Raw genomic sequence first — 72089 nt, forward strand, 5'->3', positions numbered from 1 at the left:
TCCAGAGCTGGAGGCTTTGTCCTCCACTTTTAACCTTATGGTTTCCTGAATATTTTTGGGAACTACAGATTCCTTTTCTTATTCAAAGAAATTGTTTCTCTTATATTATTGTGCCTTTTTCTCTTATGACTCATTTTTGATCAAAGTGACAGAAGAGTTCTGAGAAACAGAGTAGGGAAGCAGGGAATTGTGCTGCCAATGAAGAAAGCAGCAGGCAAGTAAACAGATCTTTCCCTCTTACATCATGGTACACAGATTTAGCCCTCAAGAAGCAAGAGCAGCTTTGGGAAAAGCAATGACAATTTTGCCATCCTGATAAAAGAGAGCTTGAAGATACGCTCACAGAGCTGAATTGCCTGGGACAGAAACAACTGGGACTGCAGAAAACACTCGAACAACAAGAAAGTTCAGCCAGTTTCTTGCAGATTTTTTGCTCTTGTGCATTTTTTTATTGTCAGAAAAGACAAAAATAAGACAAAAGTGTACTGTAACACTGTGTAAGAACATGTCCATGGTATCACTTGATGTTTCAGTGTGACCACAAATTTTGCCCAACATATGAACAATATAGTCATTAAGGAGCTTTCTAACCATTTTGAATTGCTTCTGGTATCTGTAAAACTCCTGACAATAAAATGGTTTCAGGAAAGAAGCTCAGTAATAATATACAACATTTCCCACATGGACATCTACCTACTCTGCTGGGTTCTCATTTACAGCAATATAAGGAAGAACATTTTCCTCTGCTGTCCTGCAGGTACTGTTTTCATCAAAATTGTGGTATCACTGTTTTCTTGAATAATGTTGGCAATATTTCTTCTAATCCCTGCAGTTTACTGCCAGCACTATAAGCCATGTATTTCATACTTCCAGAAATGGCTGTTGTGATGTGGAAGTTCCTAGCACAAACCATACAAAGGAGTTTTTGACTGTATCTCCACCTACATGCAACTTTGTACTTTCCAAGTGAGAAAAATCAAACTTGAGGCACTCATAAGAACTGGTACAGATTTAAAAGAGGAATTAATCTCCATCCTGCCAGGTTCTTTCCTGCCTTTTGTCCTTCTTAATAATTCAGAACAACAATGAGAAGGCAAACAAGAGCACTTCAGTTCTCTTACTCAAAATCCTCACTTTGGACCTTTCTGAAAGGTGCTTCAAGAAATCCTTCAAGTGCTGCTCAAGCTAAAGGCCCTCAACAGCTCTGCCAATAAAACTGGATTTGCCAACAGACTAAAGAAGTGATAAGGGAAGGGCAGTCTCAGCTTTGAGCTTTTATAATTTATTAGATTGGGGGGGTTTATTTTTTACTTTCTTCAAGCCTCTAAATTTATGTGATATATTCCTAATAATTATTTTATGATGAAATCTCATCTTTTAGAATTAGGATATGGTCCCTTTTTACTGTGAACAATCAATATCTTGTATTGCCCTACTAGAAAAATCCTATTTGTTTGTTATTATTTTTTGGTTCAAGATGAGAAAAAGCAGACTTTGCTTGTAATACCTACTTATTTCATTATGATTCAAGAATTTAGCAACCAACAAATTATTTTCATTCCCTGATTCTTACTATGTTATCTCTGAGGATGAAAAGCCAACCAAATCCTCCATATATTATGAAACATTAATTTTGATTTTTAGGTCTGTAATAAAAGTGTACCAAAGTTGACGAGGTACCTTAAAAATTGAGACCAGCATTACTGTTTTGCTTTTGTTTGTTGTTTGTTTTGTTGCTTTTTTTTTTTGACAGTCAGTATTTTATTTGCCTTCCACAGACATCATGACTTGCTGACATAACAAGGCTACTTAGTTCCCCTGTGTCACATTTCTGATTGATATACAGGGTAATGTAATAGGCCAGGGCCTGCTGTAAATTCAGGTGCTATGGCCATGTGAGACAAGAGGTGTGAAATATTTAAGAAGAAAGTATTTTCTTCCAAGAAAATACATATAAATATTTAGGGACAAGTGATGCTACGATTATTTGCTTAGCTTCAGCATCAGCACTATGGCACTGGATCACCAGGAACCCTTTCAAAGGAGATTTCTTCCCCTGCATCATTAAAATTCAGCCAGCTCATCCAGCTTGTGATCTCTTGTGATATATGATATGCACTTAAATCATGAGCTTAGAGCAGCTGAAATTAGAGAGCGCAACCCCATAGATTAAGAGAGGAGGAACCAGCATCTACTTTTCATCAGGAACTTAAAATCCAAAGGAAATCATCATCATTACAAGGCAGGAATGGTTTCACTGCCTGTTCAGTCCTGCTCATTTGCAGCAATCTCCCTCTTACTTACATTATGTATATAGTTACATCATTTAGCATGATTTGAGACATGCAGTGACAACTTCTGGCTAATCACTCTTCCTCAAAAAGATCTTTACTTTCCCTAGAATTAAATAATACTTCTGCCCTTTTGGTTGTAATGCCAAGTACTTTAGCAATGCTTTAAAAGTCTTTCAATATCACTTGTGCTGTGACAGAGTTTCTGTTGCATTTGACCCAGAAGACATGTGATCTTTGCTTGATTACTCTGTGCAGGCTGTCATTTTCCAGCAATATTTTTCAGGATTCCATGACCTTTCCCCATGAAGTAAAAATAGACCAACAAATGACTACCTCTAGATCAAATAACTTTGAAGGCATCTAGGAAACATTTCTGCCCAGTCTGTCTTATCTACAGCTATTGCCATGTAAGTCTCAAATCCTTTCTCTTGTTCAAGAACTCAGTGGTGACAAAAATCTATTCTAAAATTGCATTTCAAAGTTCAGCTGCTGTAGATCTCCTACAGTAAAACAAAGTTTGCAGCAGAAAGTACAGTTCTAAAAATTCTAAACTTGCTAGAAACTTAATAAAAGGCTGCATGGTGTAACTTAAAGAAACTACAGTATCATGTATCTTTTTTTTTTTTTCCCCTGTTAGAATTCTCACAGTCTCACTGTCTATTCTGGTTTGTCTAACAGACTGTTTCTAGTTTAGGGCTACTCTATTCAGTCCTTTTCCTCCCAGAAACAAAACAATATGCATAAATTGGGTTATATCAAGGAGAAAGGACTTGGCTTCTGGCATAGCTATTATGAATTTCTTTGTACTGGGTGGTGATTTGTTCCAATATCATAGGACAGAAAGAAAAAACTAACCAAATAGTAGCATCATAACTTCACTGCAGGAACATTCATGGTTATTATTAGAATACAACTCAACGTCATTGTTTTTTGTTACAGGCAACATGGGACCACCATGTCATCAGTGATGGGACTTTTTTTAGTGCAGTTGCACATCAAAGCTACTTAAATGCCATATTGGAGAATGCTCTTAGTTTCAGTGAGCATTTAACATGATCACTGTCTCTGGACTGAGGCAGAAATTTCCATTTGTTATAAGGTTGTGATAAATTTAATCAGGTTAATTTTCCCTGTCATTAAAAAAATAATTAATTCTAATGGAAAGAAGAAAGTTTGTTCTCATTTACACAAGGAGACTGTGATGCCAGTAATGCTTTGCACCAAAGGAACCTTCTCACTATTCAATTCATTAGGAATTTAACTGTTACATAATGTAACTATGAGACAGGACACAAAAATTCTGCTTATTTAATTATCTTAGGTGGATTACTGGCACCGCAGAAATTAGAAACAAATCAAGGTTACCTAAAGGAAACTGGTCAAGAAGCCAATGCCAAAGCCAACTTTCACCATGTACTTGTACTTCAGAGAGATGCTATTCAGAGTGGCAAGATCGACTTGAATTGTCTCACAGTTGACTTCCAGAATGAAAAATAGTCCAGCAAACAGCAAATTAAGCAAGATCACATAATTCCATATAATTCCCTATCCAAGGAATAATGAGTCTGAAGGTATCCTGCCCCAGCACAGACCAGAAAGGTTATGACTTCTTTGCATTTTCTCTCAAAAAGTTCAAACCCAGCTCTCTGTGAAAAACTCAGGGTTTTTTGGTATAAAAGAAAGAAAATTACTGAAGAGTATCCATAATAGAAAGCCTAAGAAGTTAGCAGACACAGTAAAACTTTATAGAGGAAGGTGTGAGGTCTGTGTCAGACACTGCTATGTTGTGCCACTGAGAGCACAGTGGAAGAGGAAGCATTCAATTTGTTATTGAGATGAGGCAAAAGAAAAGAAAGGTTGTGAAGACCTTTCTTCAGTGACAGAAAGGCTGGAAAACTACCAGATAAATATGTGGTAAATGTTTCAAATGGCATGATTTTTATTACTATTAAATGACTGATGTGAACTTATACGTTTGTGGGGGGACTTTTATTTGTGGTTATTTTAAGGCTACATGGAAAAAATAACTGAATACACAGCTTGTGTTTGTTCTGGGCAAGAATTTTTTTATTTTTTTTTAATTTGACTTAAGAGGCTAAATTTCACTGATTTAGGAGCTGAGTTGGTATAATCTCTTTCATCTCTAAGAACTGGCATTTAAACATTTCTAGGTGGATATTATTGGAGAGCACTAGAGATACATGGCTGAACATGGGACCTTGTGAGAAGGATTGTCCTACAGTGTCCATGGATGCATATGATCCAGGATAAATCACTCTGACTGTTATTGCATCATATAAACTACTAGACATCTTTTACTTAATAAGTATAAACACTGTAACTGATTAAATATATATTTTGTATAGATAAAAATGTTCCTCTGCACATTTCTTTCTGAAATGAAGTGGTTAATGAGAAAAGGGAACTGAAGATATACAAGGTCTCATTCTGAACAGAATTCTTCAGAGTGAATTTTATCTCCTTTTTATTTTCAGGTGTGAATGGAAGGTTTTGTTTCTTATTTGAAGTTCTTTTATGAGCGGTAGGTCTATACACAGTTACTAGAAGGAATTTCTAAGCTTAAAATAGACGGTATAAAGTAAAATGCTAAAAAAAATTATTTCAAAACTGTAACAAAAAATCAAGGTAATCATGTTTCAGTTGGGTAACATGACAGGTAGTTAAGTTTATTTTGTGAAACACAGAAACCTTACTTAAGATCTATCATGTGTTCCTAGTCATAGCAGAGATTTTGGCCCATTCACAGAGGTACATTAGGAGAGGTGCCAATATGTGCTACAGCATCCAAAACTCACTCACAGTGGGCTGCAGAAGGCATGATTGCATGTAGGACATGACACAATACCCAAAACCTCTGCTCAGGTGCTGCGGTCTTACCCCAGGTCTCGCACAGGACTAAAAGTGCTCATGGAGAATGTGAACCAGTCTGCTCCAGCAGAGTCTAGAGCAACTTATAAGTATTGTGCAAGGAAAGGGTTCTTCAACTTTGGACCCATTTCTGAGAATTTTGCAATAAAAATGAGATTGGCTCGTAGCATTGTGAGAGTATCAAAATAAATTGCCGAGTAACATGACACAAGCATTCAAGTTATTTTCTTCAGAAACAAAGGAATTAAAATGGGGCTTTACATTTCTAAATTTCAATTTGAACTATGTGAGGGTTTAGGCAATAGCTGATGTCACTTGTGGTAAATATAATGCTTCCAGTTTTTCATAATCTTCCTTCAAATGAAAGCAAATTTCATGAGCAGATTGCACATATAACAAGTTCTAGAACAAAAGTGCATGAGAGTAGGAAGCTCAAATGTAGTTAGTTAATAAATCTTTATTTGGTTGATTTCATTTAATAGTAAAATGCATAAACTATTTCACCCCTGAAGGGTGATAGATATTTTTCTTTCAGCTAGATAAAGTATCCAGATAATGTATGTGTCATCATTAAGTTCTTTCTCTTGCAATCAAGGTAACAGCTGTCCTTCATGGATAAGATGCATTTTCTAGTATTTGGTCAATAGAAAAAGCACTGAAAAATTCTCATAGTTCTGTGTGAAATGACAAAATATTGGCACTCAACTTCAATTGCAGCTTACAGGAGAAAAAAATCTATCACAAGTGCAATGCTCAAAACTGAAGAATTTTCCAAACAATTGCGACAGCCTCTATTATTATGAAATGTAAATGTTTGCTTCTGTAGACTTAGCCTGATCTTTTTGTACTATCACAGAAAAACACTCAGAATAAAATGGCTGCTGAAGATATTAATAGTTATGTCATAGAATCAAATATTGATAAAGATAAAAAAAGTTACCAAACTTGCTACTAGCATGTCGCTATCAACATTTATCCTTAATAAGCAATGATGACATGGAGAACCTGCTGTTTCATGTTAGGAACAAGTTTGCCACAGAAAGATAAATTTTTATGTATTTTGCAACATGATTATTATACACAATTAGATTTTAAATGTTAAAGCAGACGTTATATCTATGTTTAACATTTAATTATTTCTAGGTATCTAATAACATCAATAGAGGATGGAAAGAAGGATACAGATTAAGGTGTTCAGGTATAAAGCTTCTGGAAAAACTTTATACTTAAGCAAGTTAAATACTTTAAAAAAAATATTTTAGGGCTGGAAGACTTAGTACATTCCAATTTCTGCCTGATAGCATCTACACGAATCTGAGCATCAATAAAAATTGTTTTTGTCTGGAGATTTATTTTCTGTGCCTTTGGGGAAAGCTGGGACATTAAAACAGGGATGTTTAATCTGATTTACCATTCAGAATTGTTGTGCAGATCTTCTCTGTTTATGAATAAAACAGAGATTTCAGATTTGCAGCCAAATAGTTCTTTATCAGTTTGTAATTATTACTGTCATTATCAATATGAAATGCAGTGTTAGGAAAAAGGTGCTTTGGGGATTTAGTATAACTTGAAAAAAACAAAGCTCACTCTGAAGTTAAGCTGAGAAGATGCTGTCTGCTTAGGCTTTATGCTGTTTTTCTGTAGGTGCATTGGATGAAGACAGCTGGTTACAGTAGGTTGATAGCCCCCTTGGGGTGGATGTCAGGAGATCTGAAGAGCAAAGGTGACACCACTTGAGGATTTAGGAGAGAAGGGTGGGAAAAACTATTTCTATTAAGCAGGATAGATAAACAGTTTGAAGGATAGAGGATGCATCGAGTGATCTGGGATCAAATTCTAAAACCAAGTGATGGTATAGCAAGGTGTTGTGGACCATAATTCATAGTACAGCAAAGACAGAAGACAGAAAATATCCAAGAGAGGACAATAGGATTTGTGAGTGGGCCCTGAGGCTATAAATCATACAGTAAGCAGATATACCAAGTTGTCTGAAGGTTAGCGTAGTGTGGCATGACAGATTTGACATTATTGAACATTAGATGCACTGCAGGATGTATAAGCTGCAATAGGAAAGACTTATTGCCATCGTAGACCTGATAAAGGACTGGAGGATAAATGTGGAAAAATATTCCAGGTTTTTCAAACCATATTGCTCATGAAGTATGTCTTAGAAGACTTTTTGGTGGTTATAAAGAAAGGAGATGGTTTAATTGTTAACTTTTCCTTGAGACAGGATGTGTACAGTTAGTTAAGCACATGAGAACAGACTGGAAAAAGTGAGGATCATTATGTTCCAAACTGGAAGAAGCACATGGGATGCAGAAAAAGGCAGCACAGCACCACCTGTCTCGGAGCACTGTGAGCACTGTTGGGGATATCACAAGAGTACAACATCAAATAGCAAGCAGCCCTGCTGGAAAACTGCATCCCACAGAAAAAACATTAATGCATCTCTCTAAAACACTGAGGAATAGGACTACAGACTAAACTTTCTGATAGATTTTTCTGCTAATCTTGCTTTGGTTATTCTGGCTTTTCCTGAGAGAGAGCCTAAAGGATGCAGGGAATAATAATGATAATAATATTCTACGTAGGTTTAAAAGTAAAGTTCTGATGCTTGATAATGTTCTAGTAAATTTTACTCAGTCATTATGTTGGAAAGGAAAACTTCTCAGCATCAGCTATTACCATCAAGTTATAATGAGAGGTAGTATGATTTTCTTATAATGTTAAAAGCAATGATTGCAATATCTCAAATATAAGAGTAATGTTGATGACTTTATTATGCTTGTGCTTATACTTAAAAGAAAAAAATTAGAAGTTTTTACTGAGTCCTTTAATTTTGTGGGCTGCTGAAGTATGGATCTGATGTTCTCTCTGTCTGGTTAGATCCCTGAGGCAGTATAAAGCATTTATTACCTGTGCAGCTCTATTGATGCACAAGGATTAAATATATCATCCCACAGGTTTGGGGGATTTCTGCAGGAGTATAACATCCCTCTCCTACTGTGTCCTATTCCCACATGTGATATGATGGGGAAAATTACTGTGCAAATGAAATTTGAGGGCATGACATTGTCTAGATGTTCTTCAAAGTCTCAGATGTTGGCTCAAATCAGGGGAGAGCCTCAAATAAGTAATAAAATGTTGGTACTGGGAGTTAGCTCAGAGAGGATTCACATTTAGATGATATTTTGTGTATTTGTCATCCTCACTCATTTATAATTTACCTTCCTTGAAATCAGAGAGAATTTTGCCTGTATCTGACAGACAAGAATGCATCCACTAGATTAAATATTTATAAAGTTAAATAGCCACTTTTAAGTGGTAAGCTGATGAGTGCTCACATTTATATGGTGATGCTAGATAATTTTTTATTGATCATTATTTGCCTACTTTGAACAGATCACAATCAATAATGAAAATAACAACTTGTAGTCGACTCTTCTGACTGGTCATATAACTATTGTTTGTTTTGTATTGTCACGACAGGTTTTTTCTACAGATCAAAATATAACTGTCAACTGACAAAGGGCATTACCCTGAAGCATTATTCTTTTATAGAAATTTCCAAATTTCAAGCTAGAAAAAAAAATATTTTGTTGAAATAACTTTCTGATTATTGGGATGGAAGGGGTCTTTGAAATAAACTTTTATTTTCAATAAGATGTTTTTTCCATCGGTAGCAAAAATATGAGACCTCAAAGAGACACAGGCAGTATATGTCTTATTTCAGTGTGGTTTTACTTGACTAGGAAACTTGCTAGTGTTCATAAATCTTTTAACTCATTTGAAACCAATTTTTCAAAGTAGATCTGATAAGCTGGAAGAAGCTTAAACTGCAAGTGCTTTTTCACAGTCATTTCCTTCTAAAGCAATTATTTCCTGATTCACTTCAAGCAAATTAATGCTAGAAGAAAGAAAAATTGGATTAAATATAAAGATTAAGTTCTAATAATTTTTATTTTTCAAGTTATTGTTGGATTATAATGTCCTTTACTATCATCTCTAAATTATTTAAAGCTAGGCAATCTTAATTCTTCTCCTTACTAAATTATTTAGGACATAAACATTTCCTGTTGGATGCTTTTGTGGTCAAATAATGTATCTCAAGCTAAGAGAACAAAATTCATTTAAATGCAACTATACGATGGCAGTAGCTAGGACCAGTGAAGTGTCGTCCACTAAGTATTCACTCATGAAAATTGTGAAACTCATGTCAGTAAAATTCATTCCTTATTTTCATTAATAAAACTCCAAAATTCTCAAGAATTTCTTGTTTCTTTTTTTGCAGAAAACTAGTCAAAAGTAGCAAGTTTTCTTACAAAGCTCAATTATCTTGACTGATTTCAAGATATATCAGATCCTTTTCATTCATTATTATGAGTTCACAGGTATAGGAGAAGTAAATCACCAAATGAGTAAACATGTTGGAGGGCTTCAAGACACACCACATTCTTATTTTTAAAGAGAAATTTATACTATACACGGTATAGCGTTAATTACATAATATATTATGTAATTAATAATTAATAATATATAATAAATTCTATATTTCACAGCACTTCACTTGTAAAGGGAAGATAGGCTAGACCCAGCTGACCAGGAATTTAAATCAGTAGAATGGTTCTCATTGATTTGACAGGACCATGTCTGAGGTCAGAAAACTTCAGAATTAAGTATGGAGGTCAGTAAGATCTGTGTCTGATGTAGTTTTGAGCTTTAAATAAAAGGCCAAGCTTGTTTTTGCAGCACTGCCTGCAGAAAATCTCACCATTCCAAATTTGTATAAAATTTATTACAGTAGGCTGTTGACATGTAAAACAGTCTGTATGTGTAAGGTGTCCTTAGAAAGAATATGGGAACAAAGAATTTGAATGGAAATCAACTCCCTGATGCACTAATTCTTGTTGAAAATGCCCAGACTTTTTCCCCCAGAAAATCAATGTCCATTAGTGTGATAAAAGACCAAACTACTCCACAACAGAAAAAAAAAAAATACATTTATTAAATAGTGCAATACTAAATAAATTTTATAATCCCTAGTCCTTTAGTGCAAGTTAGAAGCACATTACTCTGAAATAACCCATTACAAAGAAAAAAAAAGTGAGGAGGATGATCACCTTGCTTTATGGGGTCCTCACTATTTACATTAAGAAATTTTCTTACCCTCTGTTCCTTTGACAGCAAAATTCTCTAAGGAGTTAAAGAACAGTCTTATGCTCAGATATGCACCTCACTGGAAAGAGTGCTGCAAGCTACTGGACTGAGAACTCCAAGCCATTCTCACTCTTAAGCTCAAAAAGACTTCTGCAAAGCAAAGAGCCAAAGGATTACCTTGCTCTCTGATACTAGCTCTCATTTATGTCAATGTGCTGAGCTGCTTCAGCCTCATCATGAGGGCCAGAAACAAGAGAAGCAGAGCTTGATGCATTTAGAAATAGAAAAATTCCTGTACAAAGATGCAGCTGGATGAGCCCTATTTGTTATAGCAGGGGAGATGGCTGCTAACTCCTTGGAAGTAAAGATGTTCTTCTGGTGTAAATCAGAACAGAGTTGTATACCTCATTTTTTTTCAGGCTGACTTAAAAGCTATATTGCTAGCTGCCAGATACATTTCTTATACTAGAAACCATCATATCTCAACTGGCTCCTGGGCTTGCCTTTGTAATGCTGTCATTCTGCCATACTTAGTGTTTCTAGGATGGCTGGGGAGAGCTGAGAAGCCAGACCCAAAACCCTAGCAGAAATTGTAAACAATGCAGTAAAAATATCTCCTAAAAAAAATTTAAAAATTCTTTTTATCACGCAGAATGTTACAAGCAAAATATAGCTGGAGAGAAAAAGCTAGTGATTCACTTGATGAGAGAGGAGAAAAAAGGTCTTTTTCTAGTACCCCAACAAATATGCAGTGCCTGAAGAATGCTATGTTTGTCAGCATTAGGTGCTCTGTATCTCCCATAAAGAGCCTTGGAGGAGGAAAAAAAAATTCTGCAAAACTTGACCTTTTGCTTTCATCGTTTTTCCTTCTATAAAGAAAAATAAGGAGGTTTTGCCTTATCTTTTTTCAGTGGCATTAAGTGCTACTGAAGGGCTAGAGCCTTGGCTAGGACAGTCTCTCGAGATTTCTTTCACAGCCCCTGGAGATAAATGGGGAAAGAAACATGATTAAGTGCATTTGTTTCACTCTGAAGAGAAGTCATTTTCTGATTGCCTGAATGGCAAGAAAACCAGCTTCTCCAGGTCAGTGGAGAAATTTTGTTTTCAATAAAATTGAAATTGTTTAACATTGTCAAGCCACAGTAATTTGGTCATTTGGTACTTCAGTGGGTGAATGGTGTTATGAGCCATCTCATCAAGCAATATATCCTGTCAGGGGTGAAGACTCTGGAACTACGGTGTCACAAATGCACTGGCATTTTCTTCACTAGTAATTTCCCTCAATGATGAATTTAAGCATGCCATCCTGAGTTCAGTATTCACTACTGTGAATGTTCTCCCTCTCTAGATCCATAGCAAGTTAAAAACTAAAAAAGTTTGTTTTCATGCATCAGAAATGATGACTTTCTTATCATCAGTATTCTGCTTGATGCTGCCTTTCATTCTGTATCATACCAGTCTGGACTGCAATACAAGCCAGAAATAAAAGGCACATGACTATTAAATAAAAGGGTAATTTATTTTCTTTCTTTTCTTCTTACCCATGCAGTGAAAAAGCACATCTGCAATTCAGAGTTTTATAGCTGGGGTGCTGCTAAGCATTATGGATGGCTTTTGTATAAAATTTAATCTCTCTCATGTTATGCCGAAGATCCAGATGCTTCCTCTGAGCCTTAAGGTAGAATCCATAGGAGCAGTGGGATTGTACAAACACTTTTAAGCCTGCACATTCAATATGTAATAGAATATGCATAAGTCCCTTAGATTCAAACGTTGAAAGAGATAAGTAAGCTCAACTCATCCAACTCTCCAGCACCAGCTACCACCTCTAGACATAGCAAGCGGAAGGGGGGTGGGGGAAACATGGTCATCTTGATAAGGGTGAGGAAAATAAGGCATCAGAAAAACAAAGGATTTCAGAGAGGGGTTTTTTGCAAGCCATGTTTTGTGCAGCTGCGGCTATCCTGGTTTATAACACAGCTGTGCTATGCCCAAAACACTGAAAGATTAACTGAGTTTTTCATCACAGAGAAATTAAGGAAGTTTATGTGGGAAGGAGGGAAGGGAAATGGAGTACCCAACCAAAGTAAACAACATCTAGTAAAGCAAACCGCACTTACCTAAACCCCAGTCAGAATAATTTCACAAAGAATGAGACAAGAAGCATAAATGACATGGGTCAACAATTTCTAATGCAGTTTGGGCATTAGCCCAGGGGAGACTTTTCTAGCCAACACCATTTTCAGCAAGGTGCTTTCTACTTACTTTGTGCCACTTGTGCGAGTACAGACTGACAGCACGAACATGAGGCAGATGGCAATGTCAAAATGAGCAGTTGGTGATGGCTCGCTAAAGTTAACCTGTTAAAAATTATTCTGTGGAAGTGGATGAATGGCAATGCACTTCCAAACTGGAATGTATTCAGTGTGGAGAGCCCACAGTCCACTGAGACTAATTGCTGCTAATTCTCTTGTGCTTGTGTTGGGGAAACCCAACCCAAAATTGGCAAAGGTATATACAGTACTGGAGCTGTCTGGGCATAGACCTGGGCTTCCCTGAGGAACAGATGCCCTGAAACAATCATGCCAGGCTAGTCATCAAACTTCATTACTAAGCTGAAAAACCTGAAATCTCATCCTCAATTAATTTATATGCAATTTATAAAGCTGGCAGGTGTTCTCACTGAATCATTCTAAGATCTACTGTGATACATGGAATCACAAAGCTCTGATATACTACCATGGTTATTAACATCTACTATGTTAAATGTTTGAACTGTAACTTTGTCTAACATTCATTTTGTAACAAAGAGAAAGCAGTACTAAAAGAAAAAGTTGATTTATGGGACTTTCAAGAAATGTTTCCATTCTTCTGTTGCCACAAAGAATTCAGGACATAATTCAGCCCTAGTGACTATTCAGGGATGCTATGTGGAACAGTCTTGGGCTAGTCCACGTCATAAAATCATTATTCCTACTGATTTTGAAAGCAGCGCTACTCAATAATCTGAAGTTTAAACTTAATTTTGCTGCAATTTTGAGTGCATTACTGAAAAACACATATGATTGCTGATGATCACATATAGAAAAAAGGAAGAATTCACATAATGTGGTAAGTTTTACAGACTACAAATCTGTCTATAAGGAAACTAGGAAGATGTATTTTAGAGTTCATTATATGGTCGACAACCAAAGATTAAAAAGCTCAAATGCTGAAACCAGAAGTATACAACAAATGGACTTTTATTGACTGTTTTGGATAAATGGATTAACTAAAAAAAAAAAAAAAAAATCATATTACAAACTGGTGCAGTACCATAAAATTAATTTGAACACATGGAGATGCCATTTTTAGCCTGCACAGCTCCTGCAGCGCTGGAGCCCATTCTCATTGCAAGCAGTACACTTGAGGGCTTTGAACGAGTCCGTAAAGCAGTTCCGGAACACGGACATCTTGCTCCCATGGCACGCTGAGCACGGCAGGAAACCAAAGCCTCCACAAGAGAGGCACTCTTGAGGATGCTGGACTCTCTGCTCAAAGAATGAAAGAAAGACAAAAATGTTACCTCATCAACCACCGTAAGGTCTAGGACAATGACGACTCTAGGACAGCCAAAAATATCCTGGTTCTCATTTTGGGCAAGACCCACCACCCCATCCCATGGCAGACCACCATGGAAGAGCAGTAAGTCTGTCTTTTCCTTTGGTCACATCCATATGCAGTGCCAGAGAGGCTCACTGCAGGTCCATTGGTCACTTTTTACCTCAGGAGCCTGCCTCATTTATATTTGCCAAAATAGCAAGCTAAAGGATAGCTTGCATTCATTACTTGGATGTTGTTTAGGTAGATTAAATCTAGGAGGTACTGTGATGATTGAATCCAAACTCCAGGCAGTTTATGCTGATGTTATGTTTTCTATGGTGTATATTAATATATTATGACTTTCAGCATTTGCATGTTCATACTGAGCATATTATACCTATTACAGTTAAAGCTGATGATATCCAAAAACAATTCATAGCTTCTGACAAGTAGCACTCAAGGAAGCGGTGCATTCAAATTTATGGGTGTAGAATGCTGAAGCTTTAAGCATAAAGAAGAAGGATCATCAATGTTCAGCAATTATACCCAGAGAAAATTGTTTCAAGGAAGGCTTGAGGCCTCTCAATTGTCCCAATTCCCAAGTAAAACAATAAATTTACTCTATTCTTTTATTGGATTAAAGACAGTGGAGCATAGAAGAAGAGTTTCCAAAGACATTCTTAACTTTCACTTGCTGAAAATGTGTCTAGTTTATTTAATGATTGCGTTAAAGTTCAAATGAGAGAAAGGAAAGGTATGCCATTTTGGGTACTTACCACCGCATGTTTTAGCATTGCCCTGCTGAGTAAGAACTTTGCAAGTTTATCCACAAAAAAAGAACAAAAGTCCATACAATTCCTGCTATTGTTAGTCTGAGGAATTACGTACCACTAAAAATTAGTAACAAATTATTACCAGAGTATAATAAAATACCCACAGAAAATGTAGAACCTGGAGCACCATCAAGAAAAATGAAAATATTTCTGCAAACCCATTAATAATAGCATTTATCTATTGAAAACTCAGATGAATATGTAAACAAGACATTCTTTTCTTTTTGTACTGTAGCTTATAAACTTACTGTTCTTCTTCACAAGTCAAACAGCTCCTATTACTATCAGCTTATCCAGGGACAACAATTGGAAATACTTAATATAAAATTAACATTTATTTTTATTTCAGGTGTGCTCCCATATTTGGTAATTTTTGATGATTGTTTACTTCATTGAACACTATTGCAAATAATCTTAAAATTTTAAGAGAATAATAGTTTTAATCTTTACATTCATTATTGCTTGTTAGGTTTGTAAATATACAGATACCTTTAGATGTAATTAAAATAACTAACTAAAGGCAAGAAAACAAAGCAAAATTGCTTTAGCTCAGTTTCTTAAACAATGGCCATTGCCTCCTTGAACAGAGGACAGTTTGTGGAACCACTTTCTGCATCTCCAGTAATGAAGAAACCTGGCTGCCTCTTGCAGTTGTAGCAAATTCATTTTTGAGAAAAAATAAAATAAACAAGAGAAATAAAAAAACAAACTAACCAAACACACAAAGAAAACCACCAAAAGGCAGTGAAGTGGTGATTGTATTCAGTGAGTCATTATCAATTTCCTGTAGTCTGACACTGTTTGTCTTATATATGTACTTTTTATCCCAAGATTAGGACACACTTAACATTATAGGGCCCCCACCCAAAAACAGGGTATAAAAATATTAAATCAAAAAAAGCATTTGGGATCATCAGTTTATAGCAGAAAAAAGGGAAATGGTAAAGAAAATCTACTTGATTACAAGTAGTAAATGTATATTCATCTATTTATTTTCAGAAATAGAATTACCTCAATTTTGGTTAAGAGATCCTGCAGTTCCCCAGATTCATTCATTAGTAAAATTTTCTCAGCACCCTATTAGGAAAAAGATGCAAAATGTCAGCCATTTTATCATTAAAAAAACCAGAGATGATTAGAAGATTTGGTCTTGAAATTTTAAACAGGCTGAGGACAAATTTGACTCACATTAACTATATTGCAATTAGGTCACCCTTAGTAAAGCTAGAAGGAGAGGAGAATCTAATCACAGGTCTGATAGTAATGCCTGAAGTTCGTTAACAGGTGACATATCACATTGCCTTTTCTGTAAAATGTGACACAGCTTAGAAATTCTGATTGTGTTCCCTTTATTTTACAGGGTATGTTTCCAGACAGAATATTTCTAGTTATCATGTCAAAAAATTGCAATTATATAAATATACAGTGCATCAGAGAATGCAGTAAAATGAGAGGAGGAGATTGTATTTCAAATATTCTGGCAGCTGAGCATTGAATTAAGGCATAATGTGCTTAATGTATAACACAAGGAGAAAAAGAGTAATAAAAATACTCTAAACAATAAGTAATAATAACTTAGTCTGACTACTCTTAGGGTTTCTGTGTCCTGAACCAAGGCTCCCCTTAAGTGTTTGGGATATTTTTCCTCCTGGAAGTGCATGTCAAGAGACCTGCAGACAAAATTAAAGTGGCAGGGAGAACATAGAACTTTTTGTTCCCCTCTCTTCTAATTGCACAGCCACATTTGAATACTCCACTTATGTCACCAAATTTGTTGAACACTAAATATGGTGAAACACTTGCAGACACTTTCAATCAGAAACCAACAAAAGGTGAGGAAACTGAGGTACAGATACACAGGGCTTACTTGCTGCCAGGGAAAATTGGCCTCATCTTCACCACATGGTGAGTTCATGCCATTGTGCTGCCCCAGTTTGCTGGTCCCTGCATATCCAGATTGCTAAATTTTGATTTTGAGTTTGCTTCCAGCATTAACTAGAAGCTTGGTGGGACACTGGCACAGGGCTGAGGTGCAGTGGGACGTTGGCACACATCTCAGATGTGCCACTGTTTGAGCTGCCCGTGGTCAGCCCCAGCTCCTGACCAGCACCTCTCCTGGTTTCTGGGAGGTACAGGAAAAGCTGCTGATGAGCGCAGGGAACACGTGTGCCTCTAATATACCTCAAAGTGTCCAACCACTCACAGAACCTTGCTGGGGATGACTGAGACTACAAGTGTGTAGCCCAAAATCTACCAAACCTTTCAAAGGTCCATTTATGACACCCTCCTAAGGTTATTTTCTCTGTAGAAAGTCTTTTTGTCTTTTTGCCAAGTACATCAATGGCTGCTTTCTGACCAGAAAGTGATGCTTTTCTTTTTCTTTCTAGGTTCTGCTCAGTCCACAGTCAGAAAGGTATGTGAAACCTTGAATAGTCTTTCCCTACAGAGACTAACAAAAGGAGCATGAGGGACAGTGGGCATAATCTTTAGAGAATCAGCAGGGAAAATTTAGTTTTCAGTTCTGTTACCCAGTTAAATTTCAAGGCAAAAGCCTGTAATTCCTTTATCTACTAACTCTGCTGAATCTCTACTGTGCTGGAGTAGTACAGAGGTTGCAGTCAAGTATTTGCCCTTCTTTTGGCAAGAAAATGCAACAGACTTGGCTAAATCATTCAACAACTTGTCCAGACCATTTTAGTTAATAAAATTATCTTCCCAATTATCCCTTGAGAACATGCAGTAATTGACATTATATTTCAAATATTAAATTCTCATCTATAATTCCCAATAACTGTAGAACTAAGACAAGGTCCATTAAGTTTTCTACTGCCCCACCTCTGTCGTGTCAATAAACCTGTCTGTTACTACCTATCTCAGATATAAACCATTACCATTTCCAGGATGTCATTTCATCAAGACATAAACACAGATACATGGTTCTGCATTTGGCTTTACTAGAATATCTGTGGCTTTTGGGAAGCAGCCACTCTTCCACATCATTCCTTATATACTGAGAAAAATTATCAAGTCCCTGCAACATCCCTCTTGTGGACATATTTGCAGCGCAGATAAATTCCATGTTCTATTTCCTATTTTGCTAAGCACATCGGCGAGGTCCCACCACACCTCTCACAGCCAGGGGCCCCTTGGCAGCAAGTACACAGAGAGTACCAAAAGCTGCCTGGAAATCAGCCCACAAACAGAGAAAATTAGTGCTGCAGTGTAGCACCAGCACCAGAAAGTCTGGATTTGGTGGGCAAAGAATGGGAAAGGTTAATGTATCAAAGGTTTGATGTGTAAAAATTGAACCCTGCATTTCCTGACACATTAAACTGCAAAATGGAGGAAACAGGCGGGAAAAGGCCAGGTGACTGAATGCAATAATTACATAATAGTTTTACTGTCACAGAGCCACTCATACTCTCCCACCAAGTGAATACCAGAAGAATGCATTTAATGAAACACAGAGGCTATAGAGACCTACTAAATATATATGGCCACTGGAAATCAGATAAAAGGAAACTGTCAATTCCTTTTACACATGTATTTTTTAAAAGTCACTTACAAAAACAGTCTCATCACTCTGGAGAAGATCATAACCAATGTGTAAAATAATTTTACTATTAATCTCATGTTGTTTTGGATTCATTATAGCTGGGAAAACTAAACAGGTGGTATTTTCTTCAGAAAAAAATAGTCTTAAATTCATATATCTGAAAAAATCAAGGAGGTTTGTATGGCAAGTGAACTCTGAAATTCAATCGTATATTTCAGCTAGAAAAAGAAAATACATGTGTTTTTAGAATATTATGCTGTGAGTTAACCTATTTACAAAGAATGAATCAATTTTTCTGTTTTATTTGCATCTCTTTTCCAGGAGAGTGGATCTTTGCATAACATAAACCTTTAATGATTCGGAATGCCTTTATAACAGTAAATGAATGCTCCATCATTTTTTCATGTGTGGCTTTCTGTTTTCTGGAAGTAATTCTTTATTCTGCATTGGTATCCCACCAGATGGCATAATTCCATTTCAGATGGAGACAACCTCAGGTGAAAAGAAGGGATTAGATCACCCAGTAAAGAACATGCAGCAGAAAGAAACAGCAATTTCCTGACAGACTGATATTTAGAAAGTGTGTGTCAAGAAATACAATGATTCAATCCTGAAAAATATGAGATTAAAAGCCCTGCTGTACTGCAGCATGCAGTACTTTCCTTGACAGGGGCTAAATATGATTTTTTTTATTGCTACTGCTCAAGTCATGGATTTGTTTCATTGTCCCTGTGCAGACAATGATAAATTTCACAGCACTGTGAATATTTATCCCCACAGCCTGCAGTGCTCAAGCAACTTTGTCCATGCTTCTGAATAACTTGGGCACAATCTACTCAGATGTACGTACGCTGGGTTTTAGTGCTTTTGTTACTTTTATCTCATTAAGAATAATCTTCCATCTTTCAAAACTGTTCATATTTTATTTCAGGGCTGGAGTTTTTTCTCCTTATTACTCACTGAAAGCTGCATAGCTCAATATAGATTCTCCCTTGTACTGCTACATGACATCTCCTTCAGGGAGGGATTTTTCAGGAAATAAATATTCAAAAAAAAAAAGAAAAAAGAGGAAAGTATTGCATGATTCATTTACTGACACACCAAGCTTTGGGATTTCTGTGTTTCATTTGAATTTCTGAAGTTAATTATTATAAAACATATTATAGAAATAGCCATTGTTACCAACAAGACCAAATGATTTCATTTTTTTTTTACCTATAGGAGGTAGATTTGTCTCTTCCATAGAAAGCTATCTTCCTAATTCACTTGCCTTCTTTTCTATACCTCTCCAAAGAGTCTCATACAGTACTTAAAGAGTTTTAATGAGATTTTGCTGTTTTTCACACTGTCAGTCCTCTTTTAGAAGGCAAGTTTCTCACAATCTTTAAAAATAAACAAAAAAAAAAAACAAGCAACTTAATGGGTCATCCATCATACCAAAATGACTATCCAGGCATTTCCTACAGTTAAGCAAATAATTTATTTAATCAATTTCAATATCTTATCTGAATTCTTTTGACAGATTGGTCATACATGGACTGAGATTTTCTTGGAGCCAATCATAACTCACTAGTTGCACTTATAACATAATAAAAAGATGAGCAAATCTTTGTTTGAATCCTGTTGAGTTTTAAACTTCTTCTGAATGCAACACTTTTTCTCCTGGCTGCTGGAGAACTCTCCAAATCAGAGTTTTGATAAAAGCATATTCTACGATGAAGTAGTATTCTGCTAATATTCTGCACACAGGTGGTTTTACAGCTGCTCTAGTGGTCTGACAAGGCCTATGACAGCAAATGCATTTGTCATAATGCTCAGGTAAGCCTAACTCATGCAGAACACATGGAAAGATTGGAAGGGATGGGGAAAAAGAGGAGAAAGTGTTCATATAGGCCCAATATTTATTCTCCCGGTTTGCTGGTTGCACTGCATTTTGTTACTTAAATGTTTTGTGGAAATTAAAGCTTTAAGTGATGGAAACACAGTAACCTCACTGTGTTTAAATAGAGTTTGCCTTCACAAATCACAGTCTGGCAGTCTGTACTAATTGCTAGCCTTTCACCACTCAAGACAAATACCTTCTCCAAGTTTTCAAACTGTTTTGTGTCACTTTCCAGTATCTTTTTCTTTTTTTTTTTTTTTTTTCTCTCTATGAGAAATACATTTCAAAAGTACAGGTTCAATGAAAAAGTCATTTTGAATGTCAGTAGGCTTTTAGACCTAGAATACTAGTGTAGAAATGGGGATTTTAGTTTTCCATTTGGAGTTTATGTTTTACAGTAGGGCAGAGTTGGGCTCCTCCTCTCCCTCTTCTACAGGTAGGTTTTTTAAAAAGTAAGTATTAACCAATTTTGTATCTAAAGTATGTTCAGTTGATTACAGATCCTGATACAGACTGCATCATATAAAATTAAATGTATATTTGAAGTCTGACACCCCAAGTGTTGGTCTCTAATTCAACACAGATATTACTAAATGACAGGTTTATGCTATGTGTGCTCATCTTTCTGGGTCAATCATACATACAGGTTCTTACAAGCAAAAAAACCAATTTCTCTATATTTTCATGGTTGCAACCACAAAATAAGATATTTTTTAAGAAACAGATAGTATCTTAGATGTATTACTGCCTCTAATTCCCCTCCTGGTAGTCTTGCCTTGGTTATCTTTTGCATCTTCAGATCAAACTTATCAGTGAGGATCTCTGCAGTGCTTACTACAGAAGGATTTCTGTCTTAGCTTGTTGCCATCACTGCAGCATTGTAAGCAATTTTCTAAAAATCCTGCTTCTCATTCCTCAAAATTTTCATCTGTTCTTCCCAACTGTAAGGTAAAACAGAAGTTCATGCTTTACTTACCCCGAGATAATGGCCATCAATAAACACAACAGGGAGTGAGGGAACTTCACAGACACTTCTGCATCTTTCATCTAGTTCTTTTCCATAATCACTGTTCAGAGCAATGTTTTTTTCTTCAAACTTAACTCTGTGATTTTGAAATATCTTTCTAACCAGTTCGCATCTTTCAAAAGTGGTTCTCACCACACGAAGACTGGTGGTATAAATTATTATGCGGCCAAACTCTGGGACTGATGAGACCTGGAAAAAAAATAGTTCCCATTACATTAAGTAAAGAGTTAATATCTTCCAAGTATTGAGTAATTTAATTTAAAATATTATTAAAAACAAACAAACAAAGAAAAAAACCCAGCACCTTAAAAACACAATCCAACATTCAACTTTTTTCAAATGTGAAGATGGAACAGGAAGAAGGGAGCTCTTGAAAACAGCAACTTGAGGCAGTTTAAGTTGTTTAAGTAAGGTGCTACTTGACTTTTTTGGAATGTCTTAGAGATGGTGAGTCAACATATATTTTCAAGAAACAGATATATTTTAGATCCTGGTGGACTTCCAAATGTGAATAAATTGACACTGTTCTGCTGATGTCTGATTCTGTTAATACAGTCACTTGTGTTTGCACAGTCTGATAGTACCCAGACTAGGACTAAACTTGCTATCTAAGATGTTGTTGAAAATCTACTTCAAGACAAGAGTCTAAGTTAAGCCTTAGCATGATCTAATGTTAACTTAGAATACTTTAGATCTCCATGCTGAAATAGATTATGACTGCAGAAGGTACAGATGCATCCCTAATTTTTAATGTAGTTCCACAACAAACTCCTTCAACATCCAAATAATAAAAAAGTATATTTTTTTTGTGTATTCAATGTCCAATCAAAAACCTACTGCAGCTAGCTGGAAAAAGTTTCACACTACAATTCAGATTTTATTTTTCACCCCACTTTTTAATATGTAAAAGTTTATGCTGTTTCTTTCCTTTCTAGGCTGACAACAATGAGATAGTGTAAATACTACAGGGATTAATTTGCCCAAGAGAGTGTGGTAGATTTCAAGAAGCCTGAGAATCATTCTTCTAAACAAAGATATTGTGTTCAAATATATAACTAAAATCCCATCTTTTTAAAATGGTGGTAATGCATTTCCAAGATTTCCAAATTATCCATTGTATTCAGCAAATTATATGTAATTATTTCATCAGTCAGTCAAGGAGTCAAAACACAAGTTACAAAATAAAAAGCAAGGTTACCTCTCCTGCACTGTAGCACTGCATGGAAAATGAACCTTGATGGGTGAATAGATAATTTTTTACCCATCTCATGAATTAACTACAAAAACATGGTTGTTAAATTGGGCAGATGTAATTACAGATTTTGTGATATGGACAGTCATGATTTATCTTAGTACCTAAATATCAAAAAAAAATCCTTGAGAAGGATATCCTTGAACATATATTCTGCTTGAAGAGGTGTTTACAAGGTTCTTCATATAGTAAAGAGTTCTCAGGAAAACTATTTGCATTTCACAGATCACTTACAGAACTCTGGGAGTGTCATTGCCAACATATGTAGGCATGGCTTTCATCTCCCACCCAGGAAAGGAACCATGTTGTGATAGCTCAATATTTTTTCTCTTAAAATGGATGTCAGAAATTCAATTTTAGGAACAAGTTTTATGAAAATGGGCTACTTTTCTGCAGCCTGTTTTCTAGGTTGAAAATCTGTTATACTGCTGCTGCAGCATTGACTCTCCTCCAGCATATTGTTCACACATTCCAAGTGAGAGAATTAGCTCATTCTCTGCATAAAAGGCAAGTACTCTACATAAATACTGCAAAATATTTTAGTAACTACACATGGCTTGCTTGAAGGAAGAGGAGTTTGGAGTTTTCATAAGTAACCAAAAGAAGTTCTTGAAATATTACTTAGATAGAAAATTTCACATATTCCTCACTTCTTCCTCTTTGGACTGACAATACATTTTGAAGTGCAAAACTGTTCAACAGGATGAGCAGCTCTTGTTCCTCTATAGCTCTCATCTCCAACGCTGCTTGTTCCCAGACACCAGAGGCTGGCAGCACAGGTACAGACAGTCATTATCTAGTGAAGCATCAGGACTGTGGTGTCCCTACAGCATACAAATAAGCAGCTGAAGAGATGGAAAAATGGAAAGTTGTAAAGTGATCCGGAAAGATATCAAGTGGAAGGGGTGTACAAAGAGTCACTTTTATATTTATTCCTTTCTTTTTTCCTAATGTGGCAGTGAAGAAGTACCATTGTTTGCCCTGAAAAAAAGTGTCAAGGATATGGATTAAATAATTCTTCAGGGAAATGTTGATAAAAACCGTTTTTTTCTGTGCTACAAATGTATATAACTTGTCCTTGCAAGGACTTTTACCATAGGAAGAAATCCTTCTTGTCACCTGTCTGAAAACCACATTGGTAATGAACAACAGGCAGTTTATAATAAGAATCTATGTTAATTCTTATTTCCCTAAGCAATATAGAGGTTGCAAAGTGTAATATTTAATTACCAGAATACACTCTTGAAATAAACTGCACTTTTCCTTCCTAGGTTGGAACTAGAAAAAGCATAATAAATAACAAACCATGTAAACAAATGAAAAGAAAGACACTATAGAAAATGAACTTTTACTGTTTTGCTTTGCAAACTTGAAACTAGAATCACCTCATGCAGTTCACAAATGCACATAAAACTCCAGGTGAAATTAAACAGAAGTCTATTCTCTGGTTAATGGGCATGACAAAACTTTAGTAAAGCTGTGGAAGTTGGACAGATGAATGTACCAAAAGATTTTGAGCAACTTACATTAATCAATTATTTGCACTTCTTGTCGGTGGAATTCTCTTTGAAACAAGAAGCTTATGATCCTTAAGCTTTTTAGATGTTTTTCATATATTTGTAGCTTTTTAGATAGCTAATGCATGGCTGTAGCTCCAGTACTTTTCCTACCCTTTCCCCTAGATATTAAAACAATAAGCTAACCTTGTAATACATTCCTGAAGTACTGTTTAGTCTCATTTTCAGGAAGATGGCCTACAAGAAGAACATTTTTTTTCCAACCAGAATCTGAGAAGCCATAATGAGAAGTGGGGCAAAGAAGCCCTAGGACTGACTCCAAGGGGTTGTGATCCAGGGCTGGGTTACTGAGGAAACTGAGTCTTCTATTGGATCTACCCATTAGATTTCCCAATTAATTAACTTTATAAAAATTGCAGAAATCCAGACAGGTGTGCCCATCACCACTGGGACACATGGAAGCTTCCAAATATAGGTCTGCTTTTTACTTTACTATTCTAATACTGTAGCAAGGGGTTTTTCTTTTTTTATTTATAAGCAATATTTATGGGTACCATTTAGCCTAAGGAGGCAACTATTGTGTCATATTCAGGAAACCCTGTGTACATGGGCAAAGGCTGTGCTTCAGATAAAGTGCCTTTATGGAAAGACTGCCAAGGAAGGGATTTAAGTTTTCAGGGGGAAATGCTTTCATTGCTTTAGTAATAATCCTCTACATCATTTACAGCCCTTAGTTTAACAGCCCACTGTTACCATCTCCCCAAGAGTTTAAGGGAACATTCTGCTTTACTGCCTCAGCCTGAAGAGCTTCCATTTTTCTTGGGAGCATCAAGTAGCCAGCAACAACAGTAGCATGAGCTGCATCACTTCACAGCAGAGCTGCTACTTCCAGCCTGAGAAACAGCTGCCCTTTTATTTCTGGCTAGAGAGAAAAAGTAATTGCTTCACCAGTTCAATCCTGTTCGTGATTGAACAAGAAAAAACCACAACATTACTTACTTTGTGCCTGACTCAGCCTTTTCCCAGACTTCTTTTTAGTCAGGGCTTCGGAAAATCATAGAATCATAGAATCATTGAATGGTTTGGGCTGTAAGGGACCTTAAGGATCCCCTACTTCCAATATCCCTGCCAGGAGCAGGGACATATCCCACTAGACCAGTTTGTTCAAAGAGCTGTCCATCCTGGTCTTGATGTACAACCTGGGGAAATCTACCCCTCTGCCATCCCACTGGTGTGCATCTCACATGGTTGCAACTAAATATAATCCTTTATTGGGCAAATCTTGAGGGATGTCATCCATGAGGTTAAACTTGTGAGCTCATTATCAAGTGGCACAACAAAAGAAAGGAAGAAATTGCTGATGAAAAAGAAAAGGCTTAATAGAGCAAGCAGATGAGCAACAAAATGAAAGGATGCTGAGGACTGGAAAAGGGCTGAAAATACAGACCTAACCAAAACCAGATGATAAACCAAAACCTAAAGTGTCAGGATACTGAAAGAGCAAGAGTAAGAGACACTAAATGTAGAAATAAAAACATGAGAAATATGACAAAAAAAAAAAACACATAGGCAGTAAAACAAAACAAAGTAAATGATAAAGCAGAGAGAAGGTCATTGAAATAAGACATCCTGAACCTTTTTTAAAAGAAATCCTAGTAGTCAATGTAACTGTACAACAAATATATTACAGAAAATCTCCATGTTGTTTAAAAATTTTGGAGTGTCCTTAAAAAAACCTTTTGTATATAACTAGAGCTTCAGAAATATGAAATATTTGAGAATCACACTCCTAAAGCATGTCTTTGAGAATTTACCTTTTCTCTATAACAGTTGCCTCGACAATAATAACAGACTTCTAAGTAGCTCTGAAAAAACAGTACAACAGTCAGGTGTTTCCATGGTGCTTCAGAAAGCCAGATAAATGCCACAAATCTCTCATGAATATCACTGGGTTCAGACTGTCCTGACTTTATCTTATCCCTGACTTTTGGGTCCATCTGCCACTGAAGCAGCTGCAGAAGTGTCCATGCTTTTCTATTGGTCTCATAGTTACCTTGGCCCTGACCAGTCCTGCCAGTGTGAGCAGATATTTATCTTCTGTTTGTGAGGGGAATTTATTAAATTAACTATTGAATAACAACACTAAATTGATTCTTCAGCATATCTGCCATGAATCACTCTGTAAACACTACAGATTTTCTTTAATATATTTTATGACATTTTTGTCTGCCTTCCGGACTTTGAGTGTTTTTTTTTTTATCTTTGGACAAAACACTTAACATGGGTATTTTTGCAGTGTGACTAATAGCTATTACTGGTCCAAGGCAATGCTTTTCTGCTTGTAGTGTAAGGACCACTCCTATCCTTTGGGGCATAAAGTGATTGCTCCTAAAACAGTGGTGAAATTCGTTTTTTGGAAACCTTTGTATATGACCATGTCTGTGAACCACTAAACAGACAAGTCCATGAGAGTGAAGAATACTATACTCATGGTGTTAATTTAATTTTTATTTGATTGCAAATGAAAACCATGAGAGCAACACTACCAAAGTAGTCATGGCATTTTTTTTAATCCTCTCTCTAGAAAGAAAGTATAAACATGTGTTTTAACCCATTGGTTGAAAAGAACAGCTGTTTACATGTATATATATAGATCACTAATTTCAATGAAAACATCACTCACAAATCTACATTTGATTCTTTTAAAGAACAAAATAATAAATTAAAAAAATAGATGGTATAGTACTTTGATAAAAGCTGAAATGCTTAATTGCATATGACATTTTTAAAGGTTTTCACTATGTTTGGGTATAACACTCAACATGTTGTTCGTGCAGTAAGGAATTGCTTGCGTGACCTAAATCAAGGGCTGATATACCCTTCCCTGGCTCACAATATCATCTTTCAACATCTCAGAGTGTTCTGCTGAATTATGCACCCCTTGGCTCTGTAATTAGATACTATCAGACTGGCAGAAGTATCTGCTTCACTAAGTAGGCTGAGGCAGGAATCTAGAGCACATTAAAAACCTTGTGCCAGAGATGTTTCAGTGACTAAATGCAACATTCATGATCTGACAAAAATGCTGAAAAGAAGAAAATGAGTTATACATATATATGTATTTTGTATGTATGCTTGCACATCTAAAAATTTTAGATTAAGCTGCTTACTTTATAATTGGCATTGCATCATTTATAGTTTGAATTTATATTAATAACTGAGTGGCAAGAATAATTTTGATTTAACAATATTACTATTGTTAAACATTATACTATAGATAATAGATAATAGTAAATAGATACTATTACTATCTGATGACAATCTGGTTTGAAATTTCTGGTTTTATTTTACACTCAGAAAATGAAGGGAAGAAAATAGCTATGAGTTTCTCGTTGAAGAAGTTCTGCAGAAAAAAAAGAATCAAAATTTAAGCATTTAATTTCTGCAAGATTTAAAAACTTTTGCTAGCTTTTGCATTTTAAAATACTTCTAAAATATATCCTAAAAATAGTGAATACTTTCTGAAAGATGATTTAAAAGCCAAAAGCTTTGACCAAAATGTTTCACTTTTTTTCTATATGATACTCCATGAGAATATGCATGTTTGCAAAACTGTATAGCATTTTATGAAAAGCACAATTTTCATTAAGTCATTGTTTATATGAAACCATGCAATATTTGAATGAGATAGCTGAAGATTGAAGGTCTATGTTCAAGCAAAAACCATAATATTTGCCATCATAGCCACACAGAGCAATGCTGGTGGTGTTGTGAACCAGTCCATTCTGTTTGCTGGTTGCCTGGTTCAAATTAAAATTTCAATGCCATTTTTCAGGAAGAATCAATTTGCTGGTTAGAAGTCCTCTTCCAACACACAGACTTCATCTACCAAAGTAAAACGTTCTTCTTGGACAACTAAGATCTGTTTACACACACTGAAGCTGTTGCAAGCAGTCCCCAAGCATGGTGTACATTCTTCATGTGGAATCACATTCCCTTCCACTTCCACTTCACTGTTTGCAGTCCAGCCCACACAGCAAAGCACAGTGCACACATAAATTTGGATCTACACTCTCTCTTTAGTACTTTATTACATTGAAACTGCAGTCCTGTTTGATTGACTTCAAGAACCCAGTGCTATACCAATAATTGGTAAAATTCTGAACTTTGTTAAATTCTGAAAACTGTGCATATTAGAAAAACTCAATAGAATGAAGTCTGATTTCTGCAACACAGCACTCAAGCACTCAAGTCAAAGCATGTACTGCCCTTCTCTTAAAATAACACTATGCTTATTTTTATGCAGTTTTGGCAGTGTAAAGGGACTATAAACTGTAGGACTTGTCATCTTTGGTACCCCTTAGGGCGGTGGAATGATATCATCAGCAGCCATCCTCATGACTATCAGCATAAGCCCACCAATATCAATTTACAAGCAAGGCCATCAAGAGCTGCACTCCTAAACAAGGAAGCTAGAGAGTCTGGGACACTCCCAAACAGATACCAACTTTGCATTCTCCAGAAAAGTGGTCAGATCACTGTTTTTCTCAGCTTTTAAAATAGCATGAATACTTGTGTGACTTGGGCTGCATGCTGTAACTCACCTCACCCACAAACAGCAGCTCCAGGGATATATCAATTTCCAAAATCTGTGTAGGAGACAGGCTCCTCTGCCTGTTGTGACACAGCGCAAGAGACACCTCTTTTGTTTCTGTTTGCATTTCATAGGGCTAGATAACTCCGAGGAGCTGGGCACAGTTACAAAGAGCTATGATCCAGCAACTTGAATTCCTTGATCTTCTAACTCCTGGGCTATTCCTATCTCTTATCTACAAACACAACATATACTGCTGATTGTAAAATAGCACAGTTTTACCTCCTGAAAGGTTGAAACCCTCAAAATTGTTCAACTGTAGTGTAAAATAGATACAGGATGCAATTTTACCTCAGATATTGGTATAGTGTATTTATATATGTTTGTAATTCATGTGTACTTTTCAGACTGTACATCAATGCCGGGGATGTCGGAGGAAAATAACAAAAGTAATAATACTGCATGTGATATTTTACTGTTCCTTTTATCCTCAAATCACTAGGCAGAATACTAAAATGTGGAAAACCAAAAGGAAATCTTTCCATTCTCTGAGACTATGTGTATGTGTGTTGTTACCCTTTCCATTCCTCAAATAATACAACACAACTTCATGTCTCTTTTTCTTCCACTACAGCTTTTCCACATATCTTCTGCACAGACTGCTGTTCAAGAGATATCAAAGTGTTTCATTTCAAAGCAGAAAAAAATACTTATAATACCACAGCAAAGGAGTGCAGGGCATGACCTGGCCTCTCCCTGCTCTTTGCAATGTTTTAGCTATCAGCAGGCTCAGAAGGTACAAAGACTTCAGCTGAACTCTCCTCCCAGTGTCCTTATTGCTGCTCATCCAGCACACACTCACACAGCCAGGCTACAGCCTGCTCACAGGTGACCTGAGCTCTGATAAGAGAACAGGTTATCTCCCCAGGGCTCATGGTCTCTGCTAGATCCTGTAGCCTCTGTAGCCTCTAGAGTCAAACTGTGTGATACACATCTAGCTCTGACTCTGTGGTAAAAGAAGCTCCAGTTCAACAGGGCACAGCAATGCTGTGAAGTCAGCCAGGGCAAAATTTATCTCAAATAAATTAAAAATATGTTCAAATGAGTTGAAAGAAGATCGCTATCTGTCCATGTCTAATTGGATTTTATTTATCAAGTGATGAAAGTTCTATCAGTATTTTCTTATTAATACATTTATGCCATTCAGAGTATGATAGGATAAAATGAAACATTTGAAAATCAGAAGCAAATGTATGATTAACTCTAACCTAGTCTGCACTTCCCCTGGGAAGAATTACTGTAATATTATGCTTGTTTCTCTTTTGCTTGCTCAGTCCTTACTTCTCTCTCACCTCATATTTACCAATTTGACATCTCAAAAAAATTCTTCTCAAATAAAAAAGAGAATCTCTGGGCAGACCCTTGGAAATGTTCCTCTGGTTGGTAAGGAAGGAGAAGCACTTCTTTATTCTGCAAGGACACTCCTTACAAAGATTGAAGAGAAAGAGGCAGGAGCTACAGAAAATAGTTTTGTTCTCAGCAGTTTAGGTGAAGCATGAGAAGCCAAAACAAGGAGGGTCCATCAGGACCTCCTTTCACACTGTGCAGTTCTTTGAAACATTTCTGTATTCAGAAGCCAGAAAAGAAGTACCTAGACTTTCCTGTGACATTTGTATGAAGCCCCTCCAGGCTCCTGTGTGGAAGATAGGCTAAGAGAGGTAATATTTGAGCTGTTACTAGCAGTTGAATACCCCTTAAGCTTTGCAGAGATCTGTGTGATTCAATTTGCTAGTGTCCTCTTCCCCTCACATTAGCCTTATAAAGGCATCAAGTGAAACACAACACTATGGAGCACAAAACAAATATCAATACAATATTGGAGCCAGCCACATGGTCCCACAGGTAATCTTTTTGCCTGTAAAATGTTGGACTGCCAATAACCTCGAAATTTCCACTACCAAAGAAAATTATAGAATTATAAAATTATTTGGGTTGGACGTAGACCTCGAAGACTACCTAGTTGCACTTCCCGTGTTACGGGCAGGAACACCTTCCACTAAGCCAGGTCACTCAAAGCCCCATCCAGCCTGGCCTTGAACTTTTCCAGGGATGGGGCATCCACAACTTTTCTGGGAAACCCATTCACGACCTCCAAAGTAAGAATTTCTTCCTAATATCTAATCCAGACCTACCCCATTTCTGTTGGAAGTTATTCCCCCTAGTCATATCACTACATCTTTATGACTTCTTTCAATTCACAAAAGTCCAACACAAAATTCAGTATAGTACAATTTTCTTAACAGCATTAACCAGAGAAATTATTTTAGAAAATTTGCATCCACCATCACAATCACCATGAAAAATAATATACAACAATTTTCTGAGGACAGACAGGTTCAGTTCTTTGCCATTTACAGCAGGAACCTCCCAGTGCAACATTAAGGCAGCAGTCAGAAAATACCTAAGCCAAGTTTCAGCAAGACATATGATAACATTCCCTTTCATTTCCAAAGCTTGCTGTGGGATCTCACACCAAAATAGATGATTGAAACCTCATATACAACCTTTCAACCTCATTATGATCTCTCCAACAAAATATGTCTCTGTAGCCAGATATTTCCTGGATTAAGCAGCACTTTAAATCAGGAACTGGGTGTTGTCCCATTGCTATAAGCAACAGAAAAAAAATGACTCTAGGATTATTCTTTTATATCTATTTGTTTGGCTGAAAATATACTAGATTTTGAGGCCTTTAACCAGTTCTAATTGGTAACCAAGATTCAGCCTTGTAAAAGTAAATGGGTCAGAGAAAATCACAAGCCATTCACTAAATAAAGTGAATGAAACAACAGTTATGTTCTAGAATACACTAGGCAAAGGGAATGTATTTGTCATTAAGAAGGCTGACTGGAGGTATACTTCATAATATTCTTCTCTATCTCTTGGAGGACAACTCTTTGAGTTGTCAACCTCATCTAGCAAGTGTCATCCCTGCCCATGGCAAGGGCATTGGAACTAGATAATCGTTAAGGTCACTTCCAACACAAGCCATTCTATGATTCTGTGATTCCACATGGTGCAAGCTCCAGTCAGCACCTGTCCTAAAAATGAACTTTCCTTGGCATTGGATTATGTCATATTTCCCCTCTGTGCCTACTCTGCATTGCAAGGCTGATTGTAGTGTGCTGTAACCTGGCATCCAACCAGGGAAACATTTGTTTTCCACAGGTGCAGTGCTAGTAGGAGATTTATAAGCTAGTGTTCCTGATGTTTGATTATCTGCTATGTTTGATAAATGGCTTTCAGCTGAACAATCTGAGTGGCAATATAAACATTTTTTCTTTGTTTGATGTAATCATTGGATCAGGAAATTGAAACCCATACTTCTGCACAATTGTGTTACAGTGTTATAGGATATATTAGCTCTCTGATTTGCTTCTTGGGTCTTTGACTGCATAAAATAGATGCTGATTGGAAGTGCTTATTAAATTTTATTACCACCTCTTAAGAACTAGACTGCTCCAGTCAGGTACAGACGAAGAGTGAAATTCAGGAAAATTAAATGGTAAAAAACTTCACAAATTTTGCAAAATTTCAAATTACCTTGTGGTCAGAACTGAATACTGAATGTCTGGTGAAAATTATGCTACAGTTTGTTCTTTTAGCTAAAAAAAGTTACAAAAAAATTCACGATAAAATTCAGTTAAAATACAGGTATTTTTAAGGTGTAATCAAAAAAACGGGCAAAAGAATTAAACTCAGTGTTGGTCATCAACAAGTGTGGTTGAAGTACAGTGCTGAAAAACCTCCTGAGTACTTCCATTCATCTGTCTTTGCCAAAACTTCCGAATTTAAGTTGTAATTGAAAACTCATGTTTTGTTTCCTTAATGCATTTTTCTTTCTTTACTTCAAAGATCTGACCAGACTGTAGAGTAAGCTTCCCTTTCCCCCCAGAAAGCTTGATTTCTCTTCATCTCTTTCCCATATCAAAGTCATTAATTTTAAAAGAAGTTTTAAAATGAGCATCCAATTTTGCCAGGCCTGCGGGAGTGATTTTATTTCCTCTCATGATGCCAGCATGTAGAAGCCTTTTTTCTGCTGCCTCTCACTTTTGGCTCTATTCTCTCAAGAAAGAGTGCTCCACTGCCACACTTGAGGTGTCTGACAACTATTAAGGAACTGATTTAAGGGAGGCCCTTAGCTTTTGGTGAGATTTACATGAGGTCAGAATTACAAGCCTGTGCTGCAGGTGGGCTGCAGGAGTGGCTGGGAGCTGATTTCCATGGTGCCAGCTCAGAAGTAGACAGCACCTCCTTGTTGTGTTTCAGCAGGGCTGAATATTTAATGAATCAACCAAAGTGGGACAGAAGCCCACCAGAGGTCTCACACCACTAAGCAGATAGATGTCCCCAGATGGAACTAGGGGTATTTGTGGTGAACACAGATTCCTGGTTTCTGGACAGCTATACTCACTGAAAGTGTCACAAATATCTTGTCTTTTTGTATGAAGATCATCACCATGCATGAAGCATGTACAGTGCCATCATTTCAGAGGAACTCTGCCCTTTTGGCTCTTTCTGTTAATTGCAGTTTATGTCTGAAATCGGTTTGTTTTGTTTTTTTTTTGCTCCCCACCCTGGAAGGAAACTCTGTTGACGAATTCTCTGAACCCAAGTGAACCAAGTGATTTACCTAATCATCTTAAAAATGAAAATACAGAGCACTTAAAATTATTTCAGTCTCTCCACAGCCAACAAATAATCTTCTCAGGTTCCAAAACAATATTTCTAAAACTGGAATCATAGGTCTTCCATTTCCTTCCAAGATATCTCTATGAATCCAGATACCAGAGAGCTTTCTTCAGTGTCTTACAGGTAAACTCAGTTTTCTCCCCAAATATTTGATTTATCTCCTGGATTCTCTCTGCTATGTTCTACAGTGTTCATATTTTATTTCCCTCCAGCCAGTCCCCTGTATTCACAGTCACAGACCTTGAGTAATTACCACTCGAGATTTTCTGAAAACTAATTACTATAACTCAGTATCTACAACACAGCCAGCATCATTTGCCATGGCCTTGGTTTCCACTAGTTCTGGCTCTTGGTTAGCTTTATTTTTTCAAGCATGTCTACAGAATAATGAGGAGAAGAGGGGAGGGGAGGGGAGGGGAGGGGAGGGGAGGGGAGGGGAGGGGAGGGGAGGGGAGGGGAGGGGAGGGGAGGGGAGGGGAGGGGAGGGGAGGGGAGGGGAGGGGAGGGGAGGGGAGGGGAGGGGAGGGGAGGGGTATTCCACCACCAATAACCTATTGTGTTTTACCCATTAAATCCCAATATCCACTCATCATCATTTCTGTCTCATCTCCTGTACTGCTTGATGTAAGTTGGATTCCTTTAAAAATCATCAGATACAAAATTTACAAAAGCTGTGAAGTACTTGATTATGTGTAAATAATTTGCAATAAGATTCACACCCAGTCCAAAGAAACCTGCTATGAAGCATTGTGTATCAGTGGTCAAACTGGAAGTTCCCTCTTCTGCAAGAAGAATATTATTTCTGGCATATATGGCTGATGTTGTGACAAGACTGCACACAGTTGTGATGTCTACATAAACATTATGTTGTTGCATGAATCCTGTGAGCATTTGGAGATATGTTAACTTAGGCCTAAATTTTGGCTTGAGTTTTCATTACTTATTAGACTCATTTTGGCTACAGTAACATGTCTGATCTATGTGAAACTCAAAGAACTCAGTTTTTAAATTATCCCATGGAGGGTTTATGACTTTGTTAAATCAATGACAAAGGACAAGGAAAGAGCTGAATTTCTACATTGACTATTTCCTGCTGTTTATCTGGAGACAGTTTACTGAAGACTTTGCTCACAGAACAGCAGAACAGTTTATTTATTTATTTATTTATTTATTTATTTATTTATTTATTTATGCCTCGGACATGTGTAAGGTACAGGCATTTTAAAATGTCTGAAGATTGGGAAATCAAACTAAATGTGAAAGTAAAAATTGTTCAGTTTATCATTCTTATACATTTTTTTGTGTCTACTAAGAGACAGCACACTGAGAACAGGGAAACTGGAAGGTCACTGTTATTTCAGTCTACTTTGCAAACAGAAAGTAATTAATGAAAAAGAGGGGGAAAAAGTCTACAGCATGTCACCTAAGGAAATGCTGCTATCAGTAAATTAAAAATGTATGGCTTGAGCTGCATAACATCTGCCTGCCTGAAGCTGTTAATAGTGTGGAAGACCAGAGAACTGAAACAATGGATCCCAGATGGGTCATGAGAAGAATGGTAGTATTAATTACACAATTCTAAAAAAAATTACAGTCCCAAGAAATCTGAGAATAGGTCTCCATTCTTAGAAGATTTGTCCTAGATTATATCATTTAATTTTGTACTGCTTAACAGTTATGAGTTACCACTTGGTGAAAAGAGTTATATGTAAGAGTATGAAAACAATTATTATTCAACAGCTGGTCAATGTTTATTTCTCTTCTATCTTTTATCGATAGCAACAGTAATAAACAGACTGAGTGAAATGCAAATTGAACTTTGATAAAATGGAACTTTTTCTCAAGTTTAAAAAAAATTGTTCAATTTTTGCTTTCTTTTATTTTTGTCTTCTGGGCCTTTGTGTTTTCTGGTTCTACTCAAAAAAAAAAAAACAGGGGTTGGAAATAAAAGAAGGAAGCATGTAGGTCCACTTGAAAGTGTTCTGTTTAGTACTTAGTGTACTTATAAAAATCTTTTAAACACCTCTAGACTTGCTTATATTTGTATGTATGTATAAAATATTTGAATAAATGACTACTTATTTTTGTGGCATAGTTATTTACCATACTGTCAGTTGACATTTTAAGTTACTTTGGGGACTTCTCTCTGCTAATATGAGTAAGATTTTTCAAACATGTTTACTTCTCTTGGGAGGGAAAGTTTAATCCAGCTGCATACTCAGACTTTGATGATAATTCTGTTGTTCACTTATGTACCATTTCCCATGATGACACCCTGAATTTTTAAAAAAAGAAACAAAATATATTTGCCTGACACAGCAGTTGTGGAGCTCAAATCCTATTTTCTCTTGTCATGAGCAGCTTTTCATTTTGCTTGCTATTTATCACACTGTTCTAAGTGTTTGAATCTATGTTGTCTATTTGGAGACAATCATTGGCCACCTCATGTCCTCTTTGAGAATATTCTGTAGGTAAGGGTGGCTTTAGTCAGAAGTGCACTAGAACAGGACTTGCTGAGGATAGACAGATAAAGATGAAAGTGTTTGATATCTCAGATCATGTGGAAAAGTTAGCAAACAGAATGGCTCTGAGTGATTTCTGCTTTGTGAACCCTGACCCCATCTGCCTGTAAGAGCTGCTGCTTCACTCAGTAGAACATTTCATACTGCAGAGAAACAGACTTGTGTGATCAGCAGCAAATGGCTGCAATGAAAATTACAATATATGCTCTGGCTCATTTATTTTTAACTTGGCAGCAGCTTTGGACTACCCCGTACAGTGTTTTCTGGCAGACAGATGAAGTTTAAAAAATAAGAATTCTATCCCCGCCCTCTTTCTCTTTGCTCCTCTCTTTCACCAATTCCTTACTCATTCTTTCTAAAATATTCCCTTGGTGTCTTTAGACTCTTGTAGAGACTGATAAATGCTAATAATAGCATAAAAATGACACATACATACAGGGATCTCTGACTCATTTTAAGTTTAAAAATTGCCAGGTAGAGTTAATGCATGCAGTGATCCCCTTTATAGTTCCCAAAAGTCAGTAAGTTTGGTTAATTGACAGGCATTAGAGGTCTATGAAAACTGTATTCTAGTCTGTTGAGCTTCTTAAAAATGCCATTCATCATATTTCTGACTGGAGAATAAACCAGTTAGCTGGTGAGATCCTGCTCGTGATTTTACATGGCTCTTCCTTTGTCAGCTCTGCTTTGTGTGGTAAATGGGCCTGTTTTCCCAAGATTTTCAGTATACCAGAATATCATAGGAAACAACACAATAGTCCATTACTTCTTTATATTTGCTGCAGTGTTGCAACTGGTGATTTTCCTAGTGCTGGAAAGAATCAGCAAGTAAAAACTGGCATTCATGAAAGCCCTAATCAGTCACACTTAGCTCAGTCGAAAATATGTTGCATTTTCATTGAAAAATGTTTCAGATTTTCATGGATTAATTATAGCCTAGAACTTTGAGTGTTCACTCAAAAAACAACTAAAGAAAGTAAAAGCATAAATGAAATAAAGTGTCATTCTCAGCTGCAGTCATCAGCAGAGCAAATTTTAAAATTTCTATCATTCTTCACAATTTACCTTCCTAAGCAAAAAAACAGTGCAAAAGGGTTAAATGAATTCTGGTTTTGATTTAGGAAACACCCTGGAGTTTTCATGTTCAGCAGACAACAAGCTTTCTGTCAAAAGTTATTTTATCTTTTATCATATTCCTACAAATGGAAACTGAAATGAGATGCGCTAAAATCCTGAGAGTCCCAGGGAATGGTGAGCAAATAAGGGAAACCACCACTCTCCCTCAGTTTTCAGTTCCAAACACCTGACATATTATGTACTTTTTCTTTCCTGACACTTTATACAACTTGCATTCTATATGAAAATGTTACTCATGCTAGTGGAGATAGAAACAGGCTATTCTGTAAGGGCTGGAGTTGTCATTTGCACTACATCAAAGTTAAGGAAAAGAACAACCTTTTGTCAGGTGGACATGGAGCACTATCTCACCTGGAGTCACAAAGCACTCTGAAAGCAGTAATGAATTCTGCACGGGTCTTTGAACGAGGCAGAGATTAAAGCTGTGGCGTGATTAGAGCACCAAAGTGCTGATTCAGTCCTTACCTCTCAGAGTGCCCTATCACTCAATACATGGAAGGGATGCAAAGGAATATCTTGCAGTTAGAGCACTACTTTGCCCTGCATTAGCAGTGAGTGATGAAGGACCTTGTTTCCCTGCTATATTACTTAACCTAATTGGAACTGTGCTCTCAGCTATCTCATTACTTAATAATACCTAGAAATTTGGTACCTTCATCTTCAAACCCTGAGAAGTTAATTATTACTTATATACTCAATATCCATTTTTTAAATTAAAGATCTGTCTACATTGCACACTTAAAGTGTATTTATTTCTTTTTTAAGCAATAGATTTTCAAAAAAGGCAGAGAGCTTGAGATTTTTATGTAGATACAACTGCTAGACAGCATACATAAACCACCTCTGCCCTAGAATAGCCCATAGTGTGGCTGCTGGCCTTGATGTGTGAAAGGGGACATATGATTCATCCACCAGTACTTTGTGAGCAAAATACAAGGCAACTTCATGAGGCACAATTATAGGCTTCATTGCTGGAAAGACTCTAAGGTGTAAGCTTTTGTTTTATTTTGGTTTTCAACCATATAATGGTTGAAATTATACTATATAATGGTATAATGTCTGAAAATCAGAATACAGAATACAGAAGGTTGTATGCTTTATACCAGCTCCTAAAATTGTTGGTCAAAAGAGCTGCCAAGTTAGTTATTCTGTATATAGCATATCTACAGGTGGACTAATTTTTTACCAAGGCTGGTGTAAGCAGATTTATGTTCTAGCCTGATTCAGGATTTTGCTCAGAGATGTGTATTTTTTAAATTAAATGATCTTATAATCATATTTTTCATACAATAATGTTCTTACAGTGAGCCTAGAATCTATATCATGTCCTAGAGTTAAATTGTTCTGTTCAAGGAATAGGACTACAAATGAAGAAGCTGAGACTGTTAAATCATCTGTCTGCTTTTCTTTTGGAATAACATTTCAATGGCTTCTTGGCATAGATATCATTTAATACCATGCAGCAAGAAAAATCAATAACAACATTTATTCTAACTTCATATCATGTCTTCAAACAATGCTGAAACTCCATACTTGATTGCATTTCTGCCTTCTTCCAAAATGATAATGGAGAAAGCATAAAAAACAGGTCAGAAATTTCACTAGACTGCACTCCTTTTTTAAAACCTCTTGCCCTCATCTGTTGTGTCTTCAAAAGAGAACTGCTGGAGTAGCTGATGATGAAACTACCTGACTGAAGGAACTACATGATTCAAGACTGCCCCCAGTCAGGAGCAGCTAAAAAAACCCTAAAGTATTACCTGCATTCAGCTGTAAATATTGGCCAGTAAAAGCATCCTTCCACCCCACAATCTTCCACATGCGGATGAAAAAGAGTATCATACACCAGGCAGACAGGTTTGCAAAAGGCTTGATCACCCAACAGATACAACAGCTGCCATGGCTGTTGTTTTTTTCCATTTTCCAGTTAGATGAAGAGAATCTATTTCCTGAACAGGTCCTTTAGAAATGGAGTTTTTTAAGTCCTTATGACAATTTAAATTTGAAGGGTCTGAGTAGGTTCTTAAATTTTTGAATCATTGTGAGATTTGAAAGAACAACCAGATTTACCCCCCTGCATGTGAGTGAATCAGATTGAAAGCATCATAGAACCACAGAATGCATGGGCAGGATACTTTCAACCAAGCCAAGAGGCTTTCAGAGACTCATCCAACCTGGCCTTGAACACTTCCAAGGGACAGGCATCCACAACGTCCCTGGGCAAGCTGTTCTAATGCCTCACTACCCCCACAGTAAAGAATCTTCTCCTAATATCTAATCTAAACCTACTGCCTTTGAATTTGAAGAATTCCATTCCTCCTTGTCTGTCACTGCATGCTCTTGAAAAGAGTCTTGTCCCATCTTTCTTCTCAGTTCCCTTCACGTACAGGAAGTCCACAATTAGATCACTCTAAAGCCTTTTCTTTTCCAGGCTGAACAAACCCAATTCTCTCAACCTTTCCTCATAAGAGAGTCTGATTAACTTGCTGGCCCCTCCTCTGGACTTGCTCCAACAGGTCAATCTCCCTCCTGTGTTGAGAATCCCCGAGCTGGATGCAGCACTGCAGGTGGGGTCTCACCAGAGACCTCATCAGCCAACACCTGGAAAGGGGAATTCTCAAGGTGCAGATGTGGCAGGTGGAAAGAAGCAATAATGCTTGAAGTTCCCGTTTTTCACTATGTCTATCAACTCTTGAACAACAAAGAAATGTTTCACAATTGCCTGTAAAGCTAGGAAGGAGAGTGCCTTGCTTTTAGATGTAGTAAACAAATAGCAAGACATGAGCAGCGGGGCAGGAAAATGTTGCATTTTCTTTTAAAAACTGTAAGTTCTTTAGAGACTGAATTCCTTCTGTCTTGGAGAACTTTCAAGGAGAAACAAAATTTTCCTTAAATAGCAATGTGCTACTCCTTACAATTCCTAATAGTTTTAAAGCTTGTTAGATAATTAGCAATCAGTATTATTCAAAACTAGGGTGAACTCCAAAGAACCTGTTCTTTGCCTTTGTACCAGCATTGGTTGATTTGTCAATGCAGCTCATAACACTGCATGGTGTTGTAAATGTGTGCAAATATTGCCCAGTAAGTCTTTCTGTATTTCTTTTTGAGAAGTGGAGAAAGAATGAGTCTGTGTGTGGTTTTACTGCAATATAGAGGACGTGCTCATGTGACATTGATGGATGATGTCTCTAGATAAAGTTCCAAAGCAAAATTGTACTAAGGTTGTTAAAATGCTTTCCACAATTCATACTAGCAATGAATGATGTTTTTTCCTGTCTTCTTTCTCACCATGCGTGAAATGAGTCTCTACCTCTGTGGCTCCAGCTGCTCATCTGTGACCATTTCTGTTGCTTCCTGTGATGGAGGCTATAACGAGTCGTGCTGTGCCAGCTTCTCCACAATATAACTACTGCATCAAGCAAAACAACAAGATTGCCTGTTTGGATGGGGAGTTGTAACTTTACAGCTTCTTTTCAAAACCAACAGGCTGGGGATGCTGCCGTATCTATTATTCCTCTTACAAGCTTTGGAAAAATTCATTGAGGCTTGATTTTCATGTTTTGTACTACCTTGCAAAGGATGTTGCAGCAATTAGAAAGGTTTTCATGAATGAAAGCCATACCTTTTTCCCTCTGGTTGCAAATTCCATTTTAAAGAATGTTTTATTTCAGCTCCAAAATTGTGATGTCACTAAACATTGCGGTTACAGGCTAAAGTTCTAGACAAGAAAAAAATTGTCTTTTTCCTGACCATTTCCTTCTGTCAAGCTATTAATCATGTACCTTGTTTTGGTGCAATATGTAATAAAATGCCAACCCTAGTAGACAAATATCACAGCAAGCTGTTGACAGACTGGAGCAGTCCAGCAACACAATACCTGTGGCACTTATACATTTATATTTTCTAGCTTAGTGTATTTTCAAATCTTAGTTCAGAACTGAAACTGTTTAAAATCTATAAACTAAATAATGGTATTTTAATGCACTTAGTGTGTTAGAATATTTTTTTAAGTTTTAATAAAGGATCTATTTTTCATCTTCATTATTACCATATTTTTGCAATTGCACAATTTTGCTCTCTGGTGACAAACTGGCCCGCTGCAGCCAAATATTTCCTCCCATGTTTGTAAAGTTTTAAGTAAAACATGTTTAACCTAGGACACTCAAGTGCAGTGAGAACCCCAAAAATATTTGATTGCAGAGTAATTTATTTGTACACAAAAGTAAGGGTCAGCCACCAAGTATGATGCTAGGAATTAAGCACAGAGGTAATTTATTTCACCTTTATGGGGTCTACAAAATTTGTATTTGCTGTGTTGAAGGCACGTAAAGTTTCAGGGACAATGAACTAGCAGGCAGCCTGTTGTACCATGTCAAAAAAAGGTGAATAGACCCAAATTTTCTTGATAGTCCTATTTATAAGAATACTTCACATTTTCTCCATATTCTCCTACTGAATTACCAAGTTGAGCTTCACAGAGAGCAAAAGAAAAGAGTCATTGCTACTAATTAATGATTAAGGCTAATGAGTTCATCTTTTTCATCTCTGCTGTAAGAGGGCAATACAGGAAAAAAAATTCTACTTTGAAAATAAGTAGAAAAAAATTCTGTGCTAACATCCTAAGATATTTTTGATAGGCTGCTTGTATAACATGACCCTTTATCAAGTCAGTTTGAAGTAAGATGAACCATTTTCCATGTTAATTCAAAGGCTGAGCACCTTATTGACCAGTCCCACAAAGGGACATTATGTAAGAGTCTCAGAGCAGTACATAGGATCAGTGCTCATCTGGTATTCCAGGTCATCTACCAGAAAGATAATTAAAAGTAAGGGTCTGGAAAGCATATATGGCATTTCCTACTAATACTGTTTCATTTTATGACTATTTTCAGCTCAGAGAATTCCCTGAGGCCAATATGACTTAGGCATCCCACTTAGTAAAACCAGGAAGCCTTTTCTTCCATTTAGTATTTGTGTTCATTCTTTCAAACAGAAAGCAAATCTATTTTAAGATTTGAGGAGAGAGGATGAAACAAGGCAGCAGAACATGATTATTTGCAATCTTCCATGTCTTGAATAACTGATTCAGCCTCCTCTCTACCTTTTTTCCCTAACAAGCAGGTTATAGGCTACAGGATTTTATTGGATACCTCCATGCACATGGAACTGTGTGATCACTATGGTACGGGAGGGAGGGAGGAAGGCAGGAAGGCAGGAAGGCAGGGAGGGAAGGGAGGCAGGGAGGGAGGCAGGGAGGGAGGCAGGGAGGCAGGGAGGCAGGGAGGCAGGGAGGGAGGGAGGGAGGGAGGGAGGGAGGGAGGGAGGGAGGGAGGGAGGGAGGGAGGGAGGGAGGGAGGGAGGGAGGGAGGGAGGGAGGGAGGGAGGAAGGAAGGAAGGAAGGAAGGAAGGAAGGAAGGAAGGAAGGAAGGAAGGAAGGAAGGAAGGAAGGAAGGAAGGAAGGAAGGAAGGAAGGAAGGAAGGAAGGAAGGAAGGAAGGAAGGAAGGAAGGAAGGAAGGAAGGAAGGAAGGAAGGAAGGAAGGAAGGAAGGAAGGAAGGAAGGAAGGAAGGAAGGAAGGAAGGAAGGAAGGAAGGAAGGAAGGAAGGAAGGAAGGAAGGAAGGAAGGAAGGAAGGAAGGAAGGAAGGAAGGAAGGAAGGAAGGAAGGAAGGAAGGAAGGAAGGAAGGAAGGAAGGAAGGAAGGAAGGAAGGAAGGAAGGAAGGAAGGAAGGAAGGAAGGAAGGAAGGAAGGAAGGAAGGAAGGAAGGAAGGAAGGAAGGAAGGAAGGAAGGAAGGAAGGAAGGAAGGAAGGAAGGAAGGAAGGAAGGAAGGAAGGAAGGAAATGGAAGTCATGCATGATGCTGAAGAACACTAGTATTTGGTATGGCAAGTTGAGAATCAGCAAGCCTGTGTTCTACTCCTGCTCCAACAGCTTATTCTCGCTATCTTGTGAGCGAGTTTCAAAGTCCATCTCCCAACACTGCCTCCTGCAGACACTATTTGTAACAAAGCAGCATATGCTTTTGTGCAGTTTATGTAGGAGCTGATCCACCAGGAATGCTCATGGAACACAAACTGCATGAAGCCATGAGGGGGGACAGGCAATGGAACCCTTTTTTTATGGATCCCATAGGATACAAGTAGGAAGTAACTCTCAGGTGCTGCCAATCCTGACATGCTGAGGTACATGGCCAAGGCAGAGCATAAGTGAAATTTTCATTAAGCAAGGGCTCTTGGTGCCTTTGAGGCAAGGTGGCACCAAGAGAGATTTGGAGAATCTTAGTTTTGTAGCCTGATGTCTAAGTCCTTCCTCAGAGGCCTGTGAGTTTTTTGAATCTATAACTAAAGTTTTAATTCACTCTAATACTACATATTCTGTATATACATGTTTACTGCGGTAACACCACTCCTTCTCTGCTGTGCTCTTTCCCATGCAAGGCACAAGGCCAGCATCTCAAGATACTGACCTCATTTATGGATCCTTTACAAGGATCAAGACTCATTAGAGCAAGAATAATTTTAAGGCTATGCAGTACACTGGAAGTTTAGACAGATGTCCAGGACATGCTGGTCAGACTGCCAGCATAAAAGCCTAAATATTTTTTTTTCTTCAGTTATTGATTCACTCATTAAAAAAAATCATACATTTAACCACAGTTTTGTTTGTAATCTTCCCAACATTGAGCATATTGAGAAGCCAAGACATCCCATATCTACACTTTTTTGAAAATGAGACAGCCAAGTCTTTTTTAACTCAAAATTTGTATATCACTTTCAGAGGTTTAGATAGTTAAAAATTATTTATATTATTTAAAATATTTACTGATTCTATCAAGTATCTGTCAAATATGTATTTCAAATCCAACAGAAGCAAATCCTAAAATTCCCTGAATAGTCAAGTAATAGACTTGTCTGACCTCAGTGTTTTGCAACTGATTTCTGCAACATGTGAACAATAAAAACCAGTATCCTAAATACTGACCAAATCCAGGTTCTAGTTAAAAGCTCACAGACCTGACCATCTCCCTTTTAAATTCAGTGCATCTATTCAGACATCTGCTCTGGAAACCACTTCTGATAACTGTGACATGATCGACAGCATCCGCTGAATCACTGTCCCATGCAGTGTGGTCACAGATCAAAGCCCTTCTGAAGGTACAAAGCAAGTGGTGAAGCAATGCTTTGCCCATTCCAGTGGTGATCTAGTTGTCCTTCTCACTCTGATTTTTCTGTAACAAGCAAAAACCTGCTTTTCATAATCATTTGATCCTCTATGTCATTGCAATTTTTCCTGTTCTCTAGTGGATTTCAGTGCAACACTGTTCAATAATTAGTTTTCCAGACTTGCTAACACTAGGAAAAAACACTGAAGTTTGTAACCCAGATACCTGCAGCTCACTGGTATTTATCTCTCTCCATATAAGGGAGTTACTACAGCAAATGCTCTATGCACGCAATCCAGTCCATCGTTTACTTTTGTAAGCTACGTCCATTTGGGAATCAGGGTAGTGTGCATGGAGAAGAATATGAAGGCAAAATTCAGGAGAGTTATTACAATTTTTGTCCAGTCCTGGACAAAAAATTCAGAAGAGGATTTGGAATTCAAATGGTCAAATGATTTCTGGAGTTTCAACACTGATCATCAGCTGATCAACAAGAGAGAGACTTTCTCTTTGTAAAGTCTTATCAAGACTTCTCCAGTGAAAGTGCAGATCTCTCTCTCTCTCATCTCCCCATACTTTTAGGGACTATAGTGATATATGCTCCAGAGACTGCAGTGATATACAGCATGCCACCCACCCTAAAAACCTTTGTTCCTACTGCTACACAAGGACTGTTCCTTTAACATCACTTTGAAGCCTCTGACTTCTTTGGAAGATGGTTGGCTTTGCTGCTGTATTTCCCTTTATTTTGTTTGTGGTACGAGCTAGCCCTATGGGTTTGTAAGCTCTGCATATCCTGCTGTATATTCACTTTTCCAGGTTACCTGCAAGTAAAGAAAGATGAAAATTCTCTTAACCACCCCAAAAGTTCTCCTCTTAACAAACTTCCACATGATTCTTTACTCTTTCCTACCTTTCTCTCTAAATATTAATAAGCTCATTCTTCATCAGGCTGAATGATGAGTTACACTTCACAACCTTAAATGTGAGCTCTGCCTGAGAAACTGTGTTTGGAAATATTGTAAAGACTGAATGTGTAATGTCTGACTCTTCATCCATATCCTCTCTGACGCAATGCTCACAAAGGCATTCATCAGGTCTGTTAACCAGGCCTGCCCTTTTGCAATAGACGTCAGAAAGCCCTACCTGAGAATGAGTTCTGTGGCTAATTTAGTAGAACCTGACCTTTCAGAGGAGGCTGGAAGGACAGTGGACTGTGTAAGTACAGGAATGAAGGAAAAATACCCATGCTGAAACATGGAAAATGAGGAGAGACCTGTGTAAAACCTTTGGCTGAGCTCCATTACATTGCACATTAGGATGGAAATCCAGTTTGGCATAAAATGATCATTGCACTACCTAGTAATATATTAGACAACCCAAAGATTTTTGCTCTACATGACTCAGCCATAGCCATAGGAATGGCTTAGTCATAAAAACTGGTTGTGAAGAGAATTACATTTATTTCAAGGAAAAAACAACTATTTCTCTACTACTTTTTAAGGAAAGTTACAGGAAATATTCATATACCTTGGCATTTAAACAGTGTTGTAATATTAGAATACGAAATTTCTGGTAGTATACTGAAATAAAACCACAATTACTTCAGATAAGCAGAGAAGCGGCTTATGCTTCTGACACAATTGGCAAGTCATGTCCCCAGCTTCAGAGCTGCCAGCGCTGTCAGCTTTAGAGTCTCAGCAGCAGAAAATTTATACTGAGGAGGTGCATGAACAGGGAGACTGGGAGCTCCAGCTTCCTCCTGCTTTTCAGGATTTTCAGCCGTGTGTGTTTCTCACAAATAAACTGTTCTCAGCTGTCTGACACCTGTATTTCCAGCACTGTGGGAAGCTACCCCCAGGCCCAGGTTAGGTGCTAGTGGAGGCTGGGTGTCACATGTGACTGTCCCTGCCCTCCACAGATGACCACTTGTGACCTCCCTCCCACCTTCCCACCCTGCGTGGTTGTTATAACACCCATCACCACCCCACCCACCACTCCCTCACCCTGCCAGGATGTGGTTGCTATGTCAACAGTCTCTCTGTGGCATCCACCCAAGGAGGAAAAGGTTGGAGGGGTTGCCATGGAAACCATGCTGTCCTGAAGCATCACTAGAGCTGGTCTCTTCCCCACCTTTCTTCACCCAGAATGTTCTGCCTTGAAGTTGAAGCAAGCCCTGGACCCTGTCCCACATTCCTCCCCAGGGCTGTGCTGGCCCCAGCTGCCACAGCTGCTCCCACTCACCCGGCAGCAGCTTCCCTCGGGGTGGCTTGGTGCCAGGGATGACCTAAAGGGAGACCTTTCACTGTCACAGCGCTGGAGCAGCTCTCATCTGGGGACACAGACAGACCTGGGACACAGTGATGTGAAGGACTCAGCTTCCCAGGGAGCAGCAGAAATGAGAGGTCACAGATTGAACAGGTGAGGGAAGTGCTGACTGTGGGAAGATGTAGCTAGATGTATATCTAGCACATCTACTAGATATACATTCTCAGACCAGGCTTGTATCTTATAGCAGCAACAACCAAAAACACCCTTTCATCTAGAAATACTTCCTGCATTACATCACTCTCTTAAAATTAAAAAAAAAGTTCCAGAAACTGTGATTTTTTTTCAGATAAGTTTGTTGTGGGAAGAAAGTGTCTGAACCAATTCTGTAGAAAGGCTGTAGTAAGAAAGCGTGAAAAAAAATATTCACAAATCCTGATATTTCCATAGAATATTAAAATACACAAGTGCTTTTAGCACAGGTATTTGAACAGATAAAATCAAAGGTTTTGGGTGCACAACATAATGAAGCACAGTTAATGAATCCCTGCTTATCCCTAGAATATCTGAGCAAAGTGATTTGCTTTAAAGGATCTCTCCTCTATCACAGGAAGCCTCTAGGGATTTGGGGAAATAGTATATTACAGGAGTTTGCAGATAAAGTCTGAAGAATTAGAATGCTGATATTGCAGAAAAAACCCACATCCTAGTTTCAGGGTTACAGGACACTCAAACATGCTCAGTATTTGGCTTCTTACATGCACATTTTAATTAGGAAGTGATATAGTAAATACTAAATAAGAAGCATTTGCATACAAGAATATATCAGTGCTTAGAATACAGGATTGTCAAGAGTTCATGTGCATACTCTGATAAAAAATACTGACTTGACACTAATGCTGAGAAATATTCAATGAATTCATCTCATACCAGTTCCTGCTGCTGAATCATCAAAGGGACAGAGATGGACTCTCCTCAGGGAGGGGCACTCTCCTCTTAACTGTTGTTATACATTTGCTGCTGCTTGTCTAAGAGAAACATGTACTTGGAATGACCTTGCATAATCAAGGGGGTAACTTAGAAAAATGCCCAGATCAAGGGATTTTGTGTTATACCTGCTAACTTTCTATATAACCTTTCTATCTTACTAAATCTTTGAAAGAATAACTCTTGTGTTCTCTAACTGTTATTACAGCTCAATTAATTGTCTGGAACATGCTTACAGAAAACCAGAAATCATCCTTTAATCTCATTCTAAAGCCCATTATTTCGTTTGTAATTGGATGGATTTCAATCATATTTCTCATTAAGATTGAGCAGTTTCAAATCCATCTCAAAGGTAACCTTTGTGTTCTGCTCTCCTCTGTGCTCACCATGTGGCATACAAATTGGTTCAGAGTATGACATAAAAGACATGCAAACCATCATTCTTTTTCACTAGACTTGGAACTTTATCTCTGAGGAAATGGGAATTTGTGTAGACACCTCAAATCATTATATTCTCTGTATTGTTGAATATATGTCTTTGATCCAGTAGGTGCTTAATGTAAGAATATTAAGTTTTTTCTGCAAATCATTTATCTAGACCTGCCTAGGAAGAAGCTTCTCAGTTCCACATATATTTTACTTATCCACTTTTAAAATCTGCCTTTTCTTTTGGACTTTGCAATGCCTGTAGCAGAGTCCTTCATTGTAATTACATGCTGTATGAAAAACTGTTTGGTTTGTTTTCATCTGATAATTTTTCCTCTTTCTTCCACAGTAAAATATTGTCAATAAAAAAATCCTTACCACCTTTTAAATTAGTCATTATTTTACAGGTTTTAATTAAGGAATTCTGCAGTAGACTTGGATACATGTAATTTTCTGAAGGCATAAAATGGATATGCCCCCTTGCAAGAAAGTACTTTCTTCTGGCAAAACAGCTCATGGAAATAAGTGGTCCTACCATTAACTCTGCTAGGAATACAAGAAGCTTTACAATCAAAATACATTGAATTCAGTCCATGGGCCTTTCCTGAAGAACTTCCAACCTAAAACTGGGGATAGAAACAGCAGTAAGGCAGGATACTAATTAAGGTGCATGTGTCTTCAAATGGGTCTGTTTATTAAATTGATTCAGATTTCTTAGCTTTGTGTTACTGATGTAGCAGAAGACTGCTTTTAGAAGGGAATAAGACTAGTGGAGTGAAATTGGGTACTCTGTGTAGTGAAATAGCACAGAACAGTGGAACTGAAGTTGCAGAAGAACCCAAACTTGCCTCAGTTAATACTTACTGAGTCAAATATACTTTAAAAAAAATGAGGTTTTTTTAAATACTCATACTCTTCCATGAGTAGCTTGAAAGAAAGCAAACTATTTAAGTGCTATATGATGTGATGTAAAGAACAAAAATAAACAGGAAGTTCTTCTCTGAAACTTCAATTTCTAGAGGAACATTCATATTGACAAAAAGACTGTTAATTTAGGTACAACACAGAGGATAAATTCATATCCAGAAGCAAGAGAATGTTAATCTATTGCCATTTATTAATGTAATATGAAATTACCTCATTTCAAAGTAATTTCAAAATGCAAAGAGCCATTAGTAATATTAAATTCCCCATGCTTTAAAACTGCATAAAAGTTTTAGAATAATGCCCTGAAACCATCACAGGATAATTTACTTGAAAAGCATAATTCTGGGTTCTAAGAACTTCAGAAAGAGTCTGGTAGCACACTTCTTGCTGTGTGAATATTAATGATTGAAAGGCTTGAATAGCATATACAGATAAATTATATATATGAGATAAATATTTCAGAACTTTTATCTTGATTTTTTCTGAAGGCCTGTGTTTCTCTGACTAAGGCATTCATGTGGCATATACTGTTTCAAATACAGATATTCTGCTCCTTTTACAAAACAAATAGAAAACAGACATTAATAAAAGAGACCTCCAGCTAAGATTTCATTCCCCTGAAATTTTCATGTGGGAAAACCGTCACTGAGGCCACCCTGCACCTAGTTTGATCTACTTTGCAGATTAAACAGAATGGAATTTGCAAGTATACATATTTACATGCAGGGGACAGTAGATAACATCGTAAACTCATTAGAATTAACATAATAGGAGTGGAAACATGACACATCCCTGTACAAGAGACCTGTACAGGTCTCCAGCAAAGCCCCAGTTAAATCCTCTGTTACGTTTCTTTCCTAATCCAGACATGGGAAACACAACATACGTATTTCTACTCAGCAAACATTAGGTCAATTTTGAAAAGCAAAGTTCACACTCAATATGGCATGTGGAGCAGAAGGACCAACGAACCCCTCTGGTCCAAGTGGATAGCAATGGGAATGAGACAGAATATTGAGAAATCCCAAACGAGAGCAGTTTGAACAAAGGGAAGAATAAGGTGTGGAGTTAAAAGGGACAGAGAGACAGCTTACCAGCAGAACTGCATCACCTACCTGAAATACTTTTGCCAAATTGTCAAAAAGGGCTTGACCAGCACTGACTTTATGCTTGACTCCCCTGACTGTGCCATTTTTGCTGAGGATGTTGACTCGCTTTGTACCAAACCCTTTCTCTTTAGTGGCTCTGACTAAAATGAGCAAGTCATCCTGCTCATTGTCATTTTCATCACACTCCGACCCTACGTGTCCGTTCTGCTGCCCGTCCACTTCGCTCAGCCGGCTGGTTTGGTCAGTCTCTGAGCTGCTGGCATACTCGGAGTCCAGCGAGTCGGCAGCCTCCCCGTCGGCGTACACCTCCTTCAGCACCCGCCCGCTGTGCGAGGACGCCACGCGGAACCGAACCTTCCTCAGCAGCCTCTCGCTGTCCGCCTTCACCTCGCTTTTAAACATTGCCTCTTCCATTGATATAAGCAGTTTGCATTGTTCCAGCGTGGTGCCCATTGCATTTGCCAGTTGGTCACACTTAACAACAATATCAGCGCTGTTTTCTGTTGACAGGAGTTCTCATATTAAACTAAAGAGGGCTCCCAAGAAGCCACTGCTGTTCTGCAGTTAATAATGGATGCATTTGTGCTATGGTTACCTTTAAACTAAAACCTGTAAAGTGATCTCATTAATTAATTATTAAAAAGACATTGTGTACTTTTTAGCACTAAGGGAGAAAGCAAGAAAGGGAGAAATTATATTCATTGATTAAAATACAGAGGGAAGGGGAAGGGGAAGGGGAAGGGGAAGGGGAAGGGGAAGGGGAAAGGGGGGAGAGGAGAGTTCAAGAAGCATTTGGACAATGCTCTCAGGCACAAGGTGTGACCTTTGGGATGTCCTGCACGGGGCCAGGAGTGGGACTTTGATGATTCTTATAAGTCTCTTTCAGCTCATTCTCTGATTCTGTAATAAACCAAATAGCAGCAATTCCACAATTTTATATGAAAGCAGTTTGATTTGCTAATAAAGACAAAGGGGAAGAGTTTTTCACAGGATCTACCAAGTCAAAACTGTTTATGTTCATTGCACCTGGGGGAAAAATGAAAAACATCAGCACCTGGATCATTGATGAACACGTTTCTTTAATCAAAACATTTAACTTTCCTACCAGTCAAACTTCATTCTCCAAAGTTTGTTTTTTGCACAACCTTACGGAGATTTGGCAGGGAGCTCCTGATTGGTGGTTTTCAATGCTGACCTCTTCACAGACTGGCAGAGCAGCGGAGCAGCAATTAGTCAGAATTTGTTGCACAGAGTAACACAATGTTATTAAATACAACTGGGCCATAGCTAACACCACACAGCAACCACAGCATATGTTCTGTTTTGTCAAGGACTGAGCAATGGAATCTGGACAAGGAGCAGGAGAAAGCTCATTAATTGAGGCAGCAAGGATCAACAATAAGAAGCAGGGTAACATGGAGAGAGTAGGGTATCAGGGAATCACATTGCCCTATCCTAGCAAATCACAAGTAGCAGTTGCACACTGTTCAGCACCCAGCTCTAGATGTAAAAATAACCAACCCACACTTGAGGTTTCTGGCTATGTCTATTCAATATCATGTAGTAGCACCTTAAACCCCCAAGCCGCTTCTGAGTTTGCATGATGATTCCTACTTACAGTGCTATTTCTGTGTTTTCTTAATGTAAAGAAAAATGCATCATTGAGAAATCAATCCCCTTCTCACTTTCCTGACAAACATTCCCTAGACACTCTCTACAGCTTCATTTTCTCTCTAGACTCATGAATACTGAATAGCTTCCTGAAGCCTGTGACCCCAAACAGATGTAGGCATGAAATGGGTCCCGAGATGCTCCACCAACCTAGAATGGTAATGCCTGCACTCACAAGCAGCTGCAGAGCTTCAAGCATCTGAGACTTTCTGGTCAAGATTTTGAAAATTCAGGTTCAAATCTTTCAACAGTTATGTGGGGGTAATTTTGACTTTATTTTGAACAAGAGGCATGAAAATATTGCTCTTCAGCCCAAATAAAATCACAATTTTCAAGGCTGAAATCTTATTTCCTTATTTCCACAAGATGGAAAGACAATGATTAGTGGCATTTCATAGCACTAGTGTTTGCCGCACCTCCTTCTAAATACGATGATTCACTGTATTATTAACTACTATAATTAATGCAGCAAAAATAGGTAAAAATAATAAGTTACAAGAGTTAAAATACATTGTTACTTATCTTTCAAAGAAGAGAAACATCTAGTATCAAAGTCTGTACTAATACTGCATACAGTTATAAGAATCTTTATGGAAGTCATTTGAGGAGGAGGATGCTGAATCACACTGATTGTGTCATAGCCACTTGCCCACAAGAGTTTTGACAAGAAATATAGTTCTTTATTACTAAAATGTGACTCAGAACAAAGAACATTCTCTAGAAGAACGAATATTTCAAAGTACCTTTTATAGAATTATCCAAACAGGGCTGCAGGATACCTGGAGAAATTACTTAGCCTTCTACCTATGCCAAAGTTAACTGTATAGTAGTATTTCCATGATTATATGAATGGCTTGGAAACCTGTAGTGATTGACTTGGTTCATATTAGTTTCTATTTAAATAATACAACCCAACTGTTTTTCACTTAATTGTCACACATTAAAAATATGAACTTCTATAACATAAATATTTTGCACAAAAATTATGTAATACTTTTATCTTCTCTAGTTGTCACTGTATATCCTTTAACAGAAACCATTTTACTGCTGTTGCAGGCAATAAGAAAGCTTGTATTGTCTGAATTGCAAATACTGTAATGCTACCTGAGTGACTTAAAAAGGTAATGTAGTGTTGAATAAATGCAGAATTAATCAGTACCACATTTTAAAAACACTCCAAACACTGTTCACATATTGTTCTCTGTTAGTAGGAAATTAGCTCATTGTTTAGTTTCATGGCAATTCCATTATTCACTGGGAGGTATTTTTATGTCTGGTTATGACAAATAAGGAACTGTATGTACAATTTTATCTGAAAAAAAATAATTAAGCAAAGTGGAGTGTGCCTCTTGACAGACATATTTACACACATACGATTCCATCTTGGTGTTCCAGCTGTGGACCTTCTGTGAGCAAATATGTGACTTTGGGACTAAGTGCACATATCCAATAGTAAAAAGATTACAAACTTTAACAGGTTGTATTTGTGACATAAGACATTTGAGAGTTCAAAAACCTGAGATGCACATATTTGTACCATCTGCCTGGGTACATGTTCTCAACAACAGCAGAAAGGACAAAACTTGCCTAAGCATCTTTGCTCCTCCTGTAGACTAAAACCGTATTAAATGCTTAAACTAACTCCAATTGAGCAGTTTGATGCTGAATCCTGCCAACTGTTATATTTCTGTTTATAATTTTTAGTTTTCCTATACACATTTTTTTTCATTGAAAGGCTTATCTCACTTAATGAGCTGTATCTATTAAAAACTAATGTAGTGGGGTTTTGCAGTAGTGAGATATTACTTGTCCAAAATTATTCCTCTTCCTGAATCATTTGGCTATTGTTAGATTTTGTTTCTGCTCAGTTTGGTTCTAATGTTCTGCTACTGATTAATTCGAGTCCAAGGGGTCAGCAACCAGAGTCAAAGCACACAGGAAATCAAGTGTCTCTAGAGATCTCACCCAAGTAGAGAAGCAGTCTGTAAAAAAAAAGAGCAAACACTTGTAAATAAGCTATTTCATCCACTTCTTTTAACGTGACTTTGTTTCATTTCACAAGGACTTGGACCAACCCATTACCCTGATGCTGTGATAAATAATATGGCTGCAATAAAATCCACAGATTTTATCATGTTTAATATATCACTATAGAACTAAGATACCAGAACTGGATGGAGACCAGGGGACAGATGTTGTACATAGCAAACTGAAAGACAAATATCTGCCCTGAGACTGACATCTGAGAATTCACACTCCATGAAAGAAGGTACCTGCAGAGGCAACTCTTCACATCTTTCATCCACGACAAAGCAGGGAAGTCTAGATAATAAACTTAGTCTCAATATTTACCTTTAAAATCACTGATATTAGGTCAAGTGAGGCAAAGCCTTTAATACTTTTATAATGAAAAAAATAAGCCAAAGTAGCAATCACATTATGCCAAGTGAGACCATTATAGCTGTATCAAGAAGGGAAAAAAAAGAGCAGAAGAGTATAGAAGGAAACTCTAATCTCACTTATAATTCTGATGTAATTTCTTTAATATACAGTTAAATCTTACTGTCAGAGTTCATCATACATATACAGACTTCAATTTCTACAGCTTACACAGGTAGAGAATCTGTCCTAGGTGTTCCATTTCACTGAAGTTTGGAGCACTTCCAGCTTCACCTCAGGAATGAACCACAAATCAATAACATTAAACTGTAGCAAAATGTCTGAAAGAGTATCTAGATATGTACTAAGAAGCAAAGACTGTTTGCACTTTGCTGATTAAGAGTGGAGTGTGCTGTTTGAAATTACTATAAAAAAATGTACTTAGTGACATTCCCATGGATCAGAGAATAAAAGGTATAAAAAATAGAATTTGTAGCATTCAAATAGCAACAAAATGGATCCTGAATCACGAAATGAGACTTCAGGAGAAAAAATGTCAAGAGGAAAAGAAGTAAAATGGGCTGAAGTCAGCAACTACCTTCTTCATTTCTGAACACACGACCATTTTAATAGAACAGATTACCCTGTGACAAAGCATTATGTGCTCTGTTTTGATGCACAGTGTATGCAAGGCCATTTTGTGTGATGTATTTGCAGGTTTCTAAGTATATATAGCCAGTCTGTAGGCTGACTTGATACCATCCACACTGGTGTCATTCATCATTAGACAGATGGCATGAGTTCACAGTGACATGTCTTGTGATACTAATTTTTTGGGGTTTTTTCACTCTACAAAAGACTGTTTGCAGGTGCCTCCAACCCTGTTACACTGGTAATAATCAGAAGCATATTCTGCAATCTCTAATTCTTAATACAAAATCAGCAGAATAATCATCAGGACACAGATATCCAAAAGACCTAGATTTCCTTCCTGTTGCTGGGGAACAGGTATTTTGATTTGTAAAAGCATGCATGCTAAGCTGAGTTTGTTCCTTTTGCTATGAGTAAGTAAAGTTTGTGAACAACATGCTCTATGCTTTAGACATTACAAAAGCAGATGATTTGAACACTGAATGCTGACCAAATTGTTTCTCAAATCTGAGACAGATTTAGTACATTTCCCACTTGTTTAAAGAAGGAATATTCCCATTTGCTAAGTCAGTAAAGCACCTGTCTGCTTTTCTGCAGGTCCAGAATAACTTTTTAACTGTAATAAAGTTCATGAGGACACTCGGAGCACGTTCAGGTCCCCACCAGGGAACTCTTGCATCTGGCAATTGTTTGTCAGGTGTAGCAGCTGCTAAATGAAAATAATACAGACAAGAACAAACCAAGCATACTGTTGCTATTGTTATGCCTAATTATTCATGACAAGTGCTTTACACTGTCATCTCATTTTATTTGTAGATTTCATTTAACTTCTGTTAAACAATTGTTAGACAGAATGTCAAGGGGTTTGTGTCTATATTTCTGTTTACATTAGTGAATTGGCTGCATTTTTTGTTCAATTTATATAATGAAGTAATTAAATGAATGAAGAAATCAAGAGCTGTGTCTAGGATATGCACAAGGACCTAGGGAGACATAAGGAAACTTTCTGCTATCCTTTTTGCTAGAGTGAGCAGGAAGTGTCCATTTCCAAAATCTTTAGAGAGGAATGCCCTGCACTGCATTTTGGACAAACTTCAAGTAGATCATTGAATGCTCCATTGCTAAATTTTGAAGTGGAGGTCTTCCCCACACACATTGTTTTGTTCTGTTAAACAGCTTCTGAGTCCTATGGCTGAGCTCTGAACTTCATTATTAAGTAGCCTAATTAAAACATATCTCCCAAATATTCTTTGGAGACAAGGAAAGTTTAATTATACAGTTTTCATTTAATTACTCAGAGATTCTTATAGAGAAATTAAAAGTATTTATAAGTACTCTGAGTAGGCTTATGTTTTCTCAAATTTTATTCATAGGTTATAGGAATGTTCTTGGGTTGGTTTTTATACAACCAGATTTTTTTCGATGTGCAAAAGTTATTTTGGGGCTCTCACTCTGACGGAATCAATGAAAACAAAATGTAATCAGCCCTTTTTTGGGTCAGATTTGTTCTTCTGTTGTGGTTATTGCTTTCAGACCTTGAGAGACTAGACTATTAATGCTTAATGACTCAAAGAATCGACTGTTTAACAGCTCAGAGGGCAGAGGGCATACACACCTTGGCTGGAATTTTTAACAAGGTGAGGGAAATGTAGGAGTCTAGAAATGCAGGAAAATTTCTCTGCTTGTGAAATTCTCTGGAAAATACATCAATTGTATATAATACTGATAAAAAGGCTTCTAAATATCCCTGAATAAGCCAGAGCTTGTAGGAGATTAAATAAGAAATAGAAAAATAGTTTTTTTGACACAGAGGTGAAAGTATAAGTTTTAAGAGGGTTCCACACATGGAGTAAAGATGGAGGGAAAAGGGTGTAGTTTTTAGTCCTTCTTCTTCCTTCTTCTCCATGCTTCTGCAGTTTATAAAAGCACAGAATGTAATTGGTTTAGAGTTAGTCGCACTTTTAATTACGTTAGTAGATATAGAAAACTTATTTGTTAAGGTATGACAACAATATACGTGTCAGTAGTTAATAGGATAGAAATTAGTATAAGAGTGAAAAGGCCGCGTGTTTCGGGGCCATTTTGTATCATTAGAACAAGATGGGCCAGGCCGTGGCGATTTAAGCTTGTGCAGTTAGTCTGGATGGACCTGCCAAGTTCTGTAAAAATCCTTTAATAAACCCGAGAAATCTGAACCTAATGAGTCCGGGGGCTTTCTTCGAGTGACGAAGACGGAGATAAGGGGAACTCCCCACGAGGGAGGATCCCAGGAGAATTCAGCCCAGAGGAGGCTGGGGAATTAAAGAAGGACTGTATCTACAGAGAAGTCAGCCCAGAGGAGGCTGGAGAGTAAGAGAAAATTGTATATAAAAGAGAATTCAGCCCAGAGGAGGCTGGGGGACTATAGAGAACTGTATTCACAGAGAATTCAGCCCAGAGGAGGCTGGGAGAATATAGAAAGTTATATCCGCGGAGAACAGAGCCCAAAGGAGGCAAAGAAGAGAGAGACAGAGGTCACAGGAAAAGGCTGATGAGAGGCAAATCCTGTGAGGTGGAAGAGTGCTTTTCATCATGTCAATGTCCTCCCTTACATAGTGGCTGAAAACTCCCATAGATAGGTAGATACATACATACATACCTAGACACACATATATACATACAGTGTGAAAACTCCCCTTCAGGAGAACTCAGGACATTCACACATAGCCTGAAAGTGCTCATCCCTGCTGATGTAATGGGCCATGACAGACTCATTTCACTGATGGGAGAGGTGGCTGTAATGTCTTAGAAGGTACTTTACACCATCAAAGGCTCCTGAAGTGTCCCTGATCCAAAGTAACATCCAGTATGAAACTCCCCACCTCAGGGGGGGTACCTGGGCATTCTCACCCAAACCTGAGTGAATATAAACCCAGTGGACTCTGTGTTTCTTCAGCTTACCCCACCCCACCAACACAGACACCAGCATTTTGACAATACTGGGACACTCACTGCTAAAACCAGAAGAGGGGACAAACAGGACGGGATACACAGGATCCAAAGAGTCTCTCTTTTTCTGTTTATTTCTCCTTCTCCCACTTTACTTCACATTTAGAGTTAAATTAAAATCTGTACTATTGACTTTGGTATATGGTGTCATTTCCACCCTAATTAGGGCAGAGACATCTCTCTAATAATTTCAATAACTGGATCTTAACAAGATGGAAAATTCTGCTGCTGAGCTTGCAAATGTTTACCATAACCCTCAATCTGACTTGAAGCACATATCTCATGTGCCTTCCTCAAACATTCCACTACATACTACTTTTGACATTCATTTTTGAGCCAAAAATATGACTACTAGTCATTTATGGTTTTCATGGGAGAAAAAAATACATTCAGTGCTTTCTTCTTATCATTTTTTTCCTCCCCAGAAGACCACATCATTATTGTGATAGTAGATAACAGACACCCTAGCAATAATATATAATAATGTAGTTTAGGTGTCATTTCATACCCAGAAATAAAAGTGATGAAAATAAGATAAAGGACTTTCATTTAGTTCTATTGTTACTAGCTGATGTCACCTCTAGTATTCTTGCTGCAGGTTTCTTTCCTTCAAAACTTGATAAATCTCTATGTTTGCCCTCCATGTCTTCAGTTTTTCAGTTGAGACAAGAAAAAGTTTTGTGAAATTGGGTTTTCTTCGAAATGCTGTTGTTGAACATAACATCACATTGACTCCAATATAAAGAAGATTATTTGCATACACTGTGATTAGCCATACACCCATCAGCTGATAAGAAATATCAACCAATCCCTGAATTGCTGTGCTGTTTTTAATTTAAGGTGGATATCATCTTTTGTGACAGAAATATTTATGTATATACAAATATATTCAGTCTTAGAGGGCTTTTCATTCAACTTCAGGAAATCAGAAACATATCAGCCTTCTCTTGCGTTCCTCTGGGGAGAGTTTAATAGCCACGACTTCCCAAAGGTAAATCTTTATGACATCTGGAGGCAGAAGAACCATTCAGAGACACAGAAGAGGTGAGACCAGTTTGACTTTTCCACCTGAGAGTGAACCATAACTGTGTGAGGCAAACGGAGACAGACCAGGGAGAGGGTATCAGTCAGTCTAATGGCTGAGGTAATTGCAAGAGGGATGAATCATTAAGTCACTTAGGCTCGGTTTTCTCAGCAAACAAATGGGGAATCACTTCACTCAGTGGGATTCAGAGAAACCCTTACTGTGAGCAGGGAAACAATGTCAGCAAATGCTTGTCTGGGCTGACTGATGAAACCACTCTGAAGCTGGGTGAAATCACTGCCTTATACCAACAGAAATTCAGAGTGTAGTCAGTGCAAATGAGCAGCCTGGGCAGTGATTCACCCACTGGCACAGGGATGTCGGGTTCTGTCAGAGCCAGTCTGGGTGACCTGGCACACAGCAGCCCCAGGCAGGTGCAGGGGGGCTGGAAAGGCACAGCAACAGAGGAGGGAGGCCTTCCTTTTCTGTTTGCCAACAGAGAAACAGGCACTTTTTGATCTGTAAAGGAAAGAAAAGCTTGGAAGGACAGATTACGGTTTTTTTTTTCTTCTGTCACTGATTGTTTCAAAACCATTGGGAACAAATGATGAAATGAGAGCCAGCTTTTTCCTCACACTCGAATGCACTGCTGCTATCATAAATCTAGTTATTTATGATTCCAATTTGCAGTCACTTCCCTGGGCCATTCATTTGCTGTTTAAAAAAAGAGATGCCAAACATTGTCCAAAAAGATATGCACATACCATAGCACCAGGGAAAAAATTGAAATATGAAGTCTTCCCCCTTAGCTACTCCTAATCTCTTTAGAGACTGCTCTTTAGAGCTGGGAAACACTGATGTACTGACTGAGTACCCAGCACTGATATTTGAACACTCTTTAATGGGTTGCTTTGTACAATATAGTGAATTTTATATTTTCAGTCTCATGTTCTTTTGTTGTTGTTATTGCTATTATTGTTACTACTACTATTATTATTTCAGTCTTATTTACCAGGTATAGCCACCATATTCCACCCTTATCTTGTTTTCTTTTCATTGCAGCTCAGATTTTGAGCACTTCAGCTGAGTTAATTCAATTTACAGGCTCATTAACCAGACTGCAAATGAAAGGGGAAGATGGTGTATCTCCACAGGAATTCTCAATGTCAGAATGGTCTCTGCGTCTTAAAATCTCAGGAGGTTCTGGTGCAGCATCAGTCTGATTTCTTATACTTGCAATATAAGATCCAATAGGTGAAAAAAAGTGGCAAAGAAACTAAAGAAAAATTGTAATTCTTTTTCCTCCACTAAATACTAAGTTGCATGTGATTTTCTCTATAGGCTTCCTTGTCAAATCTTTACAAATAATGCCTGACTTGTCAAAAGGCTTGTATGCTAAATCTCTTTATTTATTTTTTTTACCTGATTTATCTTAAAGCTGTTTCAAAACAAAATAAATAATTTTTCTCTCTCTGAATCTTTGTATTTCTAGCTCTACCTTGATTTGTCACTGCTGAGAGACAGTGACAGCATTCAACACTGCTTCCAGAAGTTTCCTCTGAGGGCTGTTTCCTGAGCCTGCCTGTACAAGCTTTTTCCATGTAGCCAGCCCCACAGCATTATTCTGATCACATTGCTAATGCACTTTTAGTTATGAGATTCTTTCTGTGAGTGTGATACTTCTTCATTTATAAATGGCTTTCTGCTAAGAATACATTTTGGAAGAGCTTTTTGTTTTGTATTGAATTGCTTTGGTTTTATTAGTTTTACTCTAACTAGTATTTCTTATTTTTTTGCTCCATGGAGTTGAATTATATCATCTCCAAAGGATGCAGCCTTCAGCTGAACACACATATAAAAATTACTATTTCTTTCATGATGTGTATTCATCAGAGACAAATTCAAATGCACTCTCTCATTTTATTGGGTTTTTAAATCTGAAGTATTCTCAGAGGCACAACTTCAAACCAAATTTTTGGTGAGGTTTTGTGGCAGTCCTAATTCGAAGCTTAGCAGGAGCTCAAACTGCCTCCTCAACCCATACCGATGATGTTGAACTCAAGATATTGACTGAGCTGCAGCACATTTAATTTTAAAATTTACCCTTAGTCTCCAGTTAACCACACAGGTCTCAAACAAACCCCGTTCACAAGCAGTGGCCTTTATGCCTGGCAGTTAAATGCCTGGTGACTAAATGTCACCTCTTTGAATGCAAAAGCTATTTCATTGTCCAGAACTGTCCCTGGAACACTGAGCAGCATAATGATTCCTGATAAAATAGGCACCTGGGATGTCCGATACTGCAGTGAATTTTCATAGACATGCTCTGTCACTATGTCACTATGTCACAGAATGCCTTTTTTGTGGTCTCCAATGGCATGCATTTATTGGATCCAAAAATCTCCTTTCTCTGGGGCTTCAATTCCAGGCCAAGTAATTTGTAAGACTCCCACAAATCTTTCTGTATCTTACATTTTGAGGAAGAGTTTCTCATTTTCCTGCAGCAGGCTTTGTTTATTTTCAACAAAAATAACCCAGATGAAAGCTAAATCAGCTGGGCAGGCAAAGACTCCTTTTCAAAAATGAAGCATTTTGGTGGTTTATCTCTAGCATAGAAATTAGGTTATTTAAGGATGACCTAGTAAGTGACACAAATGAATCTTAGTTATCAATGGCATTCCCTAAATGTTCAAAACTACTGAGTCAGGTCCCCTAAAATCTGAAGACTGGGTAAATATTGTACAGTTTTAAAATATGCATGTTTATTTTCTCTTTGATCTTGAACTCATTTGTTATTTTCAAACCTTTCTTTGCAAAAACATGGAGAACCATCACATTTTTTCAGAGAAGCTAAGATCTCCATACAATCTTTTTACTTCAGCAGTTATACAGTTTCCCATGACCATGTCCAGTCAGGTTTTGAGTAATGACATTTTTCAATCTTGTACTGAAGATCACCAGTCATTGTGATACGACAAAATTTCAAGAATTGCCAAAGCTAGTATTTTAGAGTGCCTTGCAAAAGAGTTCATACAGCACTGTGCATCTCTCTTGAACCTCTTCTGTACAATCTATTGTGTAAGGATTGGCCAGAAAAGGATATAGCCTTTAACTCACACAGCAAAAGTTATTCTCTTCAGTGAGATCTCAACACTTGGCATGTGATAATCCATCAGCCACATGGATTTCTACTGTCAATTCTTGCTGAATTCATATTACCACAGTGGATAAGTGCTTAACCTTGTTTTAGAATATCTTCACAATGTGATGCAAATGCATTCTTCAGCTATCCACATTGTTTAATCAGGGAACAGCTGGATAGCAAGTTGCCACCCCTTGCTGTGGGAGGACTCCAGATGTGGAGGGACCTCAGGGGTGAAGTTCTTTACAGAAGTTGGATACAGAATTATCTGTAGTTCATGTGTCCTTTATTGTCCTACCTGGCATTTTAGTGATAGCATTTTCATATTTAATTACATCCCAGGTCGACATAGACCTTTCTCAGAGGGATGCTCACATTGCCTACTACAGGGGTAGGGGAGACTTGTGAAGATTGTGTGAACACAATGTGCATGCCAGCAGCTAATGGAAGCAGCTCTCTGATCTTTGAAGTAAACACAGAATGTGTGCCACTTCCCAGGCCCTCAGTGGTACTCAGGCACTGCAGTCATCCTGGACAGACCTAAATCTCATAACAGGAGAAGGAGTTTCTGAGCAGCTCAAAGACTACACAGAAACTGTGGTACTGTACAGCATTTACCTGAGACAGCCCACTGTAAGTGCTCAGATGGCTGGACCAAGTTTTTCTTGATGGAAAAGTTGAACTCTAGACCACCTGCCAAATTTTATTTTTGTTGTTTCAGTCCCTCTTTCCTTTAAAAAAATCACAGGCACTCAGTAAGGCACAGGGTTAAAGCCTCACTGAGTCAAGAGAGGGTCAAGTGATTGAAGTGGGAGCTTTTTGTGCTCTCTCCCTTCAGCAGCTTGACAGTGGAGGGCAACAGAGAGTATTGCAGGAAATCAAGTTATAATTTGCATGAGAAAATGGGATAAAGTTACTGTCAGAAACCCTGTCAGGAACTAAGGGCGGGGTTCTTTTTTTTTTTGGAATCTCAGCTAAAGTTTTAACAATGCATTTGCCTAAAGATTTTTTTTTAAATGTTACTTTTTGAAAAATACTATTTGTTTAATCTGGAGTAAAAAAACCTAATTCTCACAGAATGCCTTTCCATGTTTTTATGAGCTCTCTATTACCATTATTTGTTCATGTAATACGGATTGATTTAGTTCCTGATAGACAAGGATGTCAATTTTGATACATATTATGCCTCCAATTATAAAAGGAATGCTTTAAGCAAATACTGTATCTGAACACATTAGAAATTTGTACATTTTTGGTTATATATATTTCTGTTTCTTAGGACTTATTACCTATCATTTGATATCATTCATAGGCCTGAAAAAGTGTTCATTCTTGGATAAAAGTCAGCATATAGTGTGATGATATAACTTACAAGAATACCATGATTGTATTACTGAAAATATATATGTGTTGTAAAATCCTGCTTAGACTGACAAATAATTGATTTGAATAAACATGAAGTTTATATCCCAGTTTTGGTTTGATGTGACTACAGCTGGAGTAGGTGTACACACATGCACCCTCACTGGAATGAAATGTGTGAATGTGTCTTGTTATTTTTCCTTTTGAAAAGAAGATAAGAGTGTTTCCTCTCTGTTGATGCATAGTTGCAGCCCTTACTTTATAAGACTACACTAGCCAGCACATGAGATGACAGATTTCAAAAGCTAATACGTTTCCTTGGTGCACAGTAATTGAATTTGGTGCCATCAGCTGGAGTTGAGTCTCACTTCACCTTACAGTAAATTAATAATGCTGATGTTCTTTCATTTTTAACAAACACATATTGATGTATTTCACACGTGTGTCACAACCCCTTTGCCACATGTTGCTCTATAAGACAAACTTTTTGCATGTGTGTTTCAGTGTCAAATTTGAAGTCCTTCTATCTCCCTTTCCCTGTCCAAACTTCTCTCAGTTTTTGAAACATTTTTCTCTAACTTTCAGGCACTATTAACAGAAAATAAAGCAGAGTGAGAAAGATATTAATTGATATAGTAATTTCCATTTGTTTTATATGTGATGGTGTTATTAGCAGCAAATATTTTATTATGGCAAATTCTCTGAAAGCCTTTTAATCAAATTCAAAGTTCCTGGCAAATAGAGTAGTCAAAGTAGAAACATTTGCATATTAAGCAAAGTTTTCACAGTCCTTTTTTTCTCCACTGCTCTGATCCCTTGTTCAACTGTTTCCCCACCACTCAAGCCTTGCCACTTTGCCTGTTTCTTTCTGATCTCTTTTGTTGATCCTTCCTTCAAATCTCTACACTACTTTTTACAGTAAAATAAAATTATTATTTAGAATGTCTAGATTGTAAACTTTCAGCAATATAGATATTTATTTTCAGTAAGCCCTGATTTATCAGCTATATAAAAGAAATGCATAGTTGCTCTGTCTGGAACAAGACAGATCACAACCAAGTCATTTCCCACCAAATTTTCCAACTATGCAATTTGCTGTTTCATGATCAATAGATGGTGCAATGCAAGAAGTGATTTCATACCTCTCTGGGTCCTGTAATAAAATACTTTCATTACACAAGAATTATAAGTATTATCCTCAAACTAGCTATAGAGCTTCATGTGTTATCTTGGGAAACATACATATTCCTATTGAATTGGCTGATATTTTAACAGAGCTTTTTTTTTACAGTTTGACCTGAGAAAGTTATCTGTCTTCAGTGCTCCTAAGAACCTAGTATTTTAAGGGGGAAAGTGTAATATTTCATTTGATCTGGGCATTTCAATTATTGCTTCCTTTGCTGAAATCAAGAGCAAGGCAGAAGTTATGCAGGAATAAGAAATTAAATTATATTTAGAAATGTAGCTTGAACTGAGGCAATGATTTCAATGCCTATTGATTAAGCTAATTTCTTGTTTAAATATTCCAACAATCTGACAAGGCAGATTGAGAGGCAATGAGAGTCATTTTGAACTTAAAGTCCAACACTACAAAGTAAGCTGATATTTACATCTTTGCTGGTTTACATATATTTTCCTTTGGACACTGTTGCTTTATGGGTCTAACACTCTAAACTGAAGGATGAAAATATAAAATACTGAAATAATGATTAAGCATTTACTGATTAAGCAATACACTGCTAAGAAAGTAATTGCCTAATAATATAATTAAATAATATACTATAATTAAATAATAATAATAAATAAATAATATAAATAAATAATATCACTATTACAGATTTTAGCTACATAATTTTTGATAATTATTGCGTACAACTTCACAGCTAGCATCTCTCAAGTACTATGCAAGACACACAACTATTGTTGAATTAGATCTCTATCACCCCCTTTCTTCCCACCACCACTTAGTACATGGCTGCAAGCCCATCGTTATCATACCCCACACCAAGTCTTTCAGACACAGACATGATGGAAAGCTCTGTGGTTTTTCTAGGAGAGCTCCTCAAGCACCCCAGGAGATGGGCCAAGATCTCTGATTACAAGTCAGCTTCACAGTGTGTAGATATCTTTGCTCCTGACATCAGAAGATTCACCTCCTCCTGAGTTCCTTACCTGATATCACTCCTAATTCCAACATATTCTATTTCCAGAACCACCTTTCCTCCACTCTTGTGTCTCCTTTCTTTTGACCAAACTCTTCCTTATGAGCCACAGGTGGACCAGATTTTGCCTGAAGGCATATCTGGCTCCTCTTCACCTCTGAGTGTAGTGGACCTCTCTTGTATTTGTAAGCCCCTAGATAGTGTAGGATCCTTCCTCTTGGCACTAGAAGTCAACAGCTTCCATCCTTTCACTTCTCCAGAGGTTGCAGTTACCTTAGGACTAGGTGTGGACACTGTGCACCCTTTTATCTCCTCTTGTCTCATCCTTACCTGACAGCATCAGGCACCCTTAAGTTTCTCAGAGGTTTCACAGCCATTATCAGTGATCCTGGATCTGGTCCCCAGGAAGCCCAGAGGCTCTCTAAGCAGAACTGCCACGTCTGCAGCTGCCTCTGCTAGCTGTGCTCATGAGAGTCCCCACAGCTGGAGTCACTAAAACCCTGCAGCATAGCTAAAGGAACACAGAGTCCCAAAGGCTCAGAGAAAACCAAGCCCCATGCAGCTCTGTAGAAGTGAAATATCAGTTGGATAACTGCAAATATCTGGAAAAGCCTATGCAGTCTCTGTATAGGTAAGCTCTGAATTTGGAGGGAAAACATTTGCTGTCATGTTTTTCGATGCCTGTTTTCCTAGGGCAACCACACAGCAAAGCTGAATTTAAACTCTGAATATATACCAAATATACTGAATTAAAAGTCTGTTTCTTATGGCCATATGTTTGCAATCCTATGATACTGGTAGCAGAAGTAGGGCACAAAAGCCTTTGTCCAAAGCCTGATCTATTTACTCTGTTGACCTGATGCTTCAGGTTATACACACTGACATTACGGACAGCCAGAAATTTTGGCGTCTCTCTGACACACTATCCCAAAGACCTTTCTTTGTGGCCTTATATTTTGTTGCATTCCTTGATGGCAAAGTTTTAGTTTGATATTTTGATACTACATGCGCAGACCTGGAGCTCAACTCATTATCTCGGGTTGTATAATGGAAGGTTTTGCAGACACCAAATTAAACTGTGATCACTGAAAGATAAAAGAAAGCAGTCATGAGATCAGGCACAGATCTACAAAAATCTTGTCTGTAAGACTGAGTGGCTTCAAACATCAATGCCTTTAAGCTTTGTGATGTTTTTGATTCCCAGAGATTGCATGTACGCTGCAATGTGGAGCACCCCATAGGCTTGCAGCCCTAATGATGTTAATCTGCCTTGCTACAGTGCAGGATGTCCTCATGGTCTGCAAAGGTTTTAGGCTACATGGAAATCCTGGGTATAGACTGCTTAAAGTGTCTCTTAGATCTTACTTGCCCTGTGGGCAGGATAAAGTGTCTTTCTATCTGCCCTATTCTTGGGATAGATGTGACACACAATACTGAAACTGCAGGTATAGTGCAGATGAAATATTTTAAGTCAAGAAGTCCAGCAGCAGACTTTTCTTACATGTTTTTTTGCAGTTCATTCATTGGGATATTTGCACAGATGGGAGAAATTTAAACAATACAGTCTGAAGAATGTAAATATGCTCAGGGCAAACACAAACCTGTGGAGACCTATAAAGGGAAATCACTACATTCTCAGCCTCCATTTTATTCATGTTTTGTTTACTATACAAACATGGAGAGACAGAGGTGATGAGGCATTTGCTCAGGAATTATTCAGCACCATCTGGCATCTTGAGGTAATTAGTCTGCACTGTATCTCCTTTGGAAACCATAGCAACACTGCAATAACTTAATTGTGTTCTCTGATGATGGCATAATAAATAATAAGTGTCACTGCTATATTATACTAATTAATGCATTTTCAACTGCCCAGCTGCTGTATACAGACGTACTGACTATTATGGGTTTCTCAGTAAGAAGTGTTTGCAAAACAGAAAAAGAGAAGGATTCAAAAAGAGCATAATTTTTCATGACCTCACTCCTAGATAAATTCAAGGAGGAAATGGTACATAATTTAATTGATTAAGAATTTCAGGAATCAGTCAGTCAGTCAACATGGTGTATGGGAAGTAAATCAGTTTTGTCAAACAAATCTAATTGCATTTCTTAAGAGCCTAAGCTTTGATGGTTAAAAATAACTAAGCAGATGTTATCCACACAGCTCTACAAGGTATCTGATGTACTGAAGCATGACAAAATATGACTAGAAATCAGTATTGCACAGTATCAATAAGGTCGATATTAAAATGATCAAGAAAGGGCTAACAAATGGGCAAGGGAGCCTGAGAAGGTTTGTGTGGAAGCCAAACCTCAAAATCACAGTTCAGCTTTGCAAAATGTAGTGTTTTGCATCTAGAAACAATGAATACAACCTATTCAGCCAATACATAAATCAGAAAATAGTGAATCTGAAAAATATCTGAGTAACAAAAGATTCAGAAATTCATTAGATTTTTGGGGAAATAATACAGGTTAGTGGATCCAGTAGCAATAAACCTGGTGATAGAATATGATTTACAAAGTTCAGGTGCATGCTTATATGCATTGCACGCTTGTTTCCAGTTCAGGAAAGAGTGGAAGAAATCATAGAAAATACCCAAACAGACGAATGTGGTCATGCTGCAGCCCTGGCCATGGCTGCATGGCCTAGACAGTGTTTCTTTGTCAGACCAGCGCTGGTCAGTCATACAACCACAGCAGCACAGTGCAAACATGCCCTGCTGAAAGCCAAGGGTTATTTGCTCCCTGTGTCACCTCTTCCTCGACTGCTTCCAGAACCTGTGCTTGTACTTCAGCATAAGGCTGCCCTACAGACTGAGCACAGGCCACTCAAAAGTAGCCCAGGAATCACTAACCAGGCCCAGTGTCATGTTATTTTAGACACGACAATTTTGTGTCCAGCTTAATCCAGGCACCATCAAATATGAGGAACTGAAGCCAAACACATATTAATGTACTAAAATCAAGTTGGATACTTTTCAGGAACACCCAAATTACTGGGCTTAGTCCAGAAAATGGTAGTAGTATAATGATCTAAGATATAAAGAAGATGTGACAAGAAATAATCACATGGCCCAAATTGGTGAGCACTGAGCTAGGATTTTAAAAAAATATACAGTCACCTCATTCCCAGACTGTGTTTACCACCTTTACATTGTCACACTATGAAAAAACAGCAGGATGATCTTCCAGTCCTGGAGCAGTAAAAAATTTGGAAAGACTGTGTTTTCATTAAGACTCAATTTAACAAGTCAGACACATCTTAAGATCAGATATTAGTCAGTAAAAACCAAATTCCTTAATAAAAGAAATCTCTAGGGGGCAAAAGTGGAATGTTACTTACTGAGAGTTAACTGAGTGCCATTGTCATGCATTCAGAATGTCAACACAGATGTGTCTCCTTAGTGACAACCATATTAATTTCATTTCAAAGAGATAGGACAAGGAATAATAGGTACAATTCGAAAAATGGGAAATTTAGATATAAGGAAGAAATTCTGTATTGTGAAGAGGATGAGGCACTGGAACAGGTTGCCCAGGGAGGCTGAGGACATCCCAACCCTGGCCATGTTCAAGGACAGGTTGGATAAGCCCTTAAGCAGCCTGGCCCAGTGGGAGGTGTCTCTGTCCATGGCAGCAGATGGGGTTGGGACTGAATGTTCTTTAAGGTCCAGTCCAACACTAGCAAACAATGAATTCTATGATTATGCAAACCACCTGCAGAAAATAGCCTGTTGTTCTCTTATCCTCCCAGGCCTGTTGGTTATGTTAGCTTTGACCTACCTTCTTTTCCTGACACAGGTATGAGTTGTTGATTTTTAGCTCCTTAAGAAGGAATGTACATAGTGAAACCCAATGCAAGTAAATACACTTGTGTTCAAAGTGGTAACTGAAATATTTTATAATCTTATTATTACAATACTCAGCCCCATCCTAGTTTATGCCAAAACTGTACCTTGATCCCTCACAACAGACCTATCTTGTTTTATGGCAGTATAAATGGTGAGTTATGAGTAGTTATAGAACAAAGGTACTGAAGATAATATTGCATATAGTAAAAGCAAAGCAAAACAAAACAAACCCAAAACTAAACTAAAAAAGAGTGTTCAAAAGTATAATTACAGTCTAAAATATATTGATACACTAGGAAAAAAAGTTACCAAGCCTATATGGGGGACTTTCAGAAAAAGCAAATAATCACAAGACAATTGTGAATTATGTTTCTGTTCATCATGACTCATATTTGACTCATGGTGAGTGAAATCAATTTCAGTCACAGGCATAAGCACAAATACCTTTTCTGTATGAAGCTAAGAGTTGTTTTGACTGCTTATTATCTCTGCCTCAGACAACCATTCCCAATTATCTAGGAAAAACAAAATCCCACAAGATCAAATTCTGCTGAACTCAGCCCCATTCCAGCTCACAGAAGGAAACACGGGAGTGATTGTGCAGTTTCTTCCCTTTCTCTGGCAGCCATCCCTTCCTTTAGAGACAGGTCATAACATCTGCTGGGGCTGAGGCTCCTCTGGCTGCCCTCTCCCGTGCCGTGCAGTGTCCATGGCCCGCCACACGAGGGGCCGCATCCCAGGGAATGTGCACCCAGGAGCTGCATCCCAGGGAATGCACACCCAGGGAATGCATCCTAGGCAATGCACACCCAGGGAATGCATCCCAGGGAATGCACACCCAGGGAATGCATCCCAGGGAATACACACCCAGGAGCTGCATCCCAGGGAATACACACCCAGGAGCTGCATCCCAGGGAATGTGCACCCAGGAGCTGCATCCCAGGGAATACACACCCAGGAGCTGCATCCCAGGGAATGCACACCCAGGGAATGCATCCTAGGCAATGCACACCCAGGAGCTGCATCCCAGGGAATGCACACCCAGGGAATGCATCCCAGGGAATATACACCCAGGAGCTGCATCCCAGGGAATACACACCCAGGGAATGCACACTCAAGAGCTGCATCCCAGGGAATACACACCCAGGGAATGCATCCCAGGGAATGTGCACCCAGGAGCTGCATCCCAGGGAATGTGCACCCAGGAGCTGCATCCCAGGGAATGCACACCCAGGGAATGCATCCCAGGGAATGCACACCCAGGAGCTGCATCCCAGGGAATGCACACCCAGGAGCTGCATCCCAGGGAATGCACACCCAGGAGCTGCATCCCAGGGAATACACACCCAGGAGCCACTCCAGCTTCACACCTGCCGCCAGTCCTCTGCTCGCAGGACACACAGCAGCACCATGGCAAGAACTCTCGGGCAAGATCCACTTCTCGCTTGCAAGATGGCAGGCTTAGACAAATTCTGTAGCTTTACAGCTACTCCTGTGAAAAGCAGGTGATTGTGCAATATTTCATGCAATCAAGCCAATATAAATTTGTTCATTTACTTCTGTGCTTTCAAATACTGAAAAAGCTAAAGGACTGCTATTGCCTTCAGTTGAGCCAGTTTCAATTCAGAGCTAAAAGGACATGCTATAGGCCCGTGTAAATGAAGCACAATTCAATACTGTATGTAATTTTTTTTCCTGATTCTATTATATGAGCATACTTCATTGTTCATTTTCAGATATACTGGGAGTTAAGCACAAAAATAACAGTAACTGTGTCTATGTAATGCATGGAGTGGGAGGAAAAGGGGGACTTTGAAACAATTTCAGAATTAATAATGATGTGCTATTCTGGGCCCTGCTATTTTATACTAACTTCACAGAAAACATTGAAATTGTTTAAATGTTTTCTGTTAGATGAACAATGTAACTGACTGCACAAAGTATCTTATGTTCCTTCCAGAAAAAGAGAAGGTGATTGATCCATTTTCCCTCCTTTCCCCTTCTTCCCCAAGTCTCTCCTTTTCTTCCTCCATCCCCACTTTTCTGCAACTTGCATTTTCATGTGACCACCACTCTTACCGTCACATCCCCAGTGGCACTAAGCTTACAGGCAGCAATCTAGCAAACACCACCACGGCCAGCTGGGGCTTCGTCCTTACAAGACATTTATGGATATGTGCCAGAGAGTTAAAGTTCCAGATGAAACCCAGCCTGAACAGTCAATGGATCGCACCCCTACTAATAAGTCTGAGATACTTCAGCAGCTTGACTTGACAGTCATCATCAATCTCAATGCAGAAAGCAGTTCAGATCATTTACTGCTTAGACAGGTTGAGATCTTTCTCCATGATTCTAGTTAACCCACAGAATCACTTAGGTAAACCTAGCTTTATCTCTAAAAATAGATGGATGGATGCTGGTTTTCCCGCCTCAGATGTTGTACCATCAAAAAGGAAAAATATTCTGGGCTGATTAAGGTAGTGGTGCTCTAACAAATGCAACATCTCATCTGGATCTGCAAGGAAAGAGTGCAGGACCAGGAATTTTCATGGCTTTCACTGTAAGGACTCTCCTCACTTCATGAGCCAGCCTTGGCTCTCCAGCTCCCTCCAAGAACCTGCTACCCTTGCTGTCATCCTCCTGCCTCCCACAAGTTAACCTCAGCTACCATGAGTTGATGCCATTTAGCAATACCTGGCATTCTCTAAGGCGGCACTACCTTCCTGAAAGACTTTAGCCTGACACCCCAGGCAGTCTGCAGAGGTCTGCCTGAGGACAGAGCTGTCACTCACCTGCTCCCATGCTCCCAGGTCTCAGTCCTGCATTCTGCTTCCTGAGGTCCTGCCACAGCCTCCCTAGGAGCAGAGCATCTCTCACAGCGTTCTTGGGCAGCAGCATGGCCTTGCCCCACGCTCCTGTGGAGGAGCTGCTCTGGGCTGTGCAATCTGCTGCATTACCTCGATGCAGTGCAATGGGAAAATT

At 38.0% G+C, this 72089-nt stretch overlaps 1 protein-coding gene across 1 annotated transcript; it reads right to left on the reverse strand.

Moving 5' to 3' along the window:
• Positions 1-13693: 13693 nt before the first annotated feature.
• Positions 13694-50276, reverse strand: GRXCR1 (glutaredoxin and cysteine rich domain containing 1). Its single transcript, XM_058838931.1, has 6 exons — positions 49881-50276; positions 45893-45899; positions 26850-26861; positions 21173-21396; positions 15770-15835; positions 13694-13873 (listed from the first exon to the last, which is right to left on the reverse strand). The coding sequence occupies exons 1-6, from the start codon at positions 50274-50276 to the stop codon at positions 13694-13696; spliced, it is 885 nt and encodes a 294-aa protein (XP_058694914.1).
• Positions 50277-72089: the final 21813 nt, after the last annotated feature.

The sequence above is a fragment of the Poecile atricapillus genome, chromosome 4, assembly GCF_030490865.1.
Source record: "Poecile atricapillus isolate bPoeAtr1 chromosome 4, bPoeAtr1.hap1, whole genome shotgun sequence".
NCBI classification, from domain to species: Eukaryota; Metazoa; Chordata; class Aves; order Passeriformes; family Paridae; genus Poecile; species Poecile atricapillus.

What these genes read in the sequence shown, in the direction of transcription:
- GRXCR1 (XM_058838931.1), bottom strand. Translation starts at nt 50,276, where the DNA reads ATGTTTAAAAGCGAGGTGAAGGCGGACAGCGAGAGGCTGCTGAGGAAG. An exon ending in TTGATGGCCATTATCTCGGG is followed by an intron (nt 15,836 to 21,172) that starts GTAAGTAAAGCA and finishes TTTTCCTAATAG; the next exon opens with GGTGCTGAGAAAATTTTACT. An exon ending in ATCTCTTAACCAAAATTGAG is followed by an intron (nt 13,874 to 15,769) that starts GTAATTCTATTT and finishes TTCTTTGAGCAG; the next exon opens with AGAGTCCAGCATCCTCAAGA.